General features: G+C 40.3%; 2 protein-coding genes and 1 pseudogene across 2 annotated transcripts; all 3 read left to right on the top strand.

Moving 5' to 3' along the window:
• Nucleotides 1–16,628: 16,628 nt before the first annotated feature.
• Nucleotides 16,629–18,518, top strand: LOC149098749 (uncharacterized; annotated as a pseudogene).
• A 2,221-nt stretch (nt 18,519–20,739) lies between these two features.
• Nucleotides 20,740–27,946, top strand: LOC149098748 (beta-1,4-N-acetylgalactosaminyltransferase 3-like). Its single transcript, XM_089276723.1, has 4 exons — nt 20,740–20,777; nt 21,248–21,767; nt 22,736–22,880; nt 26,784–27,946. Exons 1-4 carry the CDS (start codon nt 20,740–20,742, stop codon nt 26,930–26,932), a joined length of 852 nt encoding a protein of 283 aa, XP_089132849.1. The 3' UTR covers nt 26,933–27,946.
• A 14,682-nt stretch (nt 27,947–42,628) lies between these two features.
• Nucleotides 42,629–55,330, top strand: LOC149098747 (beta-1,4-N-acetylgalactosaminyltransferase 3-like). The gene is made up of 4 exons (XM_089278152.1): nt 42,629–44,008; nt 48,651–49,170; nt 50,139–50,283; nt 54,162–55,330. The coding sequence occupies exons 1-4, from the start codon at nt 42,873–42,875 to the stop codon at nt 54,308–54,310; spliced, it is 1,950 nt and encodes a 649-aa protein (XP_089134278.1). The 5' UTR covers nt 42,629–42,872; the 3' UTR covers nt 54,311–55,330.
• The last annotated feature ends 16,759 nt before the right edge of the window (nt 55,331–72,089 follow it).

Below are 72,089 nucleotides of genomic sequence, written 5' to 3'. Positions count from 1 at the left end.
CTACCTACATGCCCTGCGTAATACTGTAACGCTAAACTCATACCTAGGTCTTTTCGCGCTATGCAATTATTTTTGGTTTACATGTAATACAGTGGGCTACCGTCGGGGAAATGGGTGGTGACCGCTTAATGGGGCTAGCCGCTTAAATAGAGGTTGGTGTACCTTGAATATTTAATTTTTCACTGTCGGGCTATAAATATCTTGGTGAACATGGAGTCAATTCAAGACAATCATGATAGACGTGTATTTGAATTATCACTCGTCATGCACCTTCAATTTCAGACTCCTATCTGCCATCGCTCTTTCCAAAACAAAGTTCTTAAATTTTGAGTGGCCGCTTAATAGGGGTAAAGACAATAATGAAACCCTTATCGGAATGATCAAATGGTGGCCGCGGAGGTAACCGGTCAATATGTGTTTTATTTACAATATTTTACTGACGATAATTTTGGACTGTATTGACAACAGTCCACTATTTTCTGTTACATACTAATGCCTCGCCACTAAGCAAACAAAATACGCGAAATAAAATGGCATGGCCAGGGCTATTTACTCACGTAATTACTAATTAAATTTAGTCTGTTTTTCTCACGAATAAGACACGTTGTCATTTGCTATTTTTATTTCAGCTAGTTCTTGCTTCATTGATCTATAATTTGTTTATGGCGAATTTCTTAAAATTCTAGTGAGTACAGGCACTAGCTTTATCAGCTGTTGTCTGAAACGTCAGAACGTACAACAAACGTGATTTGGACCGACGCCACGTACACTATTGAACACGATTATATAAATATACACATATTATTATATATATGAACAAACAGATGAACAATGATTAAATTGTTTCACTTATCCTGAGAGTACTCTATACAAAATAGATCAAAATGTGCAGCATATGCCGTGACAGCATTGCGTGACGAACAAATAACGGCTGTAAGATTGTGCTGCGCCGACACGCTTATCAGCAATGGTCAGCAATCGATCAAACGCAATATTTTGGCGAAGCGTAAAGCAAGCAACTATCTACAAACAACTGAGCCGTTTTAGACTTAGATGCAGTGATGTTCATAAGCGCAGAAAGATGGTCACAGATTCATAGTATTCGACCAATAATAGGTTGACAGTAGGCGATGTACATCGGACGTTAACCTTGTGTAAACTATAGCAAACTTCTGCTTTATGTGCGACGAATGGTGAGAGATCGACAAGAAACACGTCAAATCGGCTTTGGACGTGCCTTTTACAACAAATAAGGTTAGAACATTTCGAAATTATCAGCTCTGTGTCTATTTCAACTTATTATAGGTCAAGTCGTGGGAGGCGCGGTGGCCTCATGGTTAGTGCGCTCGTCTCCGGATCGAGCGGTCCGGGTTCGAGCGTTGGCCGAGGACATTGTGTTGTGTTCTTGGGCAAGACACTTTACTCTCACAGTGCCTCTCTCCACCCAGGTGTATAAATGGGTACCGGCAATTTTATAATTAGTCAACATAAGTCAATTGTAAATATGTAAATAACAATTTCTATTTTAATTTTTCGTTATCAAATATTTTGTTCTCGGAAATATTAGCTTGTCAAGCTACTCTGAAATTCGAGCTTAAATAAAGTTTATGTATGTATGTATGTATGTATGTTTGTATGTATGTATGTCTGTCTGTCTGTCTGTCTGTCTGTCTGTCTGTCTGTATGTATGTATGTATGTATGTATGGGGAACTTAATGCTGGGGGGAACCCTGCGATGGACTAGCATCCCATCCAGGGGGGAGTAGAAATACTCCTAGTCGCTTCATGCTACAGAAACCGAGATAAGCTCCGGCCTGATGGGCCACTTGGCTCGTATGTAGACTTTTTTTTTTTAGGTCAAGTCGTGTGGCGCATGCTAAAATATACGTCTAACCCGTAAATTGAAATTTGACGACGGATGGTCAAATATTTGGATTTTTGACGTACTTTGAAAAGCTCTCGCGTCGCTCACAATCATTTGCCCAAAGAAATTTTTACAGGAATCTGTAGACCATCCTTCTGCGATTCAACCACCAGAAGTTTGATCCATTTGAAGGTTTCGCACATGGTGAAAATTAATTATATTCACGAAGTACTTTTAAGTGAATGAAATACATGTCTTCGAAATTTAATTATTTTGCACCCAAAAAGACAACGCAACATTCCCTAAAATCAACCCAGTACACATTTAAACATTGCTTAAATTAAACATTGTTTTAAAGACGGAAGAATGATGTGGTTTTGTATGCGAGTCTCTCAAACTTATGTAATAAAATGGTGCGTTAAATGACGATTTTAACGGAATTTGGTAATTTGCATATTTCTTTGAAATAAAAGGATATTTTGCCAAAAAAACTATCCAGTAGTTTTTGTCATGCCCTAGCCTATCTACCATGAAAATATGAGCGAAATCAAATTTTCGACCCTTGCCGAGTTATTTTCCATTTTTATGGAGAGGGACTCTTAAAGTGCCACTGAAACGAAATTTTTGTACGTGAGATTTTTGCTTAGTAATAAAGTTTCAACTTTACTTGGAAACACTGCAAACTTTTTTTTCCCATACGGTAAACGAAAACTGCTTTTTCAGCCGTTCGAAGTTGGCTGGTTAAGCCCAAAATAGGCGGCCATTTTGGCGCGGCTAAAACAGCCTAGTGACGTCACTGGTTGTAGTACTCTCATGCCGCGCTGAAAATTTAGAGTGATTATGGGAGAAGAGATTACTGTTCGAAGCCCCCCAAAAAACATCTTAAGGACATCTCAGAGTTGTAAAACAGATAATAACAGTAGCCTTAGACATGAAGAGGTCGAGAGTCGATCCTGGGGCTTTCCAGTCTATTTAATTGGATATTTGCAGGATATTTTATGTAAGCAAGCAAACGAGTGGGAGTTCTTAGATCGCAAAATGATCGGGACTCTTGGTGAAATGGCCAGCACTCAATTAAACAATATCTACACTCATAAAGTAAAAAAGACATGAAAACAAGAGAAAGCGGCTTTTGAAAATATTATCCGGACTGCTGCTGCACGAATCGCAGCAACAACGCTTCGAGTTTTCGAGTCGCTTCGCTTCGAGGAAACCGGACGCTTTGTGAGTTTCACAGCGGACGAGATTGTGCCACAGTGACCTTTAGTCCAGTTGTGTCTGCTACATCCTACAAGTTATCACAACAGCAACAATTTAAGAAACCCTCTTCTTTTATATGAGGGAGCCAATTTAAACTGTAAAGGTAAACTAAGTTGCCATGACCCTACAGGTATGTTTTCAGGAAACGAGAGAAAGCGTGACAATGTCGGCGGCGAAAGATAATATATGCAAATTAGTTCAAATTCTGTTTAAGAAACCTTCGAAAGGAGTGTAAACTAGTGACGTTTTAACGGATTGTTTTGAACTTGGATACTATTAAATGAAGATCCTAGACATAAGTATGTGCTAAAGAACTCAAAGTACTCCATCGGCCGTGAAATATTGCAATTGGGAGATACGTGTAAAAGAGAAGCGAAATTCCCGCTTTGTTTACACTGATACGTATGCGGCGATGAAGCAAACCCTGCTGCGGATTACAATTTGCAAAGATACATTTTGTCTACCACAAGAACTCTCACTTATAAGTATCACAAAAAGATGCCCTCTGTGTGCAAAGAAGTACTCGACTCAAAGCTTGTGGACCGTTAATAACTTCGTGATTGTGCGGATGGCTGATGCGCTTACGGCTTTTAATGCAGTAAAGTTGCCGAGGATATATTCGAACCTTGTTAATAGACCTTAGATAAACGTGAGAATCCAAATTTCAGAACCAGGCTGAAAACAGACGACGAAATATCGTGTTTAGGTTTCAGGACGTGATATAAAAGTTACCACACTCGTCTTCGAAATCTCCAATCGAGTACTCAAGATGTTCGAAAAGTATACTGAGCTGTTCTAATCTGTAGCATTTGTTTTGGTGAATCTATACTCTTTGGCGCCCTCCAACGTTTATGATGTGTATTTCCTGTCAAGGCTGGACAGAAATTACAAGGTAGAAAACTATTAGGTATCGACAATATGAAGAATAAACTTGAATAAGTCAAGTGAAAACAAGAGAGAATCAATAGCTCTTCTTGCGTGAATACAACCAGTGACGTCACAAGGTCCTTAAACTCGGTTCCAGAGCCCGGACACACTTTTGCTCAAAAAGTCGATTTCAACAGCTGAAAAAAGCACTTTCCGTAATGATTTGACAGAAATAAAGTTCACCATTACTTTAGGCACGTTTGAAACTATAGCTTGGGATAATAAAAGAGAGTACGAAAATTTCGTTTCACTGGCACTTTAACAAAACCTAAAAAGTGGTGCACGTCAATCATCTCCGTCTCCTTGCCGACAGTATGCAAAATTTACCTGAAAAAAAAGTCTGAAACCTTGCAACAGCCCATTCGTAAAAATTGTCATTTTACTTTCGGTATGTACGGCTAGCTCACTACATTGGCATTAAACATTCCTTGAAATCTATAAATGAACACGTTAACTTTGTCAGGTTTTTCAACGACCATTCACATGCATGAATGACCCCGACGAGTCAAGCAAATCTGCAGGTGAGCGAACAAATTATTTCTGCACGTATTTTTCTTGGGGCTACGGACTGAACAATACTTGAACCTATAAAACTTCCAACTTATTACCTTACAAAATTATAAGGTTTATAAGAAGTTGAAGTCTTGTTCAGTCCGGTGCTCCAAGACAAATACGTACAGAAATAATTTAGTTCGCGTGTAGATTTGCTTGATCTCGGGGTCATTCATGCATGCGAATGGCCGTTGAGAAACCCGATCCGCCCGTCTTCAGTTACAAATTTCAAGTATTTAGTGAGCTAGCTGAGCATACTGAAAGTAAAATGATAATTTTTACGAGTGGACCGCTGCAAGGTTTAAGACTGTTTTTGTAAATTTTGTTTATCGTCGGTAATGGGCGGAGATGATTGACGTCCACCAAAACTTAGGTTTTGTCTAGACGCTTTTGCGCTGAAGATCGCGTGTGATTGATAACCGCTGTAATGCCAATTTTCCCTTTCTTTCCTAACTTGGCTATTCTTCTTTTCTCGGAAATTGTAATTTTTATGATTAATTGATAATAAGACTTGTATGATTGCAGACCGAATTGAACTCCACTCAGTCGCCTGTGATTGATAACCGCTGTATAAATGAAGGCCTGAAATAAAATTGCATTAATTACCACATTTGACTCGTGACGTCACCGGACAGCATAATCGACTAGTGCTTTCAGACGTCTCTCTCCCCGAGTGACTTAGCGAGCGGAGAAGGCGGCTGAAATTCAGGCTACTCTATCTGAGAAGCAACAATTTGCTTTGGGAAAAGTTGTCTCGTTTCATAAGGTATTTGCAAACGCAGCGAGCTGAATAAAATATACAGCAAAATCACGCCAGTTTACACCCGGGCGTGCGACTTTTTCTTGAAAGAGAAACAACTGCCGTCTCATTTACATGCCTAAGGTCGTGAAATGCATATTTCCATTTGTAAGGTTCTTTATGCGGGGAAGCTCTAATGTTTCGCAGGTTGAAACGTTACAATTACTGAAATGCACGAGTTATGCTCGTTTGTTTGAATGAAAACTGATCAGTTAAATGTAGGCGCTACTAGGTTACTATTATGCTGTACAGGTGACTGTGACAACGTCTGTAGAAAACTTTGACGGTCAACTGATTTGCATAGAATTGCGACAAAACTGCGGCAATGTCTACAGCGGGAGATTGACTTTGTATGAGAGCTTTTCTCGACACCCCACTTGGGTCCGACTACTGTCAGAGCTTTTCGTCTACACAGACAAAAAAGTCCGAAACTATCGAGTTCAGTGTAAAGGGGTGTCCACAGGTGTCAGTGAAGGTAAAGCCGGATTCCACCGACCTTCTTCACTCTGTTTGAAATAAAAGATGTTTGCAAGACTGACGATCTTCGCGCTTGTGTATCGGTTTTACCTTCGCCATGGCTCTTTTTGGTCGCCTGTACTCTCCCGAAGACGGAGAAGACTGCTCAAGCTTCTGGTAATAACACTGTCTTGTTGTTTAATCTTCTCTTTTGCTCCTACTTTATCCAAAAAGAAGAGTGTTAGTTATTCAAGAAGCGCTAGTGTCTTCTTCGCTAATGAATCTTGTGAAAATTTCACTGGCGAGGAACAAAATTCCACGGATGCAAGTGAAGAAGGAAGAAAAGGTCGACTAACAGTTTCCATCTGGCGCGATTTGTGCGGCGACGAAGTGAAAGTGTTGAGAAACTCGCCATTTTATCCTAGTTATCCAAGCGAAAAGAGGTTCATTCGTGAGTTTTCCGAGTTTCAAATCGAGGACAACAAAACGGAATACGGTCAAACGATAGTTGGTTTCCTAAACCCAAAAAGGAATGGATTATATCGCTTTGCGATAGCCTCCGATGATTCATCAGAGTTGTGGCTCAGTCCAAGCGAAAATCCCGATGAGAAACAGCTAATTGCCAGTGTGTTTATTGGGGGCGCTGCAAGTTGGACGAAAAAGAACGAGCTAAATAAATACCCTAATCAAACTTCGAGCGACATAAAGCTTCGCGAAGGAAGTCGTTATTACATCGAAGTCATTCATAAACAAGGCAAAGGCGACGGATTTGTGCAAGTTTTTTTGGTCAAATCCTGGCGTCACAGACTTTAAACTGATCAGCTCTGAATACCTATCGCTATGTTCCGATGATGTCGTGGTTTCCCCAAAACAGGATGCCATGAACCAACTGCTTGCTGAGCGTCTTGCAATCTCACAGATAGCATGGGAAAAGTACTCGAGCTTTTTCGCTCTTCCTTTGATTAGCGAAGTAGGTTATCTTCCACAATGCACGTACAAGTCTAGCTTTGTTCCCAAAGACAAGATCGACAAATACAATGGGGTTTACCTAGTTGATCTATCCAGCGTGTTCCCACAAGATGATACTTTTATGGGAAATAAAGGAAGGGTGTGGTCCTGGAGTAACAGAGTCGCTGATGGAGAAATAGTACAATCAGTGGTGGACAAGATGATCGCCGCCTTTTGCAGGAAAACTGCCAAGTAAGTGAAAGTTTTGAAATTATCATTGTCAAAACAACAACAATCCCCCGATGGTGTACGAATTAATTCATAAATAAAACAAGGCTAGACAAGCTGCCCGCCAGCTGAGGTGTTTAGTTGTAGGTTATTTGTAGCTATTTGCACACTATTGGTTGTCAAAGGCATGCATTATATGGGATTCCGATTGTGAGACGATGTTCTGTGAGCTATTTTAAAGCTGATTCGTTTAAGGTGGCTCAAAACAGTTTCCAGCGCTTAGATTTTGGTGGATCATTATAACCACTCTTTATCACTTGATGCTACAATGATCATAGTATCAGAAAGCTCCTCGATCGTTAGTGAACACGTTGTTATCATTTTCGTGACGCAATAGGTTATCATAGCAACTGTATGACCTAAAAACACCCTTAATTACAGCGTTAGGGGCTTATAATTCAAAAACGGCACGGTGAAATTTTTTATATTATCAACTTTTGATAAGCATGATAAGACGCAACTTTTGGCAAAGTTTTAAAAAAATTCTGTACATAGGGTTCAGAGCCACCCTAAATTTTCGAAAATTTAGAGTGGCTCTGAACCCTATGTACAGAATTTTTTAAACTTTGCCAAAAGTTGCGTCTTATCATGCTTATCAAAAGTTGATAATATAAAAAAAAAATTCACCCTGCCGTTTTTGAATTATAAGCCCCTAACGCTGTAATTAAGGGTGTTTTTAGGAGGTCATACAGTTGCTATGGTAACCTATTGCGTCACGAAAATGATAACAACGTGCTCACCAATGATTGGGCAGTTTTTTGATACCATGATTGTAGCATCAAGTGATAAAGAGTTGTTATAACGACCCATCAAAATTTAAGTGCTGGAAACTGTTTTGAGCCACCTTAACACATGGTCATTTTAAAACAATGTCGTTTAGATTTTCTCGCAACGCTATCTTTATTCTGGAACTCAATTTAAGTCAAAGACAAAAAGCCGTGAACACTTTGAGTTGATTTTGACAGGTCCATTGTGTAGCAACCAAACAGATACGAAAAAGCCGCAAACAAAACATAAAATTAACGGTGTCTCTGTCGGTCATGAAACCACACTTCGATCGTTTGTCCTTCCGAAAAATGGCTGTTACTCTGAAGTTGTATAATTTCTAATTTGATCTGTTCTCTTTGTGCAAGCAAACTGGAAACTCGAGGGACTTTAAATGACGTCTGGCTCAAGCCTGTACGCGCGGACTTGCAGCCTGAGGCTACAAAACCAGCTCCCCTATAATTAACTTCATCCGCTGCTATATTTGTAGATAAGTAATGGTAATAGGATTGAGTGGAGTTCAATTCGGTCTGCAATCATACAAGTCTTATTATCAATTAATTATCAATTTCCGAGAAAAGAAGAATAGCCAAGTTAGGAAAGAAAGGGAAAATTGGTATTTTAGCGGTTATCAATCACATACGCTCATCAGCGTAAAAACCTCAAGACAAAACCTAAGTTTTGGTGGACGTCAATCATCTCCGACTCCTTAGCGACTGTATGCAAAATTTACCATAAAAGGTCTTAAACCTTGCGGCGGTCCACTCGTAAAAATTATCATTTTACTTTCAGTATTCACAGCTAGTTCACTAGATACACTGGCATTAAATATTCCTTGAAATTTATAACTGAAGACGGCGGGTCGGGTTTCTCAATGACCACCATAAAGCAAATTAAATCTACACGCGAACAAATTATTTCTGCACGTATTTGTCTTGGGGCTACGGACTGAACAAGACTTAAACTTCTTACAAACCTTATAATTTTGTAAGGTAATAAGTTATAATTATTATATGGCCAGCTCCGTGAGCGGGCAAGATGAATCAAATCCTGCGCTGTGATTGGCTACCCGAGCGTGCAAGATGGAGCTATCTTGCCTGCGCGGGACTACTCGCCATTTCCTGGAAGAAAAATTTCCCCGAAAGCCATATAATAAATCCTTTATTGACCAAGCTTGTTCGGTCAAGATGGCTTGATATTGGCCTCGTTCTTTTTTTTTGCGAGTTTATGGACCTCGACTCCGTCTCGGTCCATAATCACGCAAAAACAGAACTTTGCCAATATCCAGCCATCTTGACCTCACACTTGGTCAATAGCCCATACGTTTTATAGGTTTACTCTCTACATTCCATCTCTCGACATGCTATGTAAACGGCTGAAAGACTGTTTACCTGTGAAACTGGCGATTTTTCCGGTTATTAGAGGAACAAGATGATGACAGGTATATGATAATTACTGACCTCAAATGAATGAAGAAGATTGTGGATTCCCGATTTACGGGATAATTCAAACGATTTTAGTGTAGTCGATCGGCTCTCAAGAGTGACTTCCGGTGGAATTGGACCGCTACCGCTCAGTTACATGTAAACATTCAAAGCAGTCGATTTATCCCTCACAGAATGTTTTCTTGATACTCCTAGCCTTAGTTCGATGTCAAATAAATCCATCTTTCATGACTAAAAGTTGAGTTTGACCTAGCCTTTTCCAGGCGTTCAGTTAGTTAGGGCGCAGCGCGAAAATCAGAGCACGAAAAAAAAAAAAAGTGCGGTGAGAGGAAGCGAAGAAAATAAAAATCCAAACAACCTAAAAGTTATGGTTTTGAAATACAGTTAATAAAAACCTCCTTCCTGACAAAGTTTGGGAAAATCGAATTTTTCTATCCTGTTTAGTTGTCGCTCTGAAATTGAGATTGGTTGATTTAAACTACAATTTTAAATGTGATTGGTTGATTAAAACTACAACTTTGAATGTGATTGGCTTATTGAACTGTCTGATAACAAACTTTCCGATGCAAAACTGTTCGATAACAACTTGGCAAGTGAATTAGTGAAAAATAGGAGTTTTTTAAGCCAATTACAACCGAGGAAATTGTAATTTTCATGATTTAAATTGTAAAGACACCCTGATAACTATGAACTGAAATGATCAATTTCCATGGAAAGAGAAGAAGATTCGGAAGAAACGACAGTAAAAAGCAAAATAAATAAAGAGTAAAACATTCTCTTTTTGTAAGTAATATGCAACTACCTGTAATAATGTACCAACCATACGCGAGATTTTCCTAAACTAAAATTTAAAGATTACCGTATTGTGCACCAGAATTATGGCTTTCAGTAAATAAACCGATTTATTTTTTCCCAAGAGGGCACGGTAACGAATCCCGCAATCTGATTGGTTCTTAACGCGGTCCGGATATTCCTATCTCTGGCCACGGTCACGGTAACGGCGGAAACAGCGCGGATGAAATTGACGTGTTGGTCAATTTTCGTGAGTGAAAAGCGGTAATGATCACTCTTTGCCCTTTTTACACTTCCATCGACGATTAATCAACGCAAGCTTATCCCTATTCACTTTAAAATGGCAAGGAAAGTCACTGTAAGTAAATTCAATTGAGTATATTTTGAAGTTGTGAGAGTTTGTTCGGTTGTTTGTAGCTCGGCGCTGTAATGGCGCGTAATGCTGTGTCTCTCTCTGTACAATTTTAAGCAAAAATGAGTCAATTGCAGTCGAGTTTACCTTTCTGATCGTTATTGTATTTAAGTGAATTTCTGTGGAATACACTTAACGAATTTCCTCGCTTTCTGCTACTCAATTTACGGTCGAAAAGTCTGATTTAGAGTGATTCGCAATGACTGATAGAAATTGCTTTTGTACTAAAACTTTAAACTTTGCACGAACTTTCACAACGGAAAAACAGTTTTTGAGAACTTAAGTGGTGAACTAGATGCAACTAACATAAAGTAGTTCGAAATATATCTGTTCTTTAATACATCTTTCTTTGTCTAGTATCTGAGTTAGTCGCTCGTTCGTTCGTTAGACTCTTTTTACGAAGGTTTGTAGACGACACGTAAGCCAATTCAATGATGCGTATACAAACCCACTTGTAAACCATTTTACCTCAGGGAAAAAATAAATATGTTATTTGCCGGCTTAGGGTCGGTCCTTATAGCGAAAAACTGTGACCTTGGCCTTGAAAATGCTTTTAAGGCCTCGGTCACAGTTTTTCACTATACGGACTTCCCAGCCGGCAAATAACTATGTACTTATTGACTGAGTGGGAGGGCCGGACGGGAAAATATTTGGCTCGTCAGGACGTACGGACCGAGCGCAGCGAGGTCCGCACGTACAAATATTTTCCCCTCCAGCCCGACCTAACTCAGTCAATAAGCATTTTATCATATCACCACTTAGTGTTGAAAATTTTGAGAATTCTGTTTAAACCTAAATAGGATGCCGCGCAGATCTTGCGTCAACTGATCTTGCTAACGAAAAAACTACTCTTTTATAACGCTAGTTGGGTGTCGCAGCGCTACGCGTCTGCTTTCGCGACACCATGCTCAGAACTTACTAGAAAGACCTAGAAACAAGGGTAGCGTACACGCGAAACAAATACGCGTGAAAAAGCCTTAAATAACTGAATACACGTTCAAATAAACTTCCAATGACTAAAAAATAGTACCCTTAAGGCTACAAAGTATAGTAATTGAGCATAAAATAGCTTAAGGACGTTCGCGCGAACATTTTCCAGTCGATAGACTTTTTTCAAATTTTTACTGCAGTCAGATAATGAGTTACTTGTGTCAGAAATGCAAAAAAATTGGGGGTCACCGACTTCGTTTCAGAGATATAGCGTGCGGAAAACTGCCCTGATTTTGAAAAATTAGCGCACGTAATTCAGCGTGGTCTACTTAACAAATGGTAAACGCCATAGCGTGCACTATTGAGTTATGGATGCAAGCGGGAGGTTGCTAAGCACGAAAGAAGCGTAAGAGTCGCACGAGGCGATAGCCGAGTGCAACTCTAGCTTCTTGAGTGCTTAGCAAACCTCCCAAGTGCATCCATAACTCAATAGTGCACGCTTTGGCGTTTACCATTTGTTTTATAACATAACATTGAGACATTGGAACAACAGAAGTCCTTTTATTGAGCTACATCACAAAAAAATATTCGTGCAGTCTTACATGACAAGAGAAAACAAGCGCGCGAAAATTCATTCATGACAACTGACTGCACACCAGTAGCTCGATAAAGAGTTAGATTTTAATACTTTTTATTTTATAGAGGACCTCCCTGAAAACCACGTATTTACTTGACGGGCGCTTCCTCTTTAAAGATTGTTTTTATTATTATTATTATTATTATTATTATTATTTTTATAAAGTTTCATCTTCAGACAACTGTGAAGACAGTTTCGCATTTCTGGCAGAAGAACGTCGGCCATTACTTTGGAAAAAATGTCTGTCAAAAGATTTGCTTCGTAAACATTAGCACACACGTCAGCAGCGTACACCCATGGGCAAATAGTAGATGCTAAATTAACCAATCAGAGCGCGCGCTTTGCTTTAGTTATGTTATAAAGGGGTTTATAGCTAAAAATATCGAAGGCGAGTCAATGGAGGCAAACGCTCTTAGTCATATTTTGTAGAAGTGGGTCTGTTGCGTAAATAATTCCAAATTTTACCAGCGTTTTCACAAAACTTAACCCTTCAAGAGGCATTTGAAACCGTCGCACAGATAAACGAAGAGCTAAAAAACGGAATTCGATGGTGCATTTTGCAAAAATTCAAACTTCTAGTCGATAGATTTTCTTCATTTTTTCGCTAAACGTAGAAAATCGGTAGAGAAAATGATCCATCAAAAGAAAAATAGGGGTCACCGAACGTCCAAGATCGTTAAATCCAGGCAAAGCTCTAGCAATGGCCATCTGCCCTATCATTGTTCATTTTATTACTTAGCCTGCGCGCGCTCATGCATGACGTGGCAAGTGAACTTGCGTGCGCAGTAAGGATGCGCAGAAACAATTAGCGCGAACGTCCTTAAGGTGTCTCCACAGGGTAATCATTTATGGCGTTGCGCGCGCAAGTGTTATGTTTTGAATGCTGTTTTTGCGTTCCCTTTCACACACAGTCCTCTCAAACTTATTACATATAATAAGCAATGATTAAATAGTATTTTGCTATCATCTCTGTTAAAATTTTGAGATTTAGTCTTGAATTTTAAATGCCCAAACAAATGTGTTTTTTTACTGTTTTTATGGCTTTATTTGTGATTTTCATGAATTTCCTTCGGTGAAATCTTCCAAAATTTTTACATCACATCGCTTCCAGTGGGATACGAATTTTAAACACAAAAAAAGTAGGGTTTGTAAAGGCAGGTTTTTCGATATTTTCAAATTTATGTCTTTTACCGCTGCAAAAAATCTGGTCTTATAGATTTCCCTGATAAATGAGCTCTGACTAAAATAAAATATTTACTACCAATCTGCCAAAATTTAACGGAATTTCACCGAGGGAAACGTGAGAAAATTCACTGTCAGTTTTGCTTTTTGTGCTCATGTTGACGTAATAAAATATCGAAAAACACTGACGTTTTCCTTTGAGCGCGCGCAGATCACTTCCTCAGCACTCGTGCGATCGTTAAACTATAGGGAGCCACCTTAAATTAGAAACCCGTTGAAAACTTGCTAAATGTTGCGCGTGCAAATTTCTTGCAGAAGCGCGCGCCGCTTCAAGTGTCGTACATCGCGCGAGCACAACTTAACTGCTGTAGCTACACACAATTACAATTCATGCTAACGGGATTGGCTAACCTGTTTAAAAAGCCAACGGAAAGTTGATATAAAGCTGTCAAAAATAAGTCAAAACCATAAAAAACTTAGCGAGTGACAAAATTTCGCTTCATGCTTCAATAAAATGTCGGCGTCGTTTCAAGCTATTTGTCGACCTCTTGGATTCTCTTGAACAAGAGAGTACCAGCAACTGAATATCAATGACACCGATGTAGGTTCCCGAAAACAGTGCCTGTGTTTGCTGACTTTGCTGGCTTTGCTGTGTAGTGGAAATTCAAGCGAGTTTTATTATCTGGATGAATTGTAGAGGCCCTGTTAGTGAGGGCTTAGTCATCCCTCATCCTTAAAATTCTGAGGGGCAATTATCCCTTATCCCTAAAATTAGCGAGATTGTTATCCACAAAATTACTTATCTTTGGAATTTGACAATTGGTGGCATTTTTTAGTGTAGAGCGAACCGTTTCTTATTAGATAACCTAATACTGCATAATTATAAGAAAACTCTACAGTTTTACATGACGTTACCTTGGAATATTCTCCTCTCTGCAACTGATTACAGTACCTACATACCAGAGTCCTGGAAGGGTACCAGATCCTGTTAGACACTTTTAAACCGCTTGGTTCGTCGGCATTACTTAACTTTGTAGGACACTCAACTCGCAGAACACAAAGTTATCTCCTCGTCGTCGTAAGAATTACGTTGTAAACAAAGTCATAGGTTTAAATTTTATTTTCTCTTCTCTGTGATTCAGCCCGCCGCACTTGGAAAGTGATTAACAATTTTCTGTTAGCGGTTTTTAAGCAAGGACGGTCAAAAAATGATCCTCGTTTGGTTTGTAAGTGCCATAATTTACTTTGCATATGAATACCAAAAACAAGCTGCATACATGTGCATTTGTTTAGAGAACCGATAAGTTCACTAAATTCTCTGCACTCGTTGTCATTGATAATAGTGTGGTAACTGGCTTTCGCGTTTGTACTGAATGTCAGTGACCATTAGTAGAAGGCAAAATTGGAATTTTTTTCTCTAGCTGATCGCCTTCCTGATCTAGTTGAAACTTGCGGAGTGTCATCCTCTGGTTGAATCTCATGGTCCTCCTCCGAATTCCTAGTGTCCCCATTGTCGAGGGACTCCACTAGAAGACAGTAGTAAACATCATCGTCAAGAAAAATTGTATCGTCTTCTTTCTTATGTGGTAATAGATGTCCAACAGTAGCAATTAAATAATGAAAGAATGACAGATGCGAATGCAGCCATAACATTACTGGAAAAATGACCTGAAAAAATTTCAGGCTGTGAACGGAATTCGAGCCCACGACCTTTGCGTGTTCAACTCAATATATATGGAGATATGGAGCTGAACGCTCGAAGATAAAAACTAGCGAGACAATCTCAGATAGTGCAGAGTGCAATTTTACGGCTCTGATACAGTAGACACATAGGTCCTTACCCATGCCGTTCTCTCCCTTGGTAGTCAACTAGGCCTTTTCCCCTTGCAGAATATGAGCAGACAAAAACTTGATAAGACGTAATCTTAGCATTGTGTAAGTTTCATGTTTGTATTTTCTTTCAAGACCCAAAAATAACTAACAATTACCCGTTTGTCAAGAAGGCTTTGAATTTTATTGTGATGTTTTACGCTGATTTTTAGTCATTTTAAATTCAATATTACGCAGAAGTGGCAAATATGACAATTTTATTTTTCACACCAACGTATGTAACTTGATACTTTTGTTTTCCTCGCCGAGCTGTGCAACCTGATACCCTTGTTTCCTCAAAAATGTAAGAAAGATATGTATCGTTTTACTTACTGCTGGAGATAAATGGAATAACGCTAAATATCTCACGAAAAATCGAAGAGGAACGATTTTTGTTTTACTCCAAACGCAAATTTTCAGTTCACAGAAAAACAAGAACTAATCTAATTATCAAATAGTCAGGTCCGGTCACGGAATAGTTCGTTCTTATTCACGTCGAACTAAAATACAATGCTATTGATTAATACAACCGAGGAGCGTTTCAACGAGAAGTACTGAAGGTAGAGATCGTTACTTGGTCGAAATTATATCCTACATCGGTGAGAGAGTCACCTCATATTTGCGAAGTTTCTTGTGCCAGAAATTTATTAGTTTTATATGTAACTAACGTGGGAAAGTTTCGGCTGAATATGAACTTTTTGCTCCCTTCATAGAAGAGGAAATAGACAAGCCGCTAAGGAGAAGCATTCTTTATTTGAACTCTGGCAAACACGCAATAGTTATAAAACAACAGAAAAACTTCTTGAATCGAGCTAGAAGTGATTCCAGATGATACGCAGTCACAGTAGCGTTATTTGCAGTAAAAAAGGGAGAACTGTCGTTACCTGAAATACAGCTGCTATCCCCGGTCAGAATAGCTCAGTTCTCGCCCTCTTTCTGTCAAGCAACGCAACGGTGGCGTTGCGTGACGGAGAGAGGGCCATAACTGGACACTGAAGGCTAAGTTATCTGCGCATGCGTTTCGAGCAAATTGATTGGGATAGAATAGCAAGAGATTTGCGAAAACATATATAGGTTTGTGATGTTATCGAGCGAGTAACGTAAGTATGCTACTTTTTACGTAGTAAACAGAGGTACCTACCCCACCCCATTATTACAATAATTAATACACCGATTCCAGAAAAAAACCGGAAGTTGCACGGAAACGAGGCTTAATAGCCCTCGCGGTAAATTCGAAACAACATGGCGAGCGAGCAAGAAGAGCAAGAGCAAGTTGATCTCTCTCCTGAGGACATCCCTGGCGCCAGTGTTACCGCAGAACAAATAGGGAAATGGACAGTTAGCCAGTTGAAATTTTGGCTAAAATGTCGCCGAATAAATCAAAGTGGCAACAAAAAGGAACTTTTCGAAAGGTATTTTGTCATCCTTGGCATCCTTCGATTGTCTCTCTATAAGTTCTATAAACAACCTGTCCTCGCTATTTTTATGACCTATTAAAAGAAATTTTTGCTCACGGTCTTTTTAGAGTGAAGAACCTGAATGAAATGAAAAACTTAAAAATCTACGACCCTGACCCGGAGAAGAGTTTTACTAAAGCTAAAGTAGCAAGGTTGAAGCAAGAACATACAGACTTAAATGTTCCGGTCGATGTCGAGACTGTTCCAACCAACCACATTAACAAATTTCCCACAGCTGATTCGGCTTTCACTAACGACCTCAGCCTTCTCCCCAAGTTTGTTCCGACTGACACATTAATGCCTCTTAAGAACTGCGGAAAGAACACTAGCCGAAAATCAGAAGATACCTTTGTCGAATTTGCAAGTTCTAAAGCTCTTAGATTGCTCCCATTTGTGCACGATGTCCAAGTAACAACAGACATTTCAGAAGAACACATTATTTACCTCAGAGCACTTTGTTGGGCCTCCTATAGAAAAGCTGTCAAATATAAAGTAAAATGGTGGTTCAGAATAACGGCAACCCCAAGATTCTAGCTGCTGAATGCGACAAAATATGCCCAGCTGGGAAAAGTGGCTGCTACTGTCATGTGATGGCAGTGATCTGGAAACTGGATGAAATATTTAGGAAAAATACAGTTGAACAAGTTGACAACCGCAGCTGTACCTCCAAACCTAGAAAATGGGGAATTCCGGGGAAAAGGACTGTACAACATAATCCTGTGATGTCGCAGGAACTTTTTAAACCCCGAGATGTATCAGATACTTCAGGAAGAAAACGTAGGGGCGTGTACCCCATACTTTTTGACCCAAGACCATCAAAATTGCGTAAATTAGACGTAGAATCTGTCGGAATGTTAAAACAAAATTTACAAAAAGTGAACCCATCTGTTGCATTTTCAAAGATGATTCCTGATGTGAATGATATTGTACTAATTGACACAATAGTGGGAGAAGTTGCCAAGGGTTCCGTACTTCATGTACAACTTAAAGAGTTTGGAACAAGCATTCAGCCTAGGGCCGTCAGTGATACCTCTCAGACCTCTTCAAGTTCTATGTCAAGCTGTGAAAGTGAACTTAGTAATGTTGTCGAGAGAAGGGAGGACTTGAGACATCGTGAAGCATCTGTTACTCAGATAATACACCAGTGAAAGAGCATCCAATATCTCTTTCTGAAATAACAATAGGTGTGAGAGAGAAAAGAGGAATCTTTCCAAAACTGAAGAGGAAATTGTTAAGATAGAGTCTCAAACAAGACAACAATCTGCTTGCCAAGAGTGGTATGAGCACAGGTTCGGTAGATTGACAGCTTCAAAGAGTTACAGGGTGGGATGCAATCACAAAGCAGATACATCACGAACAAAAATTATCAAAGAAGTACTACACTATAACAGGGACTATCAGTCACAAGCCATGAAAGATGGCTTAGAGAATGAGCAACTGGTAATAGACAAGTACACTGAAATGATGCATGAACAGGGACATACAAGGGTGCAAGTAGCAAAATGTAGATTTTTTGTTGAAAAGGAAAAGGGAATTTTTGGGGCCTCCCCAGATGGTCTGGTAACAGACCCAAGTAAGAGCAGTCCTCATGGAGTCATTGAAGCTAAAAATGTCACCGTTAAGGATGGTGAGACCCTGAAAGATGCCCTTATACGGAAATCTATATGTATAATGTCTGATACTGGTTTGAAAGTAAACCAGAGTCATATGTACTTTTATCAAGTACAACAACAACTCTTTGTTGTGAACAGACTTTGTGGTGTCCTTGCTATACTTGGAAGTAATGGAGAATTTTTTCATGAGGAAATTGCCTTTCAGCCAGAATGGTGGAAGGAGAAGCTGATGAAAATTGAACAATTTTATGACAAATATATTTTATATGAGTTGGCTCACCCAAGGATCAGAGATGGCCTTACAAGATGGGATTATAGCTAATGCCAGACTAAATAATGTATTATTAAAGTACTAATACATTTTTGCAGCATCTGATAAGAGAGAATGCCAATTTCTGTTAGCTTTTCTCAGGTAATATAATGTTGAATGAAAATACAGTTAAAAAGAATTGGGAATCTATAAGACCATAGTTAAACCTCAATAATTCAATTGTACTTAAACGTTATTAGCAAAACACTGAACAAGAAGCCCTTCCTTGTCACACACTGAATGAAACTTGAAGCCATGTAATGCACAATTTCAATATGATGGGAATCACCATATATTTAATCATCACTGAAGAAAAATCCTGGACTTTGTTTACATTTATTACCAAATGACAAATTAAATCTTAGGTGCCATTAGTTAATTGTAAGATAACTTAGCAAGTTAAGGCAGGTTTCTGCCAGTTAACCAGCAAACCGCTCACTGCCCAGAGTCGATTGACAACTCCACACAAACTTAGTGGAATTACTCCATCAAATATATGCCATCCCTTTAATCTCCTAATAGCTCTTTCAACGTGTATCCTTACATTTGCAATTCTCATGGTTGAAAAACATTCTTCCTTAGAAAATTGTTCTGGTTTACTTTGTCGCTTAGGAGGGATGAAGAGTCTTACCTTCTTGCATGCCAGCAAATCCTGTATATCAAATCCTCGATCTGCCATGATCAAATCATTCTCTTCCAACAAATCAATTAAGGAACTACTCTTTACAATCTCCTTATCGGAGATACTTCCTCCCTAAAGGCTACTGACAAAGGTAATCCAGACATTAGGGGAAATTCCTACAAGGCCTTTCAATGTGTTGTGGGACTTGTATTCAGAGTACAATTCACTCTGCTTCTCCAGGTCTTGTGGTGTCTGATATTTTATCTCTGCGCAGTCTATTATGCACCTTATATTTCAAATTCACCATTGAAAACTTGAGGCAAATACTGCTTAATTTGTTCTTTGGAGGGCCATATGGGCAGGCTCCCCAACATCAAATACAGGAAATTAGCCCATGTAATAACTATATCTGACACTACTTGTTCTGAAATATTAAACCTAAAAGCCAGATCTCGCTCAAATAGACCTAGTCTTAAACGAGTTAAAAATAGCCAAAGTTCATCAATTGGCTGTAATGTCCTTCGACAACCAACATTGCTTCCGGGAAACTTCTTTTGTTTACCTCCCAGGTAGGGAAATTGATTTTCTACGTTGATCGAATCACTGTTGTCACGCATATAACTGTAATATGTCAAGTTACTGGCACTAGGCTCTACATATTTCTCAAATTCAATTAAAGTTGGATAGTCAGGAAATCCAGTATAAAACTTGATAACTTCGCTGCTACCTGAAATCTTTCCAGACCAAACCAGTCTTTCATTTTCTTTCTTCATTGCCTCTATCCACTCCTCAAGTGTCGGTGGGCCATAAACGACGGAATCATTCTGTTCGTTTGAACGATCCCTAATTTCGTACTGCTGCTCTTTATGCTGATGGGTGCTCACTTCTGATTTGGCGGACTCAGATGTCTCACATCTCGCCTGCGACCTTTTCGCTCTACACCGAGATTCTTCATGATCATCGACTTTTGTCCATGGGAAAACCGAGGGTACGGCTCCCTGTTTTAATGAACGTCTGTGTCCCGTCAGACTCGGTTTAAAATCAGTTGGCAAGAAGTGCTCGGAACAGCAAAACTTATTTCCTACCGTGGCAAAGTAGGCATCTCCCCGTTTCATCCCGATTTCCACGTTTTCCTTCTTTGTTTATCCGAAGGAGACTCATGGAATGATAAATCAGTTCGGTTCTCTCGGTGTATTAATTGAAATTAGTTAATTAAACAAACATTACAGTTTACACCTTATTGTGTTTTAATATTAGTGCCTGACCGAACAGCAGCCCCCTAAACCATCCGAATAGTGCACTCTGCACCAAAAATTTACATTGCGTATTAGCCAATCAGGACGCGCGCTTTTCTAAAGCTACGTTGTAATGTATTACCATGCACGCTTACGTATACTGAGTTAATAGCGCCACTTTGATCAAGCTATGTTGTAACTCGGTTTCACAGATCACATTATGTTCATGTAATTTGTTTTCATGCAAGAGTAGATCAACTTCTCCTGTTTTCAAGCTATATCCTTGTGGATTATTCTTGATTCAGTTTTTGTACCTGTATTTACATTATTTTGGGGACTGAAGTCATATTGTTTGAGAAGTTCATTAATCGCAAAAATGATGGTTTGTGATACAAATACAGAACATTTAGTTGGGTAAGCGGAGTTCATATTCCTTTGTTTGCATGACACAACTCACAAACCTTCACCACGCCGGACTCATCACTTTGTAAAGGATTTAATTCGAATTCATCTCTACAGTGTAATTACCTTACGATCGAACCAAAGGCTTACCTCAAGTTCGCTTCGAAACATGTTCGAACACGAGTATTAAAACAAACGAAGCCAAACAAATACCTCAAATACGAATTATTTTATTAAGAACATGATGTTTGACTTCTTTAGGTTTCTGCTTGCGTTGCCTGCCTGCTTGCCTACCTGTTAGCATGCCTTCGCGACCTTGCTTGTTCGACTTGACTAAAAGACCGACCAACCGATCGACGGACGGACACACCGACCGACCGACTGACCGACACACCGATCCAACGACCCACCGACCGACACATTGACCGACCGACCGACCGACTGAGTGATTAATGACTTAATTTGTCTCGCTACTCTTCCAGGAATTTCTTTTTAAAGAGAATCTACAGAGTTACGCAGAAGTCTGATCCAGTTTATGGCGATCGTTACTCTGTCGACGTGGAACTTGGTTTACAGCATAGCAAGAAATCATTCCGCTTGTCTGAACATGTCTATCAGAAGAAGGGAAGTGACAAGTTGTGTTTTCCAGAAGGAATCAACTGGAACAGCAAAGCCATGGTGTACTTCATACTTCCTGTCAAAGACCAGGGACGATGGGTCTATCATTTTATCAATGAACTCACTGTTGCCAGCTTATTAACCGGTGATACGAACTTTCACGTAGTTGTTGCCGACTTTGAAAGCCAGGATATTGATATGGCCGAAGCTTTTAACCCTTCTCTGTTCCGCAGCAGACACACCATTGTTAACATGACGGGTAAATTTTACAAGACACTCGCGCTAAACGAGGCTGTCGCGCGTGTTCCAAGCGAGCATGATATACTGTTTCTGTATGATCTTCATATCGATGTGCCCGTAGACATTGTGGGCAGCGTCAGAAAGGTAATAAAGTGCAAATGTAATTACGTTAGAGGCAGGCTCTGTAAGAGTCTTCAGCAATGTTAGCGAACAGTTCAAATGCGTGACCTAAGAGGGTACGAAAGCACGGCCCACTAGGAAAACAGAGAGGGGGTGGGAACCAGGAGTTGCCTCACTAGTGTCGTGTTTTCTCCAACGTCTCCTCCTCATGTCACGCTTTTTCAAGTTTTGCGCAGTGTTCGACGATCTTAAATACATACATACACGTATAATACTTTATTTGGTCTCGCAGGTTAAAATAATCTGGCAGCCGTTGGCTGATGTGGACCTGCGTTACTAATTTCTCCATTGTTAATAACTTCTCCATTGTTCCCTGAGATTGCTCGTAGTTTTTAATGGATTGATGAACTGAACTAAGACAGGGCGTTTTCGGTGTTTTCTGTGTTGAAGAAACATTTTACTTAGTGTGGATAAATGTTCCTAATTTCTTTAAGTTCGTGGATGTCGCATGGTATGGAGGAGGAGGCGCCTGCAAGAACATTTGCCTTCCACCAGGCTCCTCACGGTGAATGCAGACCTCAGCAAGTCAACTAAAATCACGTCTGACCATATCTACAGTGTATTGGACAACTGCTAGAGAACAAGTGTAGAACTGAAAGAGGCCTGTAGATAAGAATGCTGATGACGATGCTACAGGGCACTTGGAACTATCCCGCTACTGATTGGCTGAAAAAAAAAAATGTAATCATTGCAGATCTAGATCTCTCGTTAAGGAGAGCAGACGTATTAGAGGCTAGGGTACAAAGATTTTCGGACAAGCGTAAACTACAGCGATAGGATTTACTCTGTATGAGTCCGCTTGTTTACTGAAATGTACCAGTCAGATGGTGCTATTGTTGGGAGCCTTCTCTAGGTCCCTTATGTACTTTGACTCGAAATCGTTGTACCACTGTTTGATGCTCAACGTTATCTGTTTGTCATTCATCTTTCAGAACACCGTTGAGGGACGAATTGCCTATTTCCCTGTGGTTGGTCGCTTAGATTGTAGCAGCTCGTCTGCTGAACACAGAGGCTTCTGGGAGCTTGCAGGCTTTGGCTTGCTTGGTATATACAAGTCTGACTGGACAAAGATTGGAGGTAAGTGGAATTCAGTTTTTTTAAGAAAGTGATCAGAAGAACAACCTAATGATCTCGATGCCGGACAAAACTTGAACTGCAATATTACCACAATGCAAAGCCTCTTTAGCCGACTAACGAGATATGACAAACATGTTTTTCTCCTGATAAAGTTTCTGACGACGGTTAAACACTTTGTTCGCGGCTTGAAAAAGTTGATTGATTGATTGAATGATTGATTGATAACTTTATTTATACACGGTAAAAATTCCTTCAGCACAATTTAAAAGTATAATACCCAATTCTGCCTAACTGAATTAACTAATAATTAATATAGCATTATAACAATAAAAGCCTATTATTGCTATTATCAATTGAGCAGCCAATTAACTATAATTCACCTCAGTGGTCCCAATGTGTGTAGAATGATCACTATACTTATCTTTAGGAGACAACACACTACAAAAAAATCATACCACACAGGATTAAACCCTGTCACTCTTTGGATGTATTGAGTTTTATAATATAGATAGGACCCTGCGCACGCTCTGATTGGTCAAAAACCCATGTTTTATCAGAGTATAAAATATAGAAAAAGCGTGTTTTATTGATTTGCGCGTATAAAATCTATATCATAAAGCAAATAAAGAAGCCTAAGCCGTGTATTACACTGTGATAAAACACGACAGGCGTTTGAGAAGACGAGGCAAATGTAGAAAACAAGAGCCGCAGGCGAGTGTTTTCTACATTTCTCGAGTGTTCTCAAATATCTGGAATCCAAATTCAACCGTTTTTCTGCGTTCTGGTCTGCTTGTCGTACGTTGTCTTTGTTTTGTGGGCGTGGCACAGCGGAATAATGAACGAATTTACACAGTTCGATACTTATGCCACCTCGGACGAATTGCAAATTGAAAAAATATCACTTGCCCAAGGCCCCAGCAAAATAAAAGCAGGTTGGAGGCCGGGGGAGGGCGAGGTTGGGGGGGGGGGGAGGTGAAGGTGAAGGTCCTGGCAGTTTGTTGGTGTGCTTGCAGGAATGTAGAAAGATCTCGAAAATTTTCTTGCTGGTTGCTCAAAGACAGGATGTCAATGAAATTAGAAAATAAAAGTGCACTGAAAACAAGAAGTACTCTATGTAGGCATTGCCTTGTGCATTGGTTTTGGTTAAAGGGAAAAAATTGACATTTGATTTACTCCCACATTGCCTTTCTCCTACACGGCATATAAAGTGGATACTGATGAGCTGTTTATTGCAGCCTAACCAGGAGCCATAATCGGGAGTGGCGAGATTCTCTTGCAGATTTTTCACAGCGATGGCAGGGAATAAGACAGGGAATAAGAACCAGGGCTCTTATATGTAGTTCTATGCTCTGTGCTAATGGAAAAGGTGAGTTTTTCAGGGTCGAAAGCAAGACTTCAATTTCGTGCTGTGAATGAATAATATCCGCTCGCGCTAGTTGTACAGGTAAGATTTTGCGTTTGTTCTGTAAAGAAACGTTTTGTGAGAAAACTCTTTACCCCGTTATCGAGTTAATTTGTGAGTTTCCCAAGCAATGCTTAATCATAACTAAACCCTGTTTTTGACAGTTTCTTATTGTTTCTGTTTGTTTGGCGAGTTTGCAAAAGTTTTTGAAAGGAAAGTCTGACGCGTTATAAGTAGCTCATTTGCATAGTGCGAGCCGGTGTTTTCGATTGTCAACAAATCTTGACAAAGATTTCTTTCGTTGTCTTTTGTGCTGAGATACTGCAACAATTTTCATCAACGCCAAAAGGCTACTAAGATCATGTGTGTTTCTTTAACATTTTTACACTGCGAAAATAACATAGAAAAGGAGTTTGATAACTCAACTAACAAAATCGAAATCGTTCATTCGAGTTGATTAAAGGAAGCGTCATCGTAACTTTGCTGATTATTTCTGCTGTATTCACATATTTTCAGCTAAACTTTCAATATGTTCTCAAACATTTATCAACCTTAAACATATTTAATAACTATAGAGATATAGTATGAGTTTGATGAACGTTTTCACACGAAAGTGCGGAAGTCCAATTTGTCATGTTTTACTGACTGTACAAAACACGCATCGGCGGGCACTCTTATTCATCGACAACAGACACTTTATTGGATTTTTACACAAGCAAAACTAAGTAGCATCTACAGACATAAACGTTATTGTCACTTATTGGGCCTTGATAGAACATCAAGCGTTGCTTACAATTCAGGCGAAACTCAAACTTGCAATTATTTTGTTTTTACTTTTCGGTCGAGATAGACTCTGGCGAAATCCTCGCAAGCGTGTGGCAAGAGGAGGGAAACTTTGGAGCCCTGAAACAGTGCTATATCCAAATATATCCAACTGGGTTTTTGCTGTGTTATGGAAAAGCTGTTAATCTTCAACATATGTGAAACTTAGAGTGGAATGATGTGGAACTCTTGTTAAAGAAGCAGCGAAACACAACTTGGTCAGCGATATAAAGCGGGACATAACTAAATTCGACACTGTCTTACTTCTCCCAAACTGAAGCAACTTACGACGGAAATAATGAAGCAAAATTCCAACAGACATAAACGTATTGATTTGTGGGCCAAAAGCATCAAACATTTCGGGAATTTCGGACGCCATTTCCCCGCGCTATATCCGCAAAAATCCACGTAGCATGTATGCGCGTGTGCCGCACATGATGGCGCAATTTGTTCTAAAAATAGAAAAATTGTCCCATATCATAGGGACAGCCCCAATACTAGAAATAGCGCGCGCTTACGGTCTCCGTCCCCGATTATGGCTCCTGGCCTAACACAATAACACTGAACTAAGAAAACTCTTTTAGACACTTAGAGAATTTGCTTCCCTGCTAGCAGAGGCTCTTTTCCTGGTGTTCGCTGACGGGAGAAAAGAGACTTCTACCACGGGTCGAAAATGGCTATTTTGAGCATGCTCCGGGGCTTAGCGACCGAGCCATCACGTGATGTTCATAGCGCGTGACGAAAATAAAACCTTTCACTCCAACTGACGCGAAAAACCCACGCAGATGGCGCGTTATGTCTCACACCCCGGTTAACTCACTGTGTAGGAAACGGAGGAAAATATCGACTAGATCGCCAAAACGCGCTTAAAAAAGTACAAAAATCATCTAGAGATAATTGTTGTCTGATCTGTGGTATTAACTTCAAGTTATCTGGACAGGAAAGCTTTTCAACACAACCACATCTGCAGAACTCAACGAAAATTTAACAGTCCTTCTCGGAGAGTCGCCAGATTTTTCCTTGTCATCCCGACGGATTTTCAAATGCTGTAAACGAAAGGTGAACTCAGTTATAAAGAGAACATTGATTCTCGAACAAGACAAAACATTTCTCATCGACAAACAACCACAACAAAGTGGGTTAGATGGCAGAATTTTCACCTTTTCCGTTCGTGCAACTAGTACAGCAATCTGGTAGATGAGAGTTTTCCCATGCCCGGTCGACAAGCACGCAAACGTGTCTCGCCCGTTTAAAAGGGCCTTGAACTGCTCGTCACCCCATTTTTTTTTTAATCTTTTCATCGTCGAGGTTATCCACAACGGAAGAAAGCAAACTTGTGACTCTTTAAGATTGAACTCTTTCGAGCACGCCGATGAGCACGCCATGTTTACACTGTGCATGGGCTCAATAAATAACAGCGAAATTAATGTAAAGAAATGCGCGAGACGCAACGGCTTAAGTTGCGGTCAGCGAATAACGCAAGGAGCATGCGTTTTAAATAGAGCCGTCCAAGACTGTGGACGGCGGTTAAATTAAAGCCATTTTCGACCCATGGCAGATGTCTCTTTTCTCCCGTCAACGAACACCCGGAGAAGAATCTCTGCTAGCAGGGAAAGAATTTGCTTGTATGAACATTTAGTTGTACAACTCTGATTTATTTTTGCTCTGTTTGTCCAAAGGAATGAACACCGAGAAATTCAAATACAAATGGGGCGGGGAGGACTGGGATCTACTGGACCGTGTTTTGAACGCCAAGTTGGAAGTGGAACGAATCAAGTACCCAGGCCTCTATCATCATTATCACAGTAAACAAAAAAAATGGAATTAAAGATATTTTTTATTTGTTTTATGGAATCTACACGAGATCATGATATGGAAATAGAAAAAGAAAATGGATCTCTTTGTTATTTCACCGCGATTTAGCCGTCTGAAAATGTGAGATTTTACCTCCGGTTAGGTCAGAAACCGCAAGGGGTTACGACCTGGGACTAGTCAGGCTGTGACGTTAAAACAAGAACGTACTTCGACATATTTTTCCAACCAAAATAATAGAAACGAAACAAACAAAAAAAATAAATAAGTGAAATAAACTAGGAATTAGGCAATCAAGCGTAATTCCAATTTTGATTCAAATTTGTAAACATTCACCATTATTACGAAAGATATATAGACGCGGTGTAAAAACAACGATATCCATTTTCTCTTTCGATTTCTTTATTATGATCTCGTTTAGATTCCATAAAACAAATAAAAAGTATCTGTCACAGTGATACACTTTTAAAACGCTTGGTGTAGCCGCGCCTGGAGTGTTTGTAGCGTGCCTCCTATGCGAAGTTGCTCTACCTGGCCTACGTACCGCCTCACCAAGTTGAAAAATATCGGTTTAAATTCTCACATCATACTGCGACTACTTAACGGTTTTAAAAGGTGTTGTGTAAGGTTTAAGATTAAAGATTGTAAATATCGCTTTCTTTTTTTTTAAATTTAACTTTATTTGTTTTCTGCACTACTATAATCAATACCTTTGCGTCGCCATGTTATATTCTCCATTGTTACATTCAGTACTAGTGTAGATGTATTATCTCAATAAAATGGTCGTAAAATTACATGCAACTATCTTCGATGTTTCTTTCCACGAGCCAGATATGCTACCAAACAGTTTTTTATCTATCGTTTGAGTGCCTTTTGAGTTGTTGGTAGCATAAAGCCAGTCAATTGCTAAGGTCTTTACAAAATTAAATTGACAGATAGTAAATGTATGATCAATATTGATTCTTGCTCACCACTGTAGAGGCATTCGTCATCCGTTTAATACCATATCAATAAAGGTTGTCTTTGGTGACTTTAGTTCTATGGATTAATTTAAACTGGATTTCCTTCCACTTTGTCCACTTGCAGATGTTTTATAGCGAGGTTTTTCGAGGCATACCCATCCAACTTCATTGTGTTATTCCATCTCCTTGGGCCAGACTGGCTAGCCGTGTGAATATCAGTTTGAAAAAAAAAAAAACTAAATGCGACGAAATCTGCATTAGACTTGATTCCAGTCACTCTTCAAACAGGATCACACCACAAGCTTATTTGTGTGAATTCATCTGAGACCATCGTGGTCATGAGGTAGCCAACAAATATTGTCTTGTTGATGGCAAATTTACATCGGTTCCTCTTTCTAAGCAGAAATGTCTCAACTTTCACTTCATAGCAAATATTCTCCTAAAACTTTGCCAGGCAGCACTCACCAGGCTCACTTCCAGAGTCAAAACTATCACCTTCAATAGGGGAGAAGAGGGTCTCGATGGGGTGGTGGCTTTTAAGGCCAACGTTTAATATTTTGGCTTTTTTTTCGGCCAACGGTTAATTTATTTCCCTTAAGATTAACAAAAATCTTACTAACTAACTACCATCGATAAAAAAGTTAAAAATATGTATTGACCCAGACCATTTCGGACATGGCGTTGAACAGCCGGACGTCATAAATGTTCATACTTCCTGAAGCATGCATTAGGGAGTTTACGAAACCACGACGGCAACGGCAACGGGAACGTCACTGAACAAAAGAATTAATAAGCAGAACAATGTCTGTGCACGTGCGTTATAATTTTTGGTACATTTCTTTGCCGTCCTCTGCAAAACAACAACGTGAAATGACCAAATTTTGCGTTGCCTGCAGAACGTGAGCCACGACGGCTTATATTTTAAATTTTTATTTCAAATTTCTCGCTGTGTTCCGGATTTAGTTTTGCGATAGTTTTGACAGTGATAAACAAAGTAAATGACTTTAGAGTATCGCGAGATTCGTAGGTAAAATATAAATCCATTTTTTAATGGACGTTGTCCTCGGCGTCGCCGTCGTGGTTTCGTAAACTCCCTATTGTCATAACAGTGACGCGATGAAGCGCGAAATTTGAAAGCGAACAATCTTCAGTTTAGAAGAGATGGCGTCAAAAATGGGCGAGAACCTCACTTTAATTTTCGTTTTAAATGACTCTAGGTTGAAAAAGTCCACACTTGTAGGCTGCGAAATGAAGACGAAATAATACTTATTTAATCGAGACGCCCAGGAGACATAAACGACACGTAAAAACTATTGGAAATTTGAGTCAAATTGTAAATGATTTTATAGTCATTTTAAATAAGATTTCAAAAATGCTCTTTTTCTATCTTAAATTTTTAGTTTCTGGTCCAACTTTTTATGAACTTGTAACTTGCATAAGTTTCTTTTTAAAGCAAATTCAGATACTAAGCTGAAATGTCAAGAATAACAGAAAGGGATTTTCTTGAAATTCGTGTTCCCTGTATTTCGTATTACATAATGATCCCCTTTGCTCATTAATACGCATATATGCCGCTTCTCTGAGTTCATGAATCTTGCTTTAGCACCACTTTCACTGTTCCCTTGGGTGTTCAGTAATGGTTGAAAGTGTACTTTTCAGTCTGCCCGATTTTGCTGCGATCTTTAACCAACATTTGCGATTGCGGCCGACCGTCAAACTTGGAAGCTATTATCAGAGTGACCAAATTTATTTCAAGTGGCACTCAGAGTACGGCGTCGTCCTGTGCAGATAGATATTTGAAATTGTAACTAGCTTTGCCCGTGTTCTGAGTAATCTTTCACATTCTGCTCAGAGGGAAAAGCGAGATAAGCGCTGGGAAATTTTTCTCGAGACGGCTACTGAAGCCTTTTGAACTACTGATTAATTTTTGAGCTTCAGTGAACGCGTTTATCGTTGTTGGAATTAGCCTTTTGAACACCGATTTGAATGAAACATTTGCTTATTTGTCGAACAGAAAATAAACATAAATCAGAGTGTAAGACTTGGATCAACGATATGTCACTACAATTTGTCCAGCACCGCATAAAAGGAAACTATGATAAGTCGGTGCCTTTCCAAGGACTGTTAAACAGCACACATTTGCGAGTCTTTGCAAATTTCTCGATCTGCTTACAATGGCTGGGGAGAGACATAAAGCGTACGGATATCACAACACTGAAAACTTATAGCGCTCGTTTCTTTTCTGTGCAGAATCTCTTACGATGCTGGTTACTCTAAATATGATGTAAATGGTGAACAACTAGTTTGTCTAAAAGACATAATTATATCTTGCAAGTGAAGAATTATTGTTGACTATAAAAACGCAAGAACAAAAGGATCATTCAAGTGTTTTGTTTGTCATTCGCGCGTCAAAGCGTACGACAATTTGAAATTCTCTTAGAGTGATTTCAGTTCTACATTATAGAACACAAGTAATTACGATTTTCACCAACTTCCAAACTTGAGCGGGAGAGCGCACTTAGTCTTCGGTTCGCGAGCGCATTTAACTGCCAGTATTGTGCAAATAATTAAGATACAGGGTTAAGTACCAAATGATCATATGATGGTAACAAGTAAAGCTTTTTGAAGCGATCGAGATTTCGCGGAACTCTATTTTCTGTTGACTGCTTGTAAAGTTGATGGACCGGTCTTCGCAACCGCAAGAAATTATGGGTAAATTTGCATTTGTATGGATAAACCGCAACCAATTACAGTTCATCGAAAATCCACGTGGGAGCTCCAGTGAGACAAAAGTAATTTATGCCAGTAAGTAAGTAACAAAGTTATACAACGCTTACGAGTGGTATACCATGGAATATCACTCGAATCACTTGTATTTTCACGGAATACTCACAAGTCTTTATTATTTTACACCATGCCATAGAAAGACAGTGGCCAACACAGTCAATGCAGCTGGCGATGGAAAGATGGGTGTAAGCAGTATGAGTTCTGAAAAACCCATTTCGGAGAAACTAATAAATAGTACTGTATTGTATTGTATTGTATTGTTAGCGTTTACAAGGAAAATAGTGTAAAGTATTGCACGGACCTCGCCTTACAGATTGCGTGCCGCGTTTAGCATATGCTTGAGTTTTCATTCTGTGTAATAGACCATTTTACAGTTGTCTGCTCAGTGACCTGGCCTTTGTATGGCAGCGAGGCTTGAGTTGACCTTGTTTTGATACAGACCTCACTGCTTTTGTTGTGTAAAACAAGTTGTTCTGATGCTAACTAGCTGCATTTACATGACAAAAGCAGTGAGGTCTGTATCAAAACAAGGTCAACTCTAGCCTCGCTGCCATAGAAAGGCCAGGTCACTGAGCAGACAACTGTAAAATGGTCTATTACGATACGGGCCTAAGCCAACTATTCATTCGGCATATTCATATGAAAACATAACACTGAAAAACTGACATTTCAAATTAGTGTCACGTTTAAGGGCCCATTAACTGATCTTTTTGTAGACTGCGAGCAGTCTCTCTTTTCCTCGAAAACCGCGGGGAAGAACGTAAAACAAGTAAGCGTGCTAGCATGACTGTGAGGGTGACGTGCGAGCAGCGATGCCGCGAGTCGCTAGTAGCGGGGGCGTCGGAAGACGAGCGAAAAGAGAGACTGTACTGGTTTCATACAATGATTTGGATGTTGCTTTGACAGGTCGCATCAATGACACCTCCGCCCTGTTTTGAATATGGCACTCCGGTGTCTAATTCCTACGTTTTTGGTGTCAAATAAACAATCTTAGGGACTTTTGAATAAGTACTTTCATCTTTACTGTTCTGAGAGTTCGTATGTAAGTTAGTTCGCGAAGTTCGCGAAGGTTTTGTAAGAAAGTTCAGAGAATTTCGAAGGGAACGTAGATTGAGACGTGATGCGTAGAAACCCATATTAAGGTTTAGAATATTGTACGACGCTGTGAAACTCTGAGGCAAAGGTCAAGATTAAAACGTGGAGTTTTCAAACACTGCTTTAACAATAATGACATATGGTATTCTCATCAAAGGCGAGGGTAATGAACTGCCAAAAAATCGAAACAACATTATGATAGAGCGATTTTCAATTGATTGTAGTAAAAACAAAAGCAAACCAATTACGCACCAATTAGAATACTCAGTCAATCTCAAACCGTAGTAAAAACCAAAACAAAAACCAAAGTGATGCCTGATTACTTTCGACACTTAACTGAAAACCGCCCTAAAACAAAGGACGGAGAGACAATTGGACAGGGAAGGAGGTGGGTTGAAAAGGTTGAGAACAGAATGTCCAGCAGACTCGAGCCTAGATCAGTGAACGCACTTGGTGATAAGAACCCAGAGGGGATGTTCATTTTTATTTTATTCTCAAGCATCTGAGCGGACCGGATTCCTAAATCCTCGAATTTGATTGGCTAATCATACGCACGTGATCTGTCCAGCTTTTTACGATACGGTCCACGGGCCGGATTCTTTCTTCGCAGCCTAAATTTCGCTCCTAAAAGTTGGCGGTAATCGTCAATCTTTTGCGTTTTTTACACGTCCATCGACGATTAGTCAACGCAGGTTTATCTCTGCCCACTTTAAAATGGCGAGGAAAGTCACTGTAAGCAAATTCAATTGAGTGTTTTGAAGTTGTGAGAGTTTGCTTGGTTGTTTGTAGCTTGGTGCTGTAATGGCGCGTAATCCTGTGTTTCTCTCGCCATCATAAAATTTGAGTCAATTTCAGTCGAGTTTACCTCTCTGATCGTTGCTGTATTTACGAGAATTTCTGTGGAATACACTTAACGAATTTCCTCGCTATTAAATTTACGGTAGAAAAGTCCCATTACAAGTGATTTTAAAAGCAACGACTGACAGAAATTGTTTTTGTAGTAAAACTTCAAACTTCGCACGAAATTTAACACCACGAAAACAACTTTGGAGAACTTAACTGGTGAAATAAATGCAACTAACACAAAGAAGTTTGAAAAAAATCTGTTTTTTAATACATCTTTCTTTGTCTACTATCTTAGTTAATCGCTCGTTGCCGAGATTTTTTTACAAATCGTTAGTAGACGGCGCGCAGGCCGATTCAATGACAAGAGTTGCGTAAACAAACCCATTTGTAATCTGTAAAACCAATTTACTGCAGGGGAAAAAAAAATAAACATGTTATTTGCCGGCTTATGGTCGGTCCGTATGGTGAAAAACTGTGACCGAGGACGGTCACAGTTTTTCACCATACAGACCTCCCAGCCGGCAAATAACATATATATCATTTTAATAATTAGAATTGTCAAGCTTACACATGTCTTCGTGTGGATGTTGTTACTTTGAGTTATTATAAAGTAGCAACAATAACAGATTTGATTGTTAAAAAGGTGCGATCAGCTCTTTTCAGCTGTGACGCGCATGACAAATGGGTTGCCCGTTACCTTCATTAATCCTGGTTCTCACTACGACATGAGCACAAGAATGATGAGTATAAAATGTTTAAGCAGGCAACTGCGAACGATGATCCTGCTGGGATACGTTGGATCAATAGTGATCTAATCGGCTTCACATAGAAAATGAAGAATATAAAAGCAGGAACCGGTACAACGTAGGATTATTTTTTAAAATGTATACTATATTTCGGCTGGCCAAACCAGCCTTCTTCAGGTACAATAGAAATTTCACATTGGAAAGAGTGCATTTGTTAGTGATCACGGCATTTGCGTAACCATCATTCCTGTCAAATTCACGAGTTCGCTCATAGAGCACTTTGATTATTGTAAAAGGCTCTCCGTCTCTGCTCGTTTCTGTTTTGTTAATATATTTTGACTGTGCTACGTTTGATATGCCACAACAAGCATTTTAACAAATGAAAATGCTGCACTCCCGAAAAAAAGAAAAAAAATGGTTTCACCTTTACCTCCCCATGATGCCATGTCTCAACAACGGCCATTTTGCTCTGTTCTCAAGGTGGCCGGCAATGAGGGGAGGTTCGACCGAACTTCACGATACCTGATACCTTGCTCTTGCCGTCACGTTTGCGGTTCACTTTGCAGTCCGCGGTTCATGTTGCAACCTCAAGACCCACCTCTTGCACTAACTGATTTGCGGCAGCATTTCGATTAAAGACTACAAAATCGTTACGAACTCACGTTAAGGCCATGACTTATGTTTTCTTTCAGCGTAAACTCCGTAAGTACGTTCGCGCGAAAATGTTCTACTCGATAGATTTTCTTCAAACTTCTACCACGGACACATAATGAAATACTTGTTTAAGGAATGAAAAAAAAAAAAAAAAAAAAAATTGGGGCCCAAGGACTTCTTTTCAGAGATAAAGCGTGTAGTCTGATTTTGAAAAATTGGCGCGCCGTAAATCAGCGTGATCTCCAGGGTTTTTATCTTAAAATATGAAAGATGAATCAATGGAGACAAACTATCCTAGTAATATTTTGTATAGGTGAATCCGTTCGTTAAAAATTCCATATGTTGCCAACGTTTTCATAAAACTTAACTTTTAAAGAAGCATTTGAAAACGCCGCACAGATAAACGAAGAGCTAAAAAAGTACGCAATTCGATCATGCATTTTCAAAAAAATTCAAACTTGTAATCGATAGACAATTGTCAGCGCATGCTCTCGCTAAATCAACCAGAGCGGATCGATAAAACCGGGAACATGGAACATTCCGGAACATCCTGGAACATAAAAAATTATGATATTTATGTGAAAAATATGTAAAATTAAGTAAAGAAATAACCAAAAAAGATAGTTAAAGAAAAAAATGATAATTAAAAAAAATAAATCAATTACTGTTCGCGGCCCAGTGTAAATGCCCCTTCATGTTCATGTTTACAGGCAATAAAGTGCGATAACCTGTCGTTCAGCGTATTTTAATCGGGACAGGATCTGAAGGTTTGTGATGGAAGTAAATTTATGGTGCAGAGCTGTTGTAAGACAAGCAAATTCCGTCTGGCAAGTCAGAAACTCATCAGTACTCGAGTAATTCGAATTAGTTTAGACAAGTAACTATATGCCGTGTAAAACCATGGGAAATCGTGTATACGCTTGTCTTTGACGCAATGAATTGAATAAAGAAATCAGAAACTTATGTACAGTAGATTATTTACAGTCCTATATTTTTCGGTCTACTTTAAGAGTTTGAACACCATTATCATGGCTTTCTATAAATGAAAGAAATAAAGGAAGAGTACAGTAGCCCCTTCTTGTCTTGTCTGTCTTGATGTTTCTCTTGACCTCTTTGTTGGCTTCTGCATACTCTTTTTGTGCCCTTGCCTTTTCCGCTCTGCTCTGTTGTTCAGTATAGCTTTCTTCCTCCTTCTTGACTCGATCTTCTTTAATGTCTCGGCTGATTTCCACTCCTTGTGCTAATGTTTCCTAAAGCCGACTACCTCTTCGCATGTGGAGTTTAACCTCTTTAAAATTGCTCCACTGATGTTCCATGGGTATGTCGTCCTCTGCTACTAGGGACTTTAAGCAAAGACAACGCGGACGGCGACGGGAACGCCACAAGATCAGGGAAAAGCCAAAAGGTCCACTGCGCATGACTGGCGGGAAACAAGTTGACGTTCTGCGTTCGGGCCCGACGTGAGTGAAGCTCATTTCGCGTTGTCTGAAAACGTGAGTTTTTGCTTTCGTTTCCTCTGCTGTGTCAACGCTAAATAACCCGTGTTACTAATTTCGAGGAACTTTAATGCTTGTTTTCTCTTGCCATGTGAGATATTTCATTTTAAAGAAACGTCGAGAAATCTGAAGCGAACTCAAGCCAGTCGGCGAACATGTGAGTACCGTGAAATATCTTTTTGAACGCTAATGTAAATAAAGACAACTTACACGGATTTCAATCGAAATTTTTCCTTTCGAGAAGTACTCAAATGTCAAATGGCTCATCATGGTGAAATTCTAACACACTTAAAAGGGTAGACACCATTAAAACTTGCTTAGCTGTTTCGATTTTCAGTCCTAAGATCAGTGGTTTACTTAGATCTTTATCAGTCGGCACACTGATTTGTCGCGCCAGTCTGATTAAACATCTGCTGATAATAAGTTCGTTTACTTCATCGTACAACTCAGCGAGAAGGGGCAAGTTGCGTTTGTGGAAGCGAAATTCGGACCGGCACTCGTCGTCTTCAAACTATCGAAGTTAAAATCAGGAAAAGAATCATAAGGTTGGTCGAGATCATTCGACCGGTTTAAATCGTACAAGAGTAGAAGTTTGTGATCGTTTAAAACACCTTCATCGTGGATTATCAAGAGTTGATTGCGAACTTCTTTCAATGAAGTGATCCTAGTTCATCCTGATAAACAGAGGACGAATATCGATAATGTCAATAAGCTTGACAGTGCGGAAACCGCGGTTTCCGACGGTGCTGCTTAATGTTTGTCAATTCTCGACACAACGGCGTTCTCTCCCCAGCCCTTACAGGTTTCGGCGTTCCCGTCGCCGTCCGCGTCCCCGCTGCTTAAAGTCCCTAATAGTTCTTGCAGAACTTGAAACTTGTTGTAAAGTCTGTTCTGGTACTCTCCTCTCTCCTCATTATCTCTTAGGAGGCTTACGTTGTATCGCTGTCTTCTGGTTATCACACCGGGGTTCGTCTTCAACTTCAGCTTCACTCTAGTAATCACCAGATGATGGTCAGAAGCTACGTCAGCGCCCCTCCTCACTCGTACATTTGGAGAGATCTTCTGAACTTCTTGTTGATACATATGTGGTTTATCTTGTTCTCTGCAGTAGAGTTGTCAGGAGATACCCAGGTTACCTTATGTATCCTTTTGTGGGGAAAGATGCTACCTCCAATGACCAGACCATTCAAGGCACAAAAGGCGGTAAACTTTTCACCATTATCACTCATCTCACCTAGTCCATGCCTGCCCATCACCTCCGCTTAGCCGGTGTTGTCCTCTCCGATCTTAGCGTTGAAGTCGCCCATCACTATGGTAATGTATTGTCAATGGGCAGTTATCTAAGACACTCTGGAGTCGTTCTTAGAACTCATGCTTATCCTCTTCGTCACTGTCATTTGTAGGAGCATAGCGCTGTATGATGTTGACCTTGACTTTCTTCTGTTTTGTTCTAAATGCAGCTTTGAAAATCCTTGGCCCATGTGATTCCCATATCATAAGTGCCTTCTAAGCTGATCTAGACAACATCAGAGCTTCGCCTTCAGTATGAGGTGCATCTTCTTCGTCATGTCCAGAGAACAGAATCATCTCTCCACTTATCAATCTTTTCAGACCAGATTGAATCTATCTAGTTTCGCTGATTTCGAGCATAGCTGTGTTGTACCTCTGCATCTCTGCTGCTATTTCTGCGGCCTTCCCGTTTTGGAACATAGTCCTCAAGTTCCATGTTCCCATGGTGGTGTCTCTGGAAAGAGAAAGGCGGTCTTCGTCTTGTGGCTTCCAGATACCTCAAGCATTCACTACTTGACTTCATTCTTCTTCTAACTGAGGATCCTTCCTCTCCCAGATAAGGAATCTCTTGTAAGGTCTCTCGTTGGTGTTTCTGCAGCTAGACTTGTTTTCCGCGTTGAGAAAGCTGGCCTCACGCCCAACCCGTAAACTGTAGGTCCAGGGTGCTGTTTTATCAGACCCTCTCCCGCAGACCAATCTGGCATGGTCGAACCTGCCAGGAGCATAAGGCTCACGCCGGTATACCTCTGAGGGTCGCAAGGGCAAGCAAGCTTCCCCGCCACGACAAGGCAAAGCACCAGGGGAAGACAGAACTACATCAATAGCCTGGCAGAGGAGACAGAAGAAGCCGCTTAGAGTGGAAACATGAAGCAGCGGTATGATACCACCAGTAAGCTGAGCGGTAAATATGGGAGACCGGAAAGACCAGTTAAGGACAAAGATGGGAACACCGTCATTGGAAAAGAAGGGCAACTCAACAGGTAGGCGAAGCACTTCGAGGAACTGTTGAACAGACCTACCTCTACTCTACTCGGACCTTTCAATTAACTGTGAGAAACCGAGTCGGGATGAGATCAGGAGAGCTATTATGAAGTTAAAGAATGGCAAAGCAGCAGGAGCGGACAACCTTCCTGCGGGTCGCTGAAGGCCGACATAGATACCACAGCAGAGATGTTATACCCCCTGTTTGCAAGGATATCGGAGGATGAAGAGTTACCAGCTGACTGAAGGAGTGTCATCTCATTAAACTTTTAAAGAAGGGTGGTCTCAGTGAAAGTTCCACCTACAGAGAAATTACTTTGCTGTCTGTGCCTGGAGACGCTTTCAACAGGATCATCTTGGAAGAGTGAAGGACACTGTCGATTCCCAGCTCAGCGATCAACAGGCAGGATTTAGGAAAAACAGATCTTGCACCGATCAAACAGCCACCCTCCGAATTATCGTGGAACAGTCCCTTGAGTGGTATTCCTCGCTGTATATCAACCTCGTTGATTGTGAGAAGGCATTCGACAGTGTGGATAGGTAGCCCCTGTGGAAACTACTATGGCACAATGGAATACCTACCAAGCTGGTTCCCTGATTAAGAGTAATTATGAAGGAATGTCCTGCAAAGTGATACACGAAGGGCAGTTTTCCAGACAGTTCCAGGTCCAGACTGGTGTCCGGCGAGGCTGTTTACTGTCCCCTTTCCTTTTCTTGCTGGTCATAGACTGGATCATGAAAATGACAGCGAAGCAGAGAAGGTATGGAATCCAGTGGACATTCTAGTTCCAGTTAGATGACCTGGATTTTGCGGATGATCTAGCCTTACTTTACCGCAACCATCAACAAATGCAGGACAAGACAACTAGCCTGATGGACATCTCTGCACAGGTAGGCCTTAGCATCCACAAGCACAAGACCAAAGTCATGAAAGTGAATACAGCCAGCACCGAGCCTGTCCTGCTGGAAAGTAGTCCACTAGATGAGGTAGAGTCGTTCACTTACCTCGGCAGTATCATCAATGTACAGGGCGGTAGGGATGAAGATGTCAAGACTAGGATTGGCAAGGTCAGGACAGTTTTCCGACAACTTCAAACAATCTGTAAATCCAGAGAATTGTCCCAACGCACCAAGATCAGGATTTTCAAATCAAATGTAAAACCAGTTTTACTTTATGGTGCCGAGACATGGAGAATAACAAAAGCCACCGTCACCAAAGTAGAAACTTTCATCAACAGCAGCCTCCGGAGAATCCTAAAGGTGCACTGGCGAGACAAGATCAGCAATATCAGCCTGTGGGAAAGAACACAGCGGATCCCAGGAGAACAGGCAATGGGAAAAAGGAGATGGGGATGGATAGGGCACACGCTGGGGAAGCCAGTGGCTAGTACCACGGGACAAGCCTTGTCTCCTTCTTCTTGCCTTGGAATCCCCAGGGTAAAAGGAGAAGAGGTAGGCCCAGAAACACCTGGCGCCGAGACCTCCTGGCAGACGCCAAGAGGATGGGCATCACCTGGAACCAATTAGAGGCAAAGGCACAGGATAGGGGGCTCTGGAGGTCTCTCGTCGACGGCCTATACCCCGGGAGGGGTGATAGGGTTAAGTAAGTCAGTCAGTCAGTCAGTAAGTAAGTACAGCAGCCTCTTCCGCAGGGACGGGTACTCTCCCCAGTTTTCACTCACAATGAGCAAAACAACAGCATCAAAACAATATGGTGGAAATCGAACTCTTCAATCACACTGTAAAATCAAGGACCGTCACGTGATTTAACTGGTAGCAAACAACTGGCAGGAAGTGATTAGTGGGGATAGCTTGTGCATTTCCTCCCGACATCGCTACTTAAAAGGTGAAAGTTGCAAGCCTCCACTCATTCTAGTCATTTCGCATTTTTTCTTTTTCTTTTTTTTTACAAATCCGGAGCTGAAACCAGTTAATTAATTAATAATTTTTTTTTACTTATTGGTCTTTCTAGGTTATTTCTTTATTTAATTTCATGGGCGTCGATAAAATCAGGAACATAGAATATTCCGGAACATCCCGGAACATCGAATAATTATAATAATTATGAGAAAAAAATATGTAAAATTAAATTTTCAAAAATTGAATTTAACAAAAATAAACTGGTATCAGCTCGGAATATATATTTTTTAAATTTAATTGATAAATTATATACATTCAATACACACTTACATACTTACTTTACAAAATTACATTATTTACACCACTTACATTGTAATACTCAATTACAGTACACTATTTACATCATTGCAATAGAAGTCGCTTACAATTTCATACCTTATTTTTAATGCCTACTCTACAGGTTACTTTTACTAATAAATGTACAATATTCTACGTATACTATAATTAAATACTTACATTGTTCAGTTTTTTCCCTTATTAATTTATTTACTTATTTATCTTTTATGTTCTGTTGCACAGCAGACAAACAAAAAAAACAAATAACGAAATTAACATGTACAATTAATCAGCTCGGAATATAAAAAACAAAACAAAAACAAAAATTTAACCAGAAAAGGAAAAAAAAGAACAAAAAAATGAAAATGACTGCAATGAGTGAATGCGTAACTTAGAACACTAATCCATTCCTTCCAGTCGTTCACCATCAGTTTAATCACGTGACTGTCCCCTATTTCCACATTTCGTTTTTCATAGAAAACCAAGATGGTGGCGTTCGAACTCTTTAATGAGACCGAAAAATGTGGGTACACGAGTGTGATTTTTTATTGCGTCAATTCAAAAATATACACGATTGCGATTTCTCACGAAGAAATAGTTTCTCCATCAGATAGATATAGAAACTCTTCGGTATTGAGTTTCTTGGCTAAGTCTAAATTAGTTCGGACTGCTCGAGTTCTGATGATTTATTAATAATAGCTTGCTTGTTACTCGTGCTTCTGTTGATCGTTTATGTTGAAGAGACTTTAAGTAACCGTGACACGTTGTATGACATAAATATTTTAGTGTCATTCCAGACATTTCGTACTTTGAGCCGTTGTCTCGTCAGCCGTATCGAGATCCTGTCCTGTAAACATCAAAGAGTATTAAAGATGGAAGACCTTTTCGTTATGACCGTTCCCGACAATTCCGTAGAACCGGTAACAACAGTCCATGTTTGTGTTGAAGAAACAGTGCTGGAAAGACCACATGACGCAATAGGCGGGAAAGAAGAGGAGCCTGTACTCATTGTGGCCAGTTGAATGAATACCCAACGCTCCATACCCCTCCCCTACCGACTCCCCTACACCCAAAAATATCTTTTCATATTTCGAGCTGATATCAGTTTATTTCGTATATTTTATTTCTGAAAATTTAATTTTTACATATATTTCTCATAATTATTATAATTATTCGATGTTCCAGGATGTTCCGGAATGTTCCGGGATGTTCCATGTTCCTGGTTTTATTGACGCCCTAATTTTATATATTTTCTCATAATAATTATAGTTTTTGGATGTTCCGGGATGTTCCGGGATGTTCCGGAATGTTCCATGTTCCGGCTTTTAACGACGGCCCAAGTAAATGGCCTTGTGGTCTGGAGCAATTCAGGAGCGGATTTCAGCTGTTCTTATGTTTGACTTTAAAGACTGTGCAATGAGAAAAAAAGTCAATTCTAGATTTAAGCTTCAGAGATTTTGATTCATAAGTAAATGCCTTCTTTTTGGGGTGTAGGACTCGATAAACATCAAGAAGACCTAATTCGTCCATAAAACTAAGAAGAGAATTTCTGTAACTTGTTTCTTGTCATTGTCGCCCTCCACGTTTATCTATTGAATGAAGAGTGGTTTTCCAGTCACCAGCGATTATAGTTCTGGACGTGTTTGTTTTATAGACAATATCTGTACATAAGTTCTGTGTAAACAAAGTTTGCTGTCGGGAATCACATGGAGCATAAACGGAAGCTAGAAAAAAATCTTCGTCACCTAGCTTGATTTTTGCGATAACCAATCTACCGTTTGGATCAATAGACCGTGAGACGCTCTTAAGAGAACAAAGAGTTTGGCCTCTGCAATATGCAAGTACCTTTGGAATGTTTTGTACCGTGTGAGAAAAGTATTTTCCCACCCCATTCTGAAGCCCAAGGGACTGCATCTTCCTTTAACGCGAAGGTTTCCTGAAGACAATAACAATCTGCTTTTTGATTCTTGAGATACAAAAACAATGCCCTTCGCTTGACGTGATTACGCAACCGCCTTACATTCAATGATAAGATTTTGATGAATTTCATAATATTCTACCGAATAAAACCTAACACTTATTCTTAAATGCACAATAGCTATGCTAACAAACAGCAACAAAGGCTTGAGCCAGAGGAAAAAAAAAACATAAGAAAAAAAAAAAAAAATAGAAAAGGAAAATGCGAAGACAGACAAAAATACTAGTAAAGTTTAGAAATGTAAATGAGCTACGCTTAAGAGACTAACTTAATTAGTAATCGCAAAAGTAACCAAGATGAACGAAAGAATTACGAAGTGAAGTTGCACAGTTCTTAAAAAAATACAAGACAAACACCGCACTTCGTAAGGTATTTGCAAACGCAGCGAGCTGAATAAAATATACAGCAAAATCACACCAAATTACATCCGGGCGTGCGACTTTTTTCTTGAAAGAGAAACAATTACCATCTCATTTACATGCCTAAGGTCGTGAAATGCATACTTCCATTTGTAAGGTTCTTTATGCGGGAAAGCTCTAATGTTTCGCAGGTTGAAACTTTACAATGACTGTAATGCACGAGTTATGCTTGTTTGTTGGAATAAAAACTGATCAGTTGAATGTTGGCGCTACTAGGTTACTGTTATACTGTACAGGTGACTGTGACAACGCCTGTAGAAAACTTTGACGGTCAGTTGATTTGCATAGAATTGCGACAAAACTGCGACAATGTTTACAGCGGGAGATTGACTTTGTATGAGAGCTTTTGTCGACACTCCACTTGGGTCCGACTACTGTCAGAGCTTTTCGTCTGCACAGCCAAAAAGGTCCGAAATTATCGAGTTCAGTGCAAAGGGGTGTCTACAGGTGTCAGTGAAGGTAAAGCCGGATTCCCCCGACCTTCTTCACTCTGTTTGAAATAAAAGATGGTTGCAAGACGGACGATCTTCGCACTTGTGTATCGGTTTTACCTTCGCCATGGCTCTTTTTGTTTGCCTGTACTCTCCCGAAGACGGATAAGACCGCTCAAGCTTCTGGTAATAATACTGTTTTGTTGTTTAATCTTGTTTTTTGCTCCTATTTTATTCAAAAAGAACAGTGTTAGTTATTCAAGAAGAACTAGTGTCTTCTTCTCTAATAAGTCTGGTGAAAATTTCACTGGCGAGGAACAAAATTCCACGGACGCAAGCGAAGAAGGAAGAAAAGGTCGACTAACAGTTTCCATCTGGCGCGATTTGTGCGGCGACGAAGCGAAAGTGTTGAGAAACTCGCCATTTTATCCTAGTTATCCAAACGAAAAGAAGTTAATTCGTGAGTTTTCCGAGTTTCAAATCGAGGACAACAAAACGGAATACGGTCAAACGATAGTTGGTTTCCTAAACCCAGCAAGGAATGGATCATATCGCTTTGCGATAGCCTCCGATGATTCATCAGAGTTGTGGCTCAGTCCAAGCGAAAATCCCGATGAGAAACAGCTAATTGCCAGTGTGTTTATTGAGGGCGCTGCAAGTTGGACGAAAAAGAACGAGCTAAATAAATACCCTAATCAAACTTCGAGCGACATAAAGCTTCGCAAAGGAAGTCGTTACTACATCGAAGTCATTCATAAACAAGGCGAAGGCGTCGGATTTGTGCAAGTTTTTTGGTCAAATCCTGGCGTCACAGACTTCAAACTGATCAGCTCTGAATACCTATCGCTATGTTCCGATGATGTCGTGGTTTCCCCAAAACAGGATGCCATGAACCAACTACTTGCTGAGCGTCTTGCAATCTCACAGATAGTATGGGAAAAGTACTCGAGCTTTTTCGTTCTTCCTTTGATTAGCGAGGCAGGTTATCTTCCACAATGCACGTACAAGTCAAGTCAAGTTGTTCCTAAAGACAAGATCGACAAATACAATGGGGTTTACCTAGTTTATCTATCCAGTGTGTTCCCACAAGATGATACTTTTATGGGAAGCAAAGGAAGAGTGTGGTCCTGGAGTAACAGAGTCGCTGATAGAGAAATAGTACAATCAGTGGTGGACAAGATGATCGCCGCCCTTTACAGGAAAACTGCCAAGTGAGTGAAAGTTTTGAAATTATCATTGTTAAAACAACAACAATCTCCCGATGGTGTACGGATTAATTCATAAATGAAACAAGGCTAGACAAACTGCCCGTCAGCTGAGCTGTTTATTTGTAGTTATTTTTAGCTATTTGCACACTATAGGCTGGTTTTCACTAGAACATAAGCACAAGCACAAGCACAAGCATAAGCACAAGAAAAACGAACAGCTCTGTTTTTCTTGTGCTTAATATGCTTATGCTTATGTCGAGCGCGTTACTGGTGAAAACTGCACAAGACAAATAAGTGGGTTCGTTCTTCTTATGTTTCTGCTCATGCTTATGTTTATGTCACGGCTGTTTTCACTTGTGCTTATGCTTATGCTTGTGCTTATGCTCTAGTGAAAACCAGCCTATATATTGGTTGTCAAAGGCATGCATTATATGGGATTCCGTTTGTGAGACGATGTTCTGTGAGCTGTTTTTAAGCTGATTCGTTTAACACATGATCATTTTAAAACAATGTCGTTTAGATTTTCTGGCAACACTATCTTTATTCTGGAACTCAATTTCAGTCAAAGACAAAAAGCCGTGAACACTATGATTTGATTTTGACAGGTCGATTGTCTAGCAACCAAACAGATACGAAAAAGCCGCAAACAAAACAAAAAATTAACGGTGTCTCGGTCGGTCATGAAACCACACTTCCATCGTTTGTCCTTCCGAAAAATGGCTGTTACTCTGTAGTTCTATAATTACTAATTTAACCTGTTCTCTTTGTGCAAGCAAACTGCAAACTGGAGAGACTTTAAATGACGTGTGGCTCAAATCTGTACGCGCGGACTTGCAACCTAAGGCCCGGTTCAAACGCCGCTCCACTCATGCCGAGCCAAACTTGATTAAGTTCGACTTCAGAGCGACTTTGGAGCGACGGCTGGTTCAGACGGCGTACTTGTGTCGAACTTAATTCGGAAAATCGGTAGTAACAATTTTCGACGAGAAAATATGCGTTCTGAATTCGAGAACTCTGTCCAAATGGAAAAGTTGTGACTAACATTTCGTTGTTGTAGCAATATTTAGGGAAGCAAATTCAAACTCAAGGTTCGGATGTTTGCATTTAGACAGGTTTTCTCCCGGTTAACTCGACTTGTTAAAGGGAAACCTCATAAGCTGGGTTATTATCACGAAGAAAAAGCAAAAAATGAGTTTGCGCTAAAGAAACTCGCCTACACAGTCCCGTTTCTCAAAAATCAAAGGCATATTTTGTTGTCTTTATTTTTAGCGACGACTTCGAACTTCATGCACGACTGGTCACGCCACTCAATTTTGAGCCAATCACGAGTCCCGTTATTTGAAAAATACATTACAGTAATTTATGCATTAGGTTCGACACATGCGGAGAACGCCGTATGAATCAGTTGCCGCTCCAAGGTCGCATAGTGCGGCAGACCCTGCCAAATTTATTGTTGTTTGTCGCACCAAACCTAACCTGCCGAACCAAATTGATTGAAACGCCGCTCTTCTGCCGTACTTAATAGCCCAGCTTATGAGATTTCCCTTTAACAAGTCGAAGTAACCGGCAGAAAACCTCTCTAAATGCAAACACTGAACCTTGAATTTGAATTTGCTTCCCTAAATATTGCTATAACAGCGAAACGTTAGTCACAACTTTTCTATTTGGACAGGGTTCTCGAATTCAGAACGCATATTTTCTCGTCGAAAATTGTTATTACCGGCCTGCCGAATTAAGCTCGACGCAAATACGCCGTCTGAACCAGCCGTCGCTCCAAAGTCGCTCTGAAGTCGAACTTAAAGGAGAACGGAAGGCGAAAACCCATTTATAAAAAGTCGTTCTTACGAAAGCATACGATACGTCGTAATTAAATCGCTATGTTTTAGGATGTGAACTAACTTTTTAAATAGTAACTGACCTTTCTTAGGTTGAAACACCAAACAAAATATATTTCTGATATATTCAATTGTGTCTGTGAAAAATTCCGACGAACTTTGACAGGTTTCGCTGGAAAGGGAGTGCAAAGCTATTTTAGCACTTCTTCATCTGGAGTTTCTTTGTCGCTTTAATGCAGACTGTTAATTTTAAAAGAGTTGTTCGGTTTCTTTTGAACATTTTCTTTATTTTTCCCAATTCGTCCTTTTTCCCAGTCCGACCTTAAAGTTTTTCCTTATAAATCACCGATTTTACACTTTAAAGTTGCCTTGCAATAGTGTGACAGCTGTGCTTATAAACTGCGGTACATCCAGAAAGAACTCTTACAAAAGTTTAAGAACGTTTCCTCCTTGTGTTCAAGTTTTGTTTCCGCTATTTTAATGGTATGAAACCTGTTCCAAAACAAAAGCTGTAAAATGCTCTTGCCTTCCATTTAATTTCCAAAGGTCTTATTATCCTGCCGATCGGAAGATTAACCGGCGCTTCCACTAGACAAGCACACAAGGAAATGGTTAGCAAAGATTTCGAGAAATAAAGATAAGGTCGAAGTTCAATCGACTAAATTAAATCCATCAACTCACGTTTTCGAAACAAAGATAGATTCAGTCAGGGAATCGTCGCTGTCGGACGACTCGATGGCCCTTGTGCAGTCCATTTGTAACAGAGACACCTTTGCACACGTGTTGTGCACCATCTTTTGCTGCGAACGCTCTGTGTGTCCAGCAAACTTGTCGACTGCGGTACAATGGGTAGCCGATCTGTAACCGTAAAAGTGTTTCACTTATTTTGAAAATGCTGTTTTTCGCTGAGAAGTAAATAGCCGACGTCTTTCAATGTGCTAAAAGAAGGAGTCTGAGTAACTACCGTTCCTTGATCAAAGTCTTTTTTTTGGCCTCATGGTTAGTGCGCTCGTCTCCAGATCGAGCGATCCGGGTTCGAGCCCTGGCCGGGGACATTGTGTTGTGTTCTTGGGCAAGACACTTTACTCTCACAGTGCCTCTCTCCACCCAGGTGTATAAATGGGTATCGGCGAACTTAATGCTGGGGGTAACCCTGCGGTGGACTAGCATCCCATCCAGGGGGGAGTAGAAATACTCCTAGTCGCTTCATGCTACAGAAACCGGGATAAGCTCCGGCCTGATGGGCCACTTGGCTCGCATGCAGACTTTACTTTACTTTTTAATTTTACAACTCAGAATGTAAGAAAACATCGCAAACTTATTTCTCCTCGTCCCTATATTATCATTCACATTTTGTCATCCGCATTTTTCCATCCGCATTTTATCATCTGCATTTTTCCATCCGCATTTTATCATCGGCATTTTTCCATCCGCCATCCGCCATCCGCCATCCGTCGCCATCCGGTCCGCACTTTACAGAGAGCCTTTTTTTCAGGTAAATTTTGCGTACAGTAGGCAAGGAGGCGGAGATGATTGACGTCCACCAAAACGTTTTGTCAAGACTTTTTTGTGCTGAGGGTCGCGAGTGATTGATAACTGCTGTAAAAGACTGACAAAAGAGGCGTAAATCGTTTAAGAGCAGCTTTCTCGAACGGTCACTTATATACGTCAGGAAGAAGTTTTTTACTAACTTATTTCAAAACCGCAACTTTTAGGTTGTTTGGATTTTTATTTTCTTGTCGAGACGGCCTTGCGAGACCACTGTGATGACGCGTATCGTTGTCGATAAGAGTACAGGCCACGCTACACCACATTTCGATTTGTTTTTTTAGCACAATATCAACGTCAAAGAAAATGTTTTTTTTTTCAGAGCGCGAGCTGAAAAAGGCATTGTGTGACACACTGACACGAGCAGCATTGTCTGGACACTTATCAACAACGGCAAATTAGCCAATCAGATTGCAAGATTAGTAGCAGTTGTGGTAAAAATGTATATCGCGTATTAGCCAATGAGAACGCACGCTTCTCTAAAGCTACGTTGTAATGTATTACCATGCACGCTTAAGTATACTGAGTTAATAGCGCGACTTTGATCAAGCTATGTTATAACTCGGTTTCACAGATCACATTATGTTCATGTAATTTGTTTTCATGCAAGAGTAGATCAACTTCTGCTGTTTTCAAGCTATATCCTTGTGGATTATTCTTGATTCAGTTTTTGTACCTGTATTTACATTATTTTGGGGACTGATGTCATATTGTTTGAGAAGTTCATTAATTACAAAAATGATGGTTTGTGATACAAATACAGAACATTTAGTTGGGTAAGCGGAGTTCATATTCCTTTGTTTGCATGACACAACTCACAAACCTTCACCACGCCGGACTCATCACTTTGTAAAGGATTTAATTCGAATTCATCTCTACAGTGTAATTACCTTACGATCGACCCAAAGGCTTACCTCAAGTTCGCTTCGAAACATGTTCGAACACGAGTATTAAAACAAACGAAGCCAAACAAATACCTGAAATACGAATTATTTTATTAAGAACCTGATGTTTGACTTCTTTAGGTTTCTGCTTGCGTTGCCTGCCTGCTTGCCTACCTGTTAGCATGCCTTCGCGACCTTGCTTGCTCGACTTGACTAAAAGACCGACCAACCGATCGACGGACGGACGGACACACCGACCGACCGACTGACCGACACACCGCTCCACCGACCCACCGACCGACACACTGACCGACACACTGACCGACCGACCGACCGACCGACTGATTAATGACTTAATTTGTCTCGCTACTCTTCCAGGGATTTCTTTTTAAAGAGAATCTACAGAGTTACGCAGAAGTCTGATCCAGTTTATGGCGATCGTTACTCTGTCGACGTGGAACTTGGTTTACAGCATAGCAAGAAATCATTCCGCTTGTCTGAACATGTCTATCAGAAGAAGGGAAGTGACAAGTTGTGTTTTCCGGAAGGAATCAACTGGAACAGCAAAGCCATGGTGTACTTCATACTTCCTGTCAAAGACCAGGGACGATGGGTCTATCATTTTATCAATGAACTCACTGTTGCCAGCTTATTAACCAGTGATACGAACTTCCACGTCGTTGTTGCCGACTTTGAAAGTCAGGATATTGATATGGCCGAAGCTTTTAACACTTCTCTGTTCCGCAGCAGACACACCATTGTTAACATGACGGGTAAATTTTACAAGACACTCGCGCTAAACGAGGCTGTGGCACGTGTTCCAAGCGAGCATGATATACTGTTTCTGTATGATCTTCACATCGATGTGCCCGTAGACATTGTGGGCAGCGTCAGAAAGGTAATAAAGTGCAAATGTAATTACATTAGAAGCAGGCTCTGTAAGAGTCTTCAGCAATGTTAGCGAACAGTTCGAATGCGTGACCTAAGAGGGTACGAAAGCACGTTTCACTAGGAAAGAGAGAGGGTGTGGGAACCAGGAGTTGCCTCACTAGTGTCGTGTTTTCTCCAACGTCTCCTCCTCATGTCACGCTTTTTCAAGTTTTGCGCAGTGTTCGACGATCTTAAATACATACATGCACGTATACATACTTTATTTGGTCTCGCAGGTTAAAATAATCTGGCAGCCGTTGGCTGATGTGGACCTGCGTTACTAATTTCTCCATTGTTAATAACTTCTCCATTGTTCCCTGAGATTGCTCGTAGTTTTTAATGGATTGATGAACTGAACTAAGACAGGGCGTTTTCGGTGTTTTCTGTGTTGAAGAAACATTTTACTTAGTGTGGATAAATGTTCCTAGTTTCTTTAAGTGCGTGGATGTCGCATGGTATGGAGGAAGAGGCGCCTGCAAGAACATTTGCCTTCCACCAGGCTCCTCACGGTGAATGCAGACCTCAGCAAGTCAACTAAAATCACGTCTGACCATATCTACAGTGTATTGGACAACTGCTAGAGAACAAGTGTAGAACTGAAAGAGGCCTGTAGATAAGAATGCTGATGACGATGCCACAGGGCACTTGGAACTATCCCGCTACTGATTGGCTGGAAAAAAAAATTGTAATCATTGCAGATCTAGATCTCTCGTTAAGGAGAGCAGACGTATTAGAGGCTCGGGTACAAAGATTTTCGGACAAGCGTAAACTACAGCGATAGGATTTACTCTGTATGAGTCCGCTTGTTTACTGTAATGTACCAGTCAGATGATGCTATTGTTGCGAGCCTTCTCTAGGTCCCTTATTTACTTTGACTCGAAATCGTTGTACCACTGTTTGATGCTCAACGTTATCTGTTTGTCATTCATCTTTCAGAACACCGTTGAGGGACGAATTGCCTATTTCCCTGTGGTTGGTCGCTTAGATTGTAGCAGCTCGTCTGCTGAACACAGAGGCTTCTGGGAGCTTGCAGGCTTTGGCTTGCTTGGTATATACAAGTCTGACTGGACAAAGATTAGAGGTAAGTGGTATTCAGTTTTTTTAAGAAAGTGATCAGAAGAACAACCTAATGATCTCGATGCCGGACAAAACTTGAACTGCAATATTACCACAATGCAAAGCCTCTTTAACCGACTAACGAGATATGACAAACATGTTTTTCTCCTGATAAAGTTTCTAACGACGGTTAAACACTTTGTTCGCGGCTTGAAAAAGTTGATTGATTGATTGAATGATTGATTGATAACTTTATTTATACACGGTAAAAATTCCTTCAGCACAATTTAAAAGTATAATACCCAATTCTGCCTAACTGAATTAACTAATAATTAATATAGCATTATAAGAATAAAAGCCTACTATTGCTATTATCAATTGAGCAGCCAATTAACTATAATTCACCTCAGTGGTCCCAATGTGTGTAGAATGATCACTATACTTATCTTTAGGAGACAACACACTACAAAAAAATCATACCACACAGGATTAAACCCTGTCACTCTTTGGATGTATTGAGTTTTATAATATAGATAGGACCCTGCGCACGCTCTGATTGGTCAAAAACCCATGTTTTATCAGAGTATAAAATATAGAAAAAGCGTGTTTTATTGATTTGCGCGTATAAAATCTATATCATAAAGCAAATAAAGAAGCCTAAGCCGTGTATTACACTGTGATAAAACACGACAGGCGTTTTAGAAGACGAGGCAAATGTAGAAAACAAGAGCCGCAGGCGAGTGTTTTCTTCATTTCTCGAGTGTTCTCAAATATCTGGAATCCAAATTCAACCGTTTTTCTGCGTTCTGGTCTGCTTGTCGTACGTTGTCTTTGTTTTGTGGGCGTGGCACAGCGGAATAATGAACGAATTTACACAGTTCGATACTTATGCCACCTCGGACGAATTGCAAATTGAAAAAATATCACTTGCCCATGGCCCCAGCAAAGTAAAAGCAGGTTGGAGGCCGGGGAAGGGCGAGGTTGGGGGGGGGGGGGGGGAGGTGAAGGTGAAGGTGCTGGCAGTTTGTTGGTGTGCTTGCAGGAATGTAGAAAGATCTCGAAAATTTTGTTGCTGGTTGCTCAAAGACAGGATATCAATGAAATTAGAAAATAAAAGTGCACTGAAAACAAGAAGTACTCTATGTAGGCATTGCCTTGTGCATTGGTTTTGGTTGAAGGGAAAAAATTGACATTTGATTTACTCCCACATTGCCTTTCTCCTACACGGCATATAAAGTGGATACTGATGAGCTGTTTATTGCAGCCTAACCAGGAGCCATAATCGGGAGTGGCGAGATTCTCTTGCAGATTTTTCACAGCGATGGCAGGGAATAAGACAGGGAATAAGAACCAGGGCTCTTATATGTAGTTCTATGCTCTGTGCTAATGGAAAAGGTGAGTTTTTCAGGGTCGAAAGCAAGACTTCAATTTCGTGCTGTGAATGAATAATATCCGCTCGCGCTAGTTGTACAGGTAAGATTTTGCGTTTGTTCTGTAAAGAAAAGTTTTGTGAGAAAACTCTTTACCCCGTTATCGAGTTAATTTGTGAGTTTCCCAAGCAATGCTTAATCATAACTAAACCCGGTTTTTGACAGTTTCTTATTGTTTCTGTTTGTTTGGCGAGTTTGCAAAAGTTTTTGAAAGGAAAGTCTGACGCGTTATAAGTAGCTCATTTGCATAGTGCGAGCCGGTGTTTTCGATTGTCAACAAATCTTGACAAAGATTTCTTTCGTTGTCTTTTGTGCTGAGATACTGCAACAATTTTCATCAACGCCAAAAGGCTACTAAGATCATGCGTGTTTCTTTAACATTTTTACACTGCGAAAATAACATAGAAAAGGAGTTTGATAACTCAACTAACAAAATCGAAATCGTTCATTCGAGTTGATTAAAGGAAGCGTCATCGTAACTTTGCTGATTATTTCTGCTGTATTCACATATTTTCAGCTAAACTTTCAATATGTTCTCAACCTTAAACATATTTAATAACTATAGAGATATAGTATGAGTTTGATGAACGTTTTCACACGAAAGTGCGGAAGTCCAATTTGTCATGTTTTACTGACTGTACAAAACACGCATCGGCGGGCACTCTTATTCATCGACAACAGACACTTTATTGGATTTTTACACAAGCAAAACTAAGTAGCATCTACAGACATAAACTTTATTGTCACTTATTGGGCCTTGATAGAACATCAAGCGTTGCTTACAATTCAGGCGAAACTTTGTTTTTACTTTTCGGTCGAGATAGACTCTGGCGAAATCCTCGCAAGCGTGTGGCAAGAGGAGGGAAACTTTGGAGCCCTGAAACAGTGCTATATCCAAATATATCCAGCTGGGTTTTTGCTGTGTTATGGAAAAGCTGTTAATCTTCAACATATGTGAAACTTAGAGTGGAGTGATGTGGAGCTCTTGTTAAAGAAGCAGCGAAACACAACTTGGTCAGCGATATAAAGCGGGACATAACTAAATTCGACACTGTCTTACTTCTCCCAAACTGAAGCAACTTACGACGAAAATAATGAAGCAAAATTCCAACAGACATGAACGTATTGATTTGTGGGCCAAAAGCATCAAACATTTCGGGAATTTCGGACGCCATTTCCCCGCGCTATATCCGCAAAAATCCACGTAGCATGTACGCGCGTGTGCCGCACATGATGGCGCAATTTGTTCTAAAAATAGAAAAATTGTCCCATATCATAGGGACAGCCCCAATACTGGAAATAGCGCGCGCTTACGGTCTCCGTCCCCGATTATGGCTCCTGGCCTAACACAATAATACTGAACTAAGAAAACTCTTTTAGAAACTTAGAGAATTTGCTTCCCTGCTGGCAGAGGCTCTTTTCGTGGTGTTCGCTGACGGGAGAAAAGAGACCTCTACCACGGGTCGAAAATGGCTATTTTGAGCATGCTCCGGGGCTTAGCGACCGAGCCATCACGTGATGTTCATAGCGCGTGACGAAAATAAAACCTTTCACTCCAACTGACGCGAAAAACCCACGCAGATGGCGCGTTATGTCTCACACCCCGGTTAACTCACTGTGTAGGAAACGGAGGAAAATATCGACTAGATCGCCAAAACGCGCTTAAAAAAGTACAAAAATCATCTAGAGATAATTGTTGTCTGATCTGTGGTATTAACTTCAAGTTATCTGGACAGGAAAGCTTTTCAACACAACCACATCTGCAGAACTCAAAGAAAATTTAACAGTCCTTCTCGGAGAGTCGCCAGTTTTTCCTTGTCATCCCGACGGGTTTGCAAATGCTGTAAACGAAAGGTGAACTCAGTTATAAATAGAACATTGATTCTCGAACAAGACAAAACATTTCTCATCGACAAACAACCACAACAAAGTGGGTTAGATGGCAGAATTTTCACCTTTTCCGTTCGTGCAACTAGTACAGCAATCTGGTAGATGAGAGTTTTCCCATGCCCGGTCGACAAGCACGCAAACGTGTCTCGCCCGTTTAAAAGGGCCTTGAACTGCTCGTCGCCCAATTTTTTTTTAATCTTTTCATCGTCGAGGTTATCCACAACGGAAGAAAGCAAACTTGTGACTCTTTAAGATTGAACTCTTTCGAGCACGCCGATGAGCACGCCATGTTTACACTGTGCATGGGCTCAATAAATAACAGCGAAATTAATGTAAAGAAATGCGCGCGACGCAACGGCTTAAGTTGCGGTCAGCGAATAACGCAAGGAGCATGCGTTTTAAATAGAGCCGTCCAAGACTGTGGACGGCGGTTAAATTAAAGCCATTTTCGACCCATGGCAGATGTCTCTTTTCTCCCGTCAACGAACACCCGGAGAAGAATCTCTGCTAGCAGGGAAAGAATTTGCTTGTATGAACATTTAGTTGTACAACTCTGATTTATTTTTGCTCTGTTTGTCCAAAGGAATGAACACCGAGAAATTCAAATACAAATGGGGCGGGGAGGACTGGGATCTACTGGACCGTGTTTTGAACGCCAAGTTGGAAGTGGAACGAATCAAGTACCCAGGCCTCTATCATCATTATCACCGTAAACAAAAAAAATGGAATTAAAGATATTTTTTATTTGTTTTATGGAATCTACACGAGATCATGATATGGAAATAGAAAAAGAAAATGGATCTCTTTGTTATTTCACCGCGATTTAGCCGTCTGAAAATGTGAGATTTTACCTCCGGTTAGGTCAGAAACCGCAAGGGGTTACGACCTGGGACTAGTCAGGCTGTGACGTTAAAACAAGAACGTACTTCGACATATTTTTCCAACCAAAATAATAGAAACGAAACAAACAAAAAAAATAAATAAGTGAAATAAACTAGGAATTAGGCAATCAAGCGTAATTCCAATTTTGATTCAAATTTGTAAACATTCACCATTATTACGAAAGATATATAGACGCGGTGTAAAAACAACGATATCCATTTTCTCTTTCGATTTCTTTATTATGATCTCGTTTAGATTCCATAAAACAAATAAAAAGTATCTGTCACAGTGATACACTTTTAAAACGCTTGGTGTAGCCGCGCCTGGAGTGTTTGTAGCGCGCCTCCTATGCGAAGTTGCTCTACCTGGCCTACGTACCGCCTCACCAAGTTGAAAAATATCGCTTTAAATTCCCACATCATACTGCGACTACTTAACGGTTTTAAAAGGTGTTGTGTAAGGTTTAAGATTAAAGATTGTAAATATCGCTTTCTTTTTTTTTAAATTTAACTTTATTTGTTTTCTGCACTACTATAATCAATACCTTTGCGTCGCCATGTTATATTCTCCATTGTTACATTCAGTACTAGTGTAGATGTATTATCTCAATAAAATGGTCGTAAAATTACATGCAACTATCTTCGATGTTTCTTTCCACGAGCCAGATATGCTACCAAACAGTTTTTTATCTATCGTTTGAGTGCCTTTTGAGTTGTTGGTAGCATAGAGCCAGTCAATTGCTAAGGTCTTTACAAAATTAAATTGACAGATAGTAAATGTATGATCAATATTGATTCTTGCTCACCACTGTAGAGGCATTCGTCATCCGTTTAATACCATATCAATAAAGGTTGTCTTTGGTGACTTTAATTCTATGGATTAATTTAAACTGGATTTCCTTCCACTTTGTCCACTTGGAGATGTTTTATAGCGAGGTTTTTCGAGGCATACCCATCCAACTTCATTGTGTTATTCCATCTCCTTGGGCCAGACTGGCTAGCCGTGTGAATATCAGTTTGAAAAAAAAAGAAAAAACTAAATGCGACGAAATCTGCATTAGACTTGATTCCAGTCACTCTTCAAACAGGATCACACCACAAGCTTATTTGTGTGAATTCATCTGAGACCATCGTGGTCATGAGGTAGCCAACAAATATTGTCTTGTTGATGGCAAATTTACATCGGTTCCTCTTTCTAAGCAGAAATGTCTCAACTTTCACTTCATAGCAAATATTCTCCTAAAACTTTGCCAGGCAGCACTCACCAGGCTCACTTCCAGAGTCAAAACTATCATCTTCAATAGGGGAGAAGAGGGTCTCGATGGGGTGGTGGCTTTTAAGGCCAACGTTTAATATTTTGGCTTTTTTTTCGGCCAACGGTTAATTTATTTCCCTTAAGATTAACAAAAATCTTACTAACTAACTACCATCGATAAAAAAGTTAAAAATATGTATTGACCCAGACCATTTCGGACATGGCGTTGAACAGCCGGACGTCATAAATGTTCATACTTCCTGAAGCATGCATTAGGGAGTTTACGAAACCACGACGGCAACGGCAACGGGAACGTCACTGAACAAAAGAATTAATAAGCAGAACAATGTCTGTGCACGTGCGTTATAATTTTTGGTACATTTCTTTGCCGTCCTCTGCAAAACAACAACGTGAAATGACCAAATTTTGCGTTGCCTGCAGAACGTGAGCCACGACGGCTAATATTTTAAATTTTTATTTCAAATTTATCGCTGTGTTCCGGATTTAGTTTTGCGATAGTTTTGACAGTGATAAACAAAGTAAATGGCTTTAGAGTATCGCGAGATTCGTAGGTAAAATATAAATCCATTTTTTAATGGACGTTGTCCTCGGCGTCGCCGTCGTGGTTTCGTAAACTCCCTATTGTCATAACAGTGACGCGATGAAGCGCGAAATTTGAAAGCGAACAATCTTCAGTTTAGAAGAGATGGCGTCAAAAATGGGCGAGAACCTCACTTTAATTTTCGTTTTAAATGACTCTAGGTTGAAAAAGTCCACACTTGTAGGCTGCGAAATGAAGACGAAATAATACTTATTTAATCGAGACGCCCAGGAGACATAAACGACACGTAAAAACTATTGGAAATTTGAGTCAAATTGTAAATGATTTTATAGTCATTTTAAATAAGATTTCAAAAATGCTCTTTTTCTATCTTAAATTTTTAGTTTCTGGTCCAACTTTTTATGAACTTGTAACTTGCATAAGTTTCTTTTTAAAGCAAATTCAGATACTAAGCTGAAATGTCAAGAATAACAGAAAGGGATTTTCTTGAAATTCGTGTTCCCTGTATTTCGTATTACATAATGATCCCCTTTGCTCATTAATACGCATATATGCCGCTTCTCTGAGTTCATGAATCTTGCTTTAGCACCACTTTCACTGTTCCCTTGGGTGTTCAGTAATGGTTGAAAGTGTACTTTTCAGTCTGCCCGATTTTGCTGCGATCTTTAACCAACATTTGCGATTGCGGCCGACCGTCAAACTTGGAAGCTATTATCAGAGTGACCAAATTTATTTCAAGTGGCACTCAGAGTACGGCGTCGTCCTGTGCAGATAGATATTTGAAATTGTAACTAGCTTTGCCCGCGTTCTGAGTAATCTTTCACATTCTGCTCAGAGGGAAAAGCGAGATAAGCGCTGGGAAATTTTTCTCGAGACGGCTACTGAAGCCTTTTGAACTACTGATTAATTTTTGAGCTTCAGTGAACGCGTTTATCGTTGTTGGAATTAGCCTTTTGAACACCGATTTGAATGAAACATTTGCTTATTTGTCGAACAGAAAATAAACATAAATCAGAGTGTAAGACTTGGATCAACGATATGTCACTACAATTTGTCCAGCACCGCATAAAAGGAAACTATGATAAGTCGGTGCCTTTCCAAGGACTGTTAAACAGCACACATTTGCGAGTCTTTGCAAATTTCTCGATCTGCCTACAATGGCTGGGGAGAGACATAAAGCGTACGGATATCACAACACTGAAAACTTATAGCGCTCGTTTCTTTTCTGTGCAGAATCTCTTACGATGCTGGTTACTCTAAATATGATGTAAATGGTGAACAACTAGTTTGTCTAAAAGACATAATTATATCTTGCAAGTGAAGAATTATTGTTGACTATAAAAACGCAAGAACAAAAGGATCATTCAAGTGTTTTGTTTGTCATTCGCGCGTCAAAGCGTACGACAATTTGAAATTCTCTTAGAGTGATTTCAGTTCTATATTATAGAACACAAGTAATTACGATTTTCACCAACTTCCAAACTTGAGCGGGAGAGCGCACTTAGTCTTCGGTTCGCGAGCGCATTTAACTGCCAGTATCGTGCAAATAATTAAGATACAGGGTTAAGTACCAAATGATCATATGATCGTAACAAGTAAAGCTTTTTGAAGCGATCGAGATTTCGCGGAACTCTATTTTCTGTTGACTGCTTGTAAAGTTGATGGACCGGTCTTCGCAACCGCAAGAAATTATGGGTAAATTTGCATTTGTATGGATAAACCGCAACCAATTACAGTTCATCGAAAATCCACGTGGGAGCTCCAGTGAGACAAAAGTAATTTATGCCAGTAAGTAAGTAACAAAGTTATACAACGCTTACGAGTGGTATACCATGGAATATCACTCGAATCACTTGTATTTTCACGGAATACTCACAAGTCTTTATTATTTTACACCATGCCATAGAAAGACAGTGGCCAACACAGTCAATGCAGCTGGCGATGGAAAGATGGGTGTAAGCAGTATGAGTTCTGAAAAACCCATTTCGGAGAAACTAATAAATAGTACTGTATTGTATTGTATTGTATTGTTAGCGTTTACAAGGAAAATAGTGTAAAGTATTGCACGGACCTCGCCTTACAGATTGCGTGCCGCGTTTAGCATATGCTTGAGTTTTCATTCTGTGTAATAGACCATTTTACAGTTGTCTGCTCAGTGACCTGGCCTTTGTATGGCAGCGAGGCTTGAGTTGACCTTGTTTTGATACAGACCTCACTGCTTTTGTTGTGTAAAACAAGTTGTTCTGATGCTAACTAGCTGCATTTACATGACAAAAGCAGTGAGGTCTGTATCAAAACAAGGTCAACTCTAGCCTCGCTGCCATAGAAAGGCCAGGTCACTGAGCAGACAACTGTAAAATGGTCTATTACGATACGGGCCTAAGCCAACTATTCATTCGGCATATTCATATGAAAACATAACACTGAAAAACTGACATTTCAAATTAGTGTCACGTTTAAGGGCCCATTAACTGATCTTTTTGTAGACTGCGAGCAGTCTCTCTTTTCCTCGAAAACCGCGGGGAAGAACGTAAAACAAGTAAGCGTGCTAGCATGACTGTGAGGGTGACGTGCGAGCAGCGATGCCGCGAGTCGCTAGTAGCGGGGGCGTCGGAAGACGAGCGAAAAGAGAGACTGTACTGGTTTCATACAATGATTTGGATGTTGCTTTGACAGGTCGCATCAATGACACCTCCGCCCTGTTTTGAATATGGCACTCCGGTGTCTAATTCCTACGTTTTTGGTGTCAAATAAACAATCTTAGGGACTTTTGAATAAGTACTTTCATCTTTACTGTTCTGAGAGTTCGTATGTAAGTTAGTTCGCGAAGTTCGCGAAGGTTTTGTAAGAAAGTTCAGAGAATTTCGAAGGGAACGTAGATTGAGACGTGATGCGTAGAAACCCATATTAAGGTTTAGAATATTGTACGACGCTGTGAAACTCTGAGGCAAAGGTCAAGATTAAAACGTGGAGTTTTCAAAAACTGCTTTAACAATAATGACATATGGTATTCTCATCAAAGGCGAGGGTAATGAACTGCCAAAAAATCGAAACAACATTATGATAGAGCGATTTTCAATTGATTGTAGTAAAACCAAAAGCAAACCAATTACGCACCAATTAGAATACTCAGTCAATCTCAAACCGTAGTAAAAACCAAAACAAAAACCAAAGTGATGCCTGATTACTTTCGACACTTAACTGAAAACCGCCCTAAAACAAAGGACGGAGAGACAATTGGACAGGGAAGGAGGTGGGTTGAAAAGGTTGAGAACAGAATGTCCAGCAGACTCGAGCCTAGATCAGTGAACGCACTTCGTGATAAGAACCCAGAGGGGATATTCATTTTTATTTTATTCTCAAGCATCTGAGCGGACCGGATTCCTAAATCCTCGAATTTGATTGGCTAATCATACGCACGTGATCTGTCCAGCTTTTTACGATACGGTCCACGGGCCGGATTCTTTCTTCGCAGCCTAAATTTCGCTCCTAAAAGTTGGCGGTAATCGTCAATCTTTTGCGTTTTTTACACGTCCATCGACGATTAGTCAACGCAGGTTTATCTCTGCCCACTTTAAAATGGCGAGGAAAGTCACTGTAAGCAAATTCAATTGAGTGTTTTGAAGTTGTGAGAGTTTGCTTGGTTGTTTGTAGCTTGGTGCTGTAATGGCGCGTAATCCTGTGTTTCTCTCGCCATCATAAAATTTGAGTCAATTTCAGTCGAGTTTACCTCTCTGATCGTTGCTGTATTTACGAGAATTTCTGTGGAATACACTTAACGAATTTCCTCGCTATTAAATTTACGGTAGAAAAGTCCCATTACAAGTGATTTTAAAAGCAACGACTGACAGAAATTGTTTTTGTAGTAAAACTTCAAACTTCGCACGAAATTTAACACCACGAAAACAACTTTGGAGAACTTAACTGGTGAAATAAATGCAACTAACACAAAGTAGTTTGAAAAAAATCTGTTTTTTAATACATCTTTCTTTGTCTACTATCTTAGTTAATCGCTCGTTGCCGAGATTTTTTTACAAATCGTTAGTAGACGGCGCGCAGGCCGATTCAATGACAAGAGTTGCGTAAACAAACCCATTTGTAATCTGTAAAACCAATTTACTGCAGGGGAAAAAAAAATAAACATGTTATTTGCCGGCTTATGGTCGGTCCGTATGGTGAAAAACTGTGACCGAGGACGGTCACAGTTTTTCACCATACAGACCTCCCAGCCGGCAAATAACATATATATCATTTTAATAATTAGAATTGTCAAGCTTACACATGTCTTCGTGTGGATGTTGTTACTTTGAGTTATTATAAAGTAGCAACAATAACAGATTTGATTGTTAAAAAGGTGCGATCAGCTCTTTTCAGCTGTGACGCGCATGACAAATGGGTTGCCCGTTACCTTCATTAATCCTGGTTCTCACTACGACATGAGCACAAGAATGATGAGTATAAAATGTTTAAGCAGGCAACTGCGAACGATGATCCTGCTGGGATACGTTGGATCAATAGTGATCTAATCGGCTTCACATAGAAAATGAAGAATATAAAAGCAGGAACCGATACAACGTAGGATTATTTTTTAAAATGTATACTATATTCCGGCTGGCCAAACCAGCCTTCTTCAGGTACAATAGAAATTTCACATTGGAAAGAGTGCATTTGTTAGTGATCACGGCATTTGCGTAACCATCATTCCTGTCAAATTCACGAGTTCGCTCATAGAGCACTTTGATTATTGTAAAAGGCTCTCCGTCTCTGCTCGTTTCTGTTTTGTTAATATATTTTGACTGTGCTACGTTTGATATGCCACAACAAGCATTTTAACAAATGAAAATGCTGCACTCCCGCAAAAAAGAAAAAAAATGGTTTCACCTTTACCTCCCCATGATGCCATGTCTCAACAACGGCCATTTTGCTCTGTTCTCAAGGTGGCCGGCAATGAGGGGAGGTTCGACCGAACTTCACGATACCTGATACCTTGCTCTTGCCGTCACGTTTGCGGTTCACTTTGCAGTCCGCGGTTCATGTTGCAACCTCAAGACCCACCTCTTGCACTAACTGATTTGCGGCAGCATTTCGATTAAAGACTACAAAATCGTTACGAACTCACGTTAAGGCCATGACTTATGTTTTCTTTCAGCGTAAACTCCGTAAGTACGTTCGCGCGAAAATGTTCTACTCGATAGATTTTCTTCAAACTTCTACCACGGACACATAATGAAATACTTGTTTAAGGAATGAAAAAAAAAAAAAAAAAAAATTGGGGCCCAAGGACTTCTTTTCAGAGATAAAGCGTGTAGTCTGATTTTGAAAAATTGGCGCGCCGTAAATCAGCGTGATCTCCAGAGTTTTTATCTTAAAATATGAAAGATGAATCAATGGAGACAAACTATCCTAGTAATATTTTGTATAGGTGAATCCGTTCGTTAAAAATTCCATATGTTGCCAACGTTTTCATAAAACTTAACTTTTAAAGAAGCATTTGAAAACGCCGCACAGATAAACGAAGAGCTAAAAAAGTACGCAATTCGATCATGCATTTTCAAAAAAATTCAAACTTGTAATCGATAGACAATTGTCAGCGCATGCTCTCGCTAAATCAACCAGAGCGGATCGATAAAACCGGGAACATGGAACATTCCGGAACATCCTGGAACATAAAAAATTATGATATTTATGTGAAAAATATGTAAAATTAAGTAAAGAAATAACCAAAAAAGATAGTTAAAGAAAAAAATGATAATTAAAAAAAATAAATCAATTACTGTTCGCGGCCCAGTGTAAATGCCCCTTCATGTTCATGTTTACAGGCAATAAAGTGCGATAACCTGTCGTTCAGCGTATTTTAATCGGGACAGGATCTGAAGGTTTGTGATGGAAGTAAATTTATGGTGCAGAGCTGTTGTAAGACAAGCAAATTCCGTCTGGCAAGTCAGAAACTCATCAGTACTCGAGTAATTCGAATTAGTTTAGACAAGTAACTATATGCCGTGTAAAACCATGGGAAATCGTGTATACGCTTGTCTTTGACGCAATGAATTGAATAAAGAAATCAGAAACTTATGTACAGTAGATTATTTACAGTCCTATATTTTTCGGTCTACTTTAAGAGTTTGAACACCATTATCATGGCTTTCTATAAATGAAAGAAATAAAGGAAGAGTACAGTAGCCCCTTCTTGTCTTGTCTGTCTTGATGTTTCTCTTGACCTCTTTGTTGGCTTCTGCATACTCTTTTTGTGCCCTTGCCTTTTCCGCTCTGCTCTGTTGTTCAGTATAGCTTTCTTCCTCCTTCTTGACTCGATCTTCTTTAATGTCTCGGCTGATTTCCACTCCTTGTGCTAATGTTTCCTAAAGCCGACTACCTCTTCGCATGTGGAGTTTAACCTCTTTAAAATTGCTCCACTGATGTTCCATGGGTATGTCGTCCTCTGCTACTAGGGACTTTAAGCAAAGACAACGCGGACGGCGACGGGAACGCCACAAGATCAGGGAAAAGCCAAAAGGTCCACTGCGCATGACTGGCGGGAAACAAGTTGACGTTCTGCGTTCGGGCCCGACGTGAGTGAAGCTTATTTCGCGTTGTCTGAAAACGTGAGTTTTTGCTTTCGTTTCCTCTGCTGTGTCAACGCTAAATAACCCGTGTTACTAATTTCGAGGAACTTTAATGCTTGTTTTCTCTTGCCATGTGAGATATTTCATTTTAAAGAAACGTCGAGAAATCTGAAGCGAACTCAAGCCAGTCGGCGAACATGTGAGTACCGTGAAATATCTTTTTGAACGCTAATGTAAATAAAGACAACTTACACGGATTTCAATCGAAATTTTTCCTTTCGAGAAGTACTCAAATGTCAAATGGCTCATCATGGTGAAATTCTAACACACTTAAAAGGGTAGACACCATTAAAACTTGCTTAGCTGTTTCGATTTTCAGTCGTAAGATCAGTGGTTTACTTAGATCTTTATCAGTCGGCACACTGATTTGTCGCGCCAGTCTGATTAAACATCTGCTGATAATAAGTTCGTTTACTTCATCGTACAACTCAGCGAGAAGGGGCAAGTTGCGTTTGTGGAAGCGAAATTTGGACCGGCACTCGTCGTCTTCAAACTATCGAAGTTAAAATCAGGAAAAGAATCATAAGGTTGGTCGAGATCATTCGACCGGTTTAAATCGTACAAGAGTAGAAGTTTGTGATCGTTTAAAACACCTTCATCGTGGATTATCAAGAGTTGATTGCGAACTTCTTTCAATGAAGTGATCCTAGTTCATCCTGATAAACAGAGGACGAATATCGATAATGTCAATAAGCTTGACAGTGCGGAAACCGCGGTTTCCGACGGTGCTGCTTAATGTTTGTCAATTCTCGACACAACGGCGTTCTCTCCCCAGCCCTCTTACAGGTTTCGGCGTTCCCGTCGCCGTCCGCGTCCCCGCTGCTTAAAGTCCCTAATAGTTCTTGCAGAACTTGAAACTTGTTGTAAAGTCTGTTCTGGTACTCTCCTCTCTCCTCATTATCTCTTAAGAGGCTTACGTTGTATCGCTGTCTTCTGGTTATCACACCGGGGTTCGTCTTCAACTTCAGCTTCACTCTAGTAATCACCAGATGATGGTCAGAAGCTACGTCAGCGCCCCTCCTCACTCGTACATTTGGAGAGATCTTCTGAACTTCTTGTTGATACATATGTGGTTTATCTTGTTCTCTGCAGTAGAGTTGTCAGGAGATACCCAGGTTACCTTATGTATCCTTTTGTGGGGAAAGATGCTACCTCCAATGACCAGACCATTCAAGGCACAAAAGGCGGTAAACTTTTCACCATTATCACTCATCTCACCTAGTCCATGCCTGCCCATCACCTCCGCTTAGCCGGTGTTGTCCTCTCCGATCTTAGCGTTGAAGTCGCCCATCACTATGGTAATGTATTGTCAATGGGCAGTTGTCTAGGACACTCTGGAGTCGTTCTTAGAACTCATGCTTATCCTCTTCGTCACTGTCATTTGTAGGAGCATAGCGCTGTATGATGTTGACCTTGATTTTCTTCTGTTTTGTTCTAAATGCAGCTTTGAAAATCCTTGGCCCATGTGATTCCCATATTATAAGTGCCTTCTAAGCTGATCTAGACAACATCAGAGCTTCGCCTTCAGTATGAGGTGCATCTTCTTCGTCATGTCCAGAGAACAGAATCATCTCTCCACTTATCAATCTTTTCAGACCAGATTGAATCTATATAGTTTCGCTGATTTCGAGCATAGCTGTGTTGTACCTCTGCATCTCTGCTGCTATTTCTGCGGCCTTCCCGCTTTGGAACATAGTCCTCAAGTTCCATGTTCCCATGGTGGTGTCTCTGGAAAGAGAAAGGCGGTTTTCGTCTTGTGGCTTCCAGATACCTCAAGCATTTACTACTTGACTTCATTCTTCTTCTAACTGAGGATCCTTCCCCTCCCAGATAAGGAATCTCTTGTAAGGTCTCTCGTTGGCGTTTCTGCAGCTAGACTTGTTTTCCGCGTTGAGAAAGCTGGCCTCACGCCCAACCCGTAAACTGTAGGTCCAGGGTGCTGTTTTATCTGACCCTCTCCCGCAGACCAATCTGGCATGGTCGAACCTGCCAGGAGCATAAGGCTCACGCCGGTATACCTCTGGGGGTCGCAAGGGCAAGCAAGCTTCCCCGCCACGACAAGGCAAAGCACCAGGGGAAGACAGAACTACATCAATAGCCTGGCAGAGGAGACAGAAGAAGCCGCTTAGAGTGGAAACATGAAGCAGCGGTATGATACCACCAGTAAGCTGAGCGGTAAATATGGGAGACCGGAAAGACCAGTTAAGGACAAAGATGGGAACACCGTCATTGGAAAAGAAAGGCAACTCAACAGGTAGGCGGAGCACTTCGAGGAACTGTTGAACAGACCTACCTCTAGACATTCAGCCAGCTGACTCGGATCTTTCAATTAACTGTGAGAAACCGAGTCGGGATGAGATCAGGAAAGCTATTATGAAGTTAAAGAATGGCAAAGCAGCAGGAGCGGACAACCTTCCTGCGGGTCGCTGAAGGCCGACATAGATACCACAGCAGAGATGTTATACCCCCTGTTTGCAAGGATATCGGAGGATGAAGAGTTACCAGCTAACTGAAGGAGTGTCATCTCATTAAACTTTTAAAGAAGGGTGGTCTCAGTGAAAGTTCCACCTACAGAGAAATTACTTTGCTGTCTGTGCCTGGAGACGCTTTCAACATGATCATCTTGGAAGAGTGAAGGACACTGTCGATTCCCAGCTCAGCGATCAACAGGCAGGATTTAGGAAAAACAGATCTTGCACCGATCAAACAGCCATCCTCCGAATTATCGTGGAACAGTCCCTTGAGTGGTATTCCTCGCTGTATATCAACCTCGTTGATTGTGAGAAGGCATTCGACAGTGTGGATAGGTAGCCCCTGTGGAAACTACTATGGCACAATGGAATACCTACCAAGCTGGTTCCCTGATTAAGAGTAATTATGAAGGAATGTCCTGCAAAGTGATACACGAAGGGCAGTTTTCCAGACAGTTCCAGGTCCAGACTGGTGTCCGGCGAGGCTGTTTACTGTCCCCTTTCCTTTTCTTGCTGGTCATAGACTGGATCATGAAAATGACAGCGAAGCAGAGAAGGTATGGAATCCAGTGGACATTCTAGTTCCAGTTAGATGACCTGGATTTTGCGGATGATCTAGCCTTACTTTACCGCAACCATCAACAAATGCAGGACAAGACAACTAGCCTGATGGACATCTCTGCACAGGTAGGCCTTAGCATCCACAAGCACAAGACCAAAGTCATGAAAGTGAATACAGCCAGCACCGAGCCTGTCCTGCTGGAAAGTAGTCCACTAGATGAGGTAGAGTCGTTCACTTACCTCGGCAGTATCATCAATGTACAGGGCGGTAGGGATGAAGATGTCAAGACTAGGATTGGCAAAGTCAGGACAGTTTTCCGACAACTTCAAACAATCTGTAAATCCAGAGAATTGTCCCAACGCACCAAGATCAGGATTTTCAAATCAAATGTAAAACCAGTTTTACTTTATGGTGCCGAGACATGGAGAATAACAAAAGCCACCGTCACCAAAGTAGGAACTTTCATCAACAGCAGCCTCCGGAGAATCCTAAAGGTGCACTGGCGAGACAAGATCAGCAATATCAGCCTGTGGGAAAGAACACAGCGGATCCCAGGAGAACAGGCAATGGGAAAAAGGAGATGGGGATGGATAGGGCACACGCTGGGGAAGCCAGTGGCTAGTACCACGGGACAAGCCTTGTCTCCTTCTTCTTGCCTTGGAATCCCCAGGGTAAAAGGAGAAGAGGTAGGCCCAGAAACACCTGGCGCCGAGACCTCCTGGCAGACACCAAGAGGATGGGCATCACCTGGAACCAATTAGAGGCAAAGGCACAGGATAGGGTGCTCTGGAGGTCTCTCGTCGACGGCCTATACCCCGGGAGGGGTGATAGGGTTAAGTAAGTCAGTCAGACAGTAAGTAAGTAAGTACAGCAGCCTCTTCCGCAGGGACGGGTGCTCTCCCCAGTTTTCACTCACAATGAGCAAAACAACAGCATCAAAACAATATGGTGGAAATCGACCTCTTCAACCACACTGTAAAATCAAGGACCGTCACGTGATTTAACTGGTAGCAAACAACTGGCAGGAAGTGATTAGTGGGGATAGCTTGTGCATTTCCTCCCGACATCGTTACTTAAAAGGTGAAAGTTGCAAGCCTCCACTCATTCTAGTCATTTCGCATTTTTTCTTTTTCTTTTTTTACAAATTCGGAGCTGAAACCAGTTAATTAATTAATTAATTTTTTTTTACTTATTGGTCTTTCTAGGTTATTTCTTTATTTAATTTCATGGGCGTCGATAAAATCAGGAAGGTAGAACATTCCTGAACATCCCGGAACATCGAATAATTCTAATAATTATGAGAAAAAATATGTAAAATTAAATTTTCAAAAATTGAATTTAACAAAAATAAACTGGTATCAGCTCGGAATATATTTTTTTAAAATTTAATTGATAAATTATATACATTCAATACACACTTACATACTTACTTTACAAAATTACATTATTTACACCTCTTACATTGTAATACTCAATTACAGTACACTATTTACATCATTGCAATAGAAGTCGGTTACAATTTCATACCTTATTTTTAATGCCTACTCTACAGGTTACTTTTACTAATAAGTGTACAATATTCTACGTATACTATAATTAAATACTTACATTGTTCAGTTTTTTTCCCTTATTAATTTATTTACTTATTTATCTTTTATGTTCTGTTGCACAGCAGACAAACAAACGAAACAAATAATGAAATTAACATGTACAATTAATCAGCTCGGAATATAAAAAACAAAACAAAAACAAAAATTTAACCAGAAAAGGAAAAAAAAGAACAAAAAAATGAAAATGACTGCAATGAGTGAAGGCGTAACTTAGAACACTAATCCATTCCTTCCAGTCGTTCGCCATCAGTTTAATCACGTGACTGTCCCCTATTCCCACATTTCGTTTTTCATAGAAAACCAAGATGGTGGCGTTCGAACTCTTTAATGAGACCGAAAAATGTGGGTACACGAGTGTGATTTTTTATTGCGTCAATTCAAAAATATACACGATTGCGATTTCTCACGAAGAAATAGTTTCTCCATGAGATAAATATAGAAACTCTTCGGTATTGAGTTTCTTGGCTAAGTCTAAATTAGTTCGGACTGCTCGAGCTCTGATGATTTATTAATAATAGCTTGCTTGTTACTCGTGCTTCCGTTGATCGTTCATGTTGAAGAGACTTTAAGTAACCGTGACACGTTGTGTGACATATGTTAAATATTTTAGTATCATTCCAGACATTTCGTACTTTGAGTCGTTGTCTCGTCAGCCGTATCGAGATCCTGGCCTGTAAACATCGAAGAGTATTAAAGATGGAAGACCTTTTCGTTATTATGACCGTTCCCGACAATTCCGTAGAACCGGTAACAACAGTCCATGTTTGTGTTGAAGAAACAGTGCTGTAAAGACCACATGACGCAATTGGCGGGAAAGAAGAGGAGCCTGTACTCATTGTGGCCAGTTGAATGAATACCCAACGCTCCATACCCCTCCCCTACCGACTCCCCTACCCCCCAAAATATCTTTTCATATTTCGAGCTGATATCAGTTTATCTCGGATATTTTATTTCTGAAAATTTAATTTTTGCATATATTTCTCATAATTATTATAATTATTCGATGTTCCGGGATGTTCCGGAATGTTCCGGGATGTTCCATGTTCCTGGTTTTATTGACGCCCTAATTATATATATTTTCTCATAATTATTCTAGTTTTTGGATGTTCCGGAATGTTCCGGAATTTTCCATGTTCCTGCTTTTAACGACGGCCGAGTGAGTAGGAACACTCGGAAAACTTTTCGAGCTTTAGTTAGGCGGTCCAAACGCCGCTCCACTCATGCGCCGAACCAAACTTGATTAAGTTTGACTTTAGAGCGACTTTAGAGCGACTTTAGAGCGACGGCTGGTTCAGACCGCGTACTTGCGTCGAACTTAATTCGGAAAGCCAGGGGTAACAATTTGCGACGGGAAAACATGCCTTCTGAATTGAAGAACTCTGTCCAAATAGAAAAGCTGTGACTAACATTTCGCTTTTATGGCAAAATTTAGGGAAGCAAATTCAAACTCAAGGTTCAGTGTTTGTATCTATATTTAATTAGACAGGTTTTCTCCCGGTCAATTCGACTTGTTAAAGGGAAATCTCATAAGCTGGACTATTATCACGAAAAAAGAGCAAAAAATGAATTTTCACTAAAGAAACTCGCTTATACAGTCCAGTTTCTAATAAATCAAAGGCATACTGGTATTTTGTTGTCTTTGTTTTTAGCGACGACTTCGAGCTTCATGCATGACTGGTCACGCCACACAATTTTGAGCCAATCACTAGTCCCGTTATTTGAAAAATACATTACAGTAATTTATGCATTAGGTTCGACACCGTGAGGAGAACGCCGTATGAATCAGCTGCCGCTCCAACGTCGCATAGTGCGACAGACCCTGCCGAATTTAATGTCGTTTGCATCACCAAACCTAACCTGCCGAACCAAACTGATTCAAACGCCGCTCTTCTGCCGTACTTAACTCATCAGTTAGGTTCGGCGCATGAATGGAGCGGCGTTTGGAACGGGCCTAAGAAGGAACTGGAAGACTACCAGTTCGTTAAATTCTAAAAACATTTAGGTTTTTAGTTACAGCGTTAGAAAAAAGATTGAGAAAAATGTTTTGATCAACGGCAAATACCACAAAATCGGCAGTTAGTCCTCGTAATTACCCAAGCTGTAGCGTTCTCTCCCGTATCCAGTGTTTTTGAATTGACCAAAACTCCTCTGCCCCTCAAGAATTCGCGTAACGCTCGCATTTGTTTCTTCTGAAAATTAATCACAACTGTAAGAGGGAATTGCTCAGTGCAACTAACCAAACATGGAACAAACACGATCCATATCAAACTCAGTGTAAGAAAAGGTTATATCAAGTTCCGGTGGTCACGCCCCCACTAATGTCTGACTCAAGGTCATGCAAAAACACGCACAATTTTGAACATTTTGCATGGGGACAATTTGTACCTTTGAATTAAAAAAAAAGAACATTTAAGCTGCATCAGAAGATGGCTTCATATGTCATAGCGATAAATTTCAATGGGGCAAAATCGAATTTTTGAAATTGAATTACGCAATGTTTATAGGAGATTTCGAGCTCCTGTCACGGTTGGCGCAAAAGAATGAGCCCGCGCACTTTTGCACATGCTCTGATCACATTTGTACCGCAAAATTCGAATAAAGCGAAAAATTTCCTTTATTTTGGTATATAATTCATCCGGATTGCAGCCGATTTCGATGGGGCAAATGGCCGCCCAAATTATAGGTATTACACTGTTTTTGCTACTCGCATTTAGCGCGACCGTGAGTGCTGTGGGAGAAGGACAGGATGGCCTAAAGTCTGATTTCGCGGGTTATTCATCGTCTTCCTTCACGTGCAGTATCAACAAGTAAATTTTTATCGAATATACGTTCATCCCATTTGACTCCCAGAAAATGGTCTAAGGTCTGGTTTGAGTTAATTCGATACACAGTCTTTCCTCGTTCTTTCCGTGATTTCCCGGCTGATGTAAGCCCTCCATCAAATACATCCTGATCAATTCTAATTTCAATGAGAGTTGCTGGATCGTCCTATCGGCCAGAATACAACTTTCTTTTTATTTCATGATATAGCTCTGCGTGAAATAATTCCGCACGGTCGTCAAAAGAAGGAGCAGAAGGAATAAAAAGAGGTTCCATCCGCTGGAAAAGAATGTCATCTTTAATCTTTAAATTTCTATCTTTGTCATCAGTACCGCTCGCTATAACCAAGACAGTGAACCCGCTTTCCGATCTTGTCCACGTCTGTTACAACCACAGGATAATGTTTACGGTCTGCTTTTACTCGCAACGTCTTCCTTTGGGGTGATAACTCCTGGAAAACCTCATCTATGTATTATTTTGGTGCATTGGATTCTCTCTTCACTCACCCTGCCGCAGTATTTAGGTATTGTTTACGTATGGAAATTATTCCCCAGTCCCATGGATAAACTAATGCGCAAGCGCATTACAGACAAATAATGCCCGCGCTAGCCTGGACGCCAATTACAGCAAATGTTCATGTTCGTGGGCAATAAGTTTAATATGAATTCGGGAAATATTATTTTCCTTTTGCCTACCGCACAACCAAAACGTCGACCATCGCTTCCATATAGAGTTTTTCAGCGCAATAGAGTTGTTCCGCATAACAACCTTACAGATGCAAATGTACCCATTATGACATTAGACTTGTAAATTCCTTGCCCGTTCGATTATGGCCTCATATTTCATGTCAAAATCTTCAAAGAGCTGACCTAGAATTGTGCACATTTCTTATAATGAGCGCCATATATATTTCTTTATTCTAAGACCTGCAGCGAAGAAGAAACAGCCTCGACAAAGCTATCTTGTAAATAAAGAACGTTGGATCGAATCGTTAGTCTTATTACAACGATTTTGTAAAGATCTTCTCTATCTGTAGCCTGAATTTCAGCCGCCTTCTCCGCTTGCTAAGTCACTCGGGGAGAGAGAGGTCTGAAAGCACTGGGCGATAATGCTGTCCGGTGACGTCACGAGTCAGATGTGGTAATTAATGCAATTTTATCTCAGGCCTCAGCGGTTATCAATCACACGCGACCTTCAGAAGGCGTCTAGACAAAACCTAAGCTTTGGTGGACGTCAATCATCTCCGCCTCCTTACCGACTGTATACAAAATTTACAAAAACAGTCTTAAACCTTGCAGCGGTCCACTCGTAAAAATTATCATTTTACTTTCAAATACTTGAAATTTGTAACTGAAGACGGGCGGATCGGGTTTCTCAACGGCCATTCGCATGCATGAATGACCCGAGATCAAGCAAATCTACACGCGAACGAAATTATTTCTGTACGTATTTGTCTTGGAGCTACGGACTGAACAAGACTTCAACTTCTCATAAACCTTATAATTTTGTAAGGTAATATTGTTTAGTCCGTAGCCCCAAGAAAAATACGTGCAGAAATAATTTGTTCGCTCACGTGCAGATTTGCTTGACTCGTCGGGGTCATTCATGCATGTGAATGGTCGTTGAAAAACCCAACAAATTTCAAGGAATGTTAAATGCCAATGTAGTGAGCTAGCCGTACATACCGAAAGTAAAATGATAATTTTTACGAGTGGACTGCTGCAAGG

Source organism: Orbicella faveolata, unplaced genomic scaffold, assembly GCF_042242905.1.
Source record: "Orbicella faveolata isolate gen_17 unplaced genomic scaffold, um_ofav_v1 contig_46, whole genome shotgun sequence".
In the NCBI taxonomy this organism is placed as follows: domain Eukaryota; kingdom Metazoa; phylum Cnidaria; class Anthozoa; order Scleractinia; family Merulinidae; genus Orbicella; species Orbicella faveolata.
The sequence above is the reverse complement of the archived record's forward strand: the minus strand, read 5'-3'. Positions and strand labels throughout refer to the sequence as shown.

Excerpts from the sequence above, each read along its gene's own strand:
- LOC149098748 (XM_089276723.1), top strand. The coding sequence starts at position 20,740 with ATGATGGTTTGTGATACAAATACAGAACATTTAGTTGG. Across the intron at positions 20,778-21,247 it reads AATACAGAACATTTAGTTGG|GAATTTCTTTTTAAAGAGAA; the intron begins GTAAGCGGAGTT and ends CTACTCTTCCAG. Across the intron at positions 21,768-22,735 it reads TTGTGGGCAGCGTCAGAAAG|AACACCGTTGAGGGACGAAT; the intron begins GTAATAAAGTGC and ends TTCATCTTTCAG.
- LOC149098747 (XM_089278152.1), top strand. The coding sequence starts at position 42,873 with ATGGTTGCAAGACGGACGATCTTCGCACTTGTGTATCGGTTTTACCTT. Across the intron at positions 44,009-48,650 it reads CTTTACAGGAAAACTGCCAA|GGATTTCTTTTTAAAGAGAA; the intron begins GTGAGTGAAAGT and ends CTACTCTTCCAG. Across the intron at positions 49,171-50,138 it reads TTGTGGGCAGCGTCAGAAAG|AACACCGTTGAGGGACGAAT; the intron begins GTAATAAAGTGC and ends TTCATCTTTCAG.